Here is a 72,089-nt window from a genome sequence, read left to right on the forward strand (position 1 = left end):
TTCCTAGGTCATTTCTTCAGGGTTCATTTAGCATTCAACCTGTCTTTGGGTCTCACATAGTCCATCATTGCTTTACATCTTGCATTACATTCACATTTGTCTAAACTTGAGTCAAAAGGTCACTTGATTGTCCTCATCATACTTTGTCAACACACTACATACAACAAACACTTTGCTAAGTGGTCCCTCATCAAGGTCTATCACCTTTGGGTCTCATTTGGTCTTACTTAGAGTCAAGGTCAACTTACCTCATCAAGAGAAACTATCCTCTCTTTGGAAGTCACACCTACTCTACTACATACATACTTGGTCTTACACTTTGGACATTGCAAGTACATCTCAGATTCATTTACATTCCACCCAACTCTTGGTCTTCCATACTTTTTCCATTTTCATCTAGTCTCACATATCTCGGTCAATACCTAGTTCATGGTTGAAACCCGTCTTCAAAAATCTAGGAGAGAAACTAAAGAGGCTCAAGAGTCTGCAAACATGAGTTCTTATGAGTATGACAATGATATCTTTTTCAATTTTGATCATACCACATTACCTGACATGGATGCCTATAGAAACATTCCAAATGTTGAGAACATAGACACTACAAACAACAATGATACACACAATGACAATATGGACAACTTTTCTGTACATTCAGCAGATGTGGAAGAATCCATTATGGACCCCCACTTCAATCGATTGATTGAGGAAGTAATGAGGAGGGATAGACAATACTTCTTACAAATGATGGCACAAAGTGGAGCCAAGATACCTCATGATTTTGACATGTCTCAAATAATGGAACATAGACCTTTGCAACAAAATCACTCCAACATGGATCAAAAGAGGCCTAATAGTGGAGACAATAGAGGACCACATATGATACCTGAATCACCATCATCTTTGTTTCAAAAACCAGAGGTCCCACATACACATGGTCAAGCATATGATACTCACCTTCGCAGACCATTATGGAAGTCTTATGCAGAAAGATATGCTCAATCACATACCAATGCTAAGGATCAACCACCAAAGCAATTGGATATTCAAAAGGCATGCTCAAAATTTGGACACAAGGAAACCCCGTGTCAAATTTGGGGGTAACACATTAGAACATGACATGCCTATAGAATATGGTATACATGGACAAAATAGATATGGTGTTTCTCAACATGAATCTATACCAAGTGGTCCATATATGCAACATCACTATAGACCTCCTCCATATGAACATGTGTATGATCAATATCATCCATATATGCAACATGCTCCTCCTCCAATTGGTGCCTCAAGCATGGGGTATGGTCCAAGAAGTCGATCTCCACCTAGGAGCAATTTGGAGCAACAAATCAGGGACTTACAAAAGAAAATGGAGGACATAAATACACCGAAGCCAACATACACAATGAGAGACATATGTCCTTATCCATTTGACAAGAGCATTCCAATGCCTCCTTTTCCTACACACTTTGTGATGCCTAAATTTGATAAGTATAGAGGAAAAGGGGATCCTAAGGCACACATAAGACAATTTTTCACGGCCTGCATTGAGATAGCAACAGAAGAGACATATTTGATGAGATTATTCCCACAGAGCCTAGGCGATCAAGCTATGGAATGGTTCTCCCAGTTTCCACCTGGAATTAAGTCATGGGGTGACTTAGCAGAGGCATTTATTCAACATTTCTCCTACAACATAGAGACAGACATATCAGTCACTACTTTGTGCAACACCAAGCAAAAAGATGGAGAGTCTTTTTCATCATTTTTACAAAGATGGAGGAATCTAGCTAGCAGATGCTCTTGTGAAATTCCACAAAAACAAATGGTAGAAATGTTCACCCAAAATGTTAACAAAGACATTGGTTATGATCTAAGGAAAGCTTGTTTATCCACCTTCAAGGACCTCATTGAAAAATGCTTAGTGACAGAAAAGGTCCTAATTGAACACGGAGTCATTAAGATATTCAAGGAAAACAAAGATGACTTTAAAGGAAAAGACAAGCCAAGATTTTGGAATAAAAACAAGAACACAGTCAATGATGGTGTTGTAGATGCCAATACAGTATGACCCAAAATCATTTTTTCTGGATCAAGCTCTACAAACAACTAGGTGAATACTCAAACAACTTCTAAATCATGAAGGAAGTACACTCCATTGGGAGAACCACTTCAGTCAGTTTTCAAGAAGCTAGTGGCAAACAAGGTTATCACAATTCTAGATTTTCCTCCATATGAACCAAAGGTTAAACCAAATTGGTGGAATGATGACGAATATTGTGAATTTCATAAGAGCAAGGGACATAAAATGGGAAATTGTCATCGAATGAAGAACATCATACAAGATCTTATTGATAAAGGTGACATTGAGATTGAAGGACACTCATCCAATCAAGAACATGAAATGTTTAAGGAACCATTCCCAAAACATGACAAAGGAAAAGCTAAAGCCACAGATGACCAAACCAACTATACCAGAGCAACCTATAACTATGATTCAACTATCAATCACATTTCGATGGACAATTACATCTCTACCATTATCATCAAGGACAAAAACCCTAAGAATTCCACCCGGAGACCCAAGATTGTCCTAAAAGGTGTTGGATCTTCTTCCGAACCAACCTCTGAATGTCATGTTACAACCTGTCAAGGTAAATTCACTTTGCAAGGTGCTCCAACTAAAAACATTATTTCTTCATCAACCAAGCCTGAGTACAACCTTGTAGAACAGTTAGGGAAGACACTCACGCTCATCTCCATCCTTGAGCTCTTACGCATATCCCCCGCACATAAGGCCATTCTTGATAAAGCTTTGAGAGACACTGTCGTTCCTACTGATCTGAACGTGGACCAGTTTCAAGCCATGGTGGGATACCTTTCTGTTCCACATTCCCTTACATTCATAGAAGCTGACGATGCCTCCGTGAGCCAACCACATAATGCACCATTACACATTGAAGACTTCATACACAAACATCGAATAAAACGAGTCCTGATAGATGGAGGAGCAGGTCTAAACATTTGTACATTGAGCACTATTAAACAATTGGGATATTCTGATAAAACTGTGAATTCTACAAACAAAATTACCATCAAAGCATATGATGATGAAGAGCATTCATCCAAGGGCACAGTCACCTTACCTCTCAGAGTTGGGCCAGTTACAAAGGATGTGGTTTGTCAAGTCCTAGATCTAGATCTCACATACAACATACTCTTGGGACGTCCATGGATTCATGAGATGAGCGCAGTCCCTTCTACATATCATCGATGTATCAAGTTTCCACACAATGGAGTTGAAGTGACCATCAAAGCAGATCCAAATCCATTCATATATTGCAACAATCTGCAACCTAGATCAGAAATAACAATCCCAGTCAATCGACAAGTTGTTCCTTCTTCAGTATATGTGGATCCAGAATCCTTGAAAGCTTCTACATCAAAACAAACAGAGCTAAAAGAAAAATTCAAGATTAAAGACATGGGATGTGGTGAGTATATCTTTCATGTTGATCAACTCCCACTATCTCCTAAGAAATTCAGTCGACAAGAACAATCTATAAACAATTTACAAGGAATTGGGTGTGAACCACCTAGTGTTGTGGCTACTGAGTCTGAATGCAAATCTCCTCCAGTGGTGCAAGCAACTCTTGATATCAATAGTCCTAAGAATGGTTCCAACAAAGAATCTATTGAGCCTATTGCTAGCCCTCTTGAGAACTCACATAGCTTTACCATATCATCCACTCATTCCATTTCCACTCCACTTCAGACTTGGATCAACAAGAATCACAAAAGCCCTTACTTATTGGGGATCAAAAATCAAGCTTTGAAAAGAAAAATCTACAAGTCAAAAATAAAGAAAAGTCCTTTATTCCAAATCAAAATCAAAAGCTATTGGACTCTACAAAAATCAAAGTCAAGGATAAAAATCATATGAAGAAAAAAAGAACAAGAGATGATATCCCCTAATACCAAAATAACTAGGGGCAAAAGTTCCACAATTTCAAGTCAAAAAGCATATTTGTTGATCCTAAGTCTCCATCATGCTATCATACTTTCACTTCTTTTTGCAATCATAAGCCTTCATAACTCATCCACTTGTTCCACACATCATTTCCCTTCTGGTGATACATCATGGATCTTTAATGGAGCTTCCTTGAAGGACTTTGTTATCAGGGATGCCCAAACTTCTTTAGGTGACACACATATAGGCCTGTGTAGTCCACACACTAGTAATTATATCTCAGTTCCTTTATCAAGGAAGACAGTCACTCGAGCTACACATCATTCAGTCAAGGAATGATGCAGTTACAATCACAAAGTCAAGCCTTGCACATTTGAGGTAGGGGACTTAGTTCTCAGAGAAAATCCCAAAAATCAGCAAGACAAAGAGAAGAAGGGCAAGTTTGAACCAAATTGGCTTGGTCCTTACATCATTACAGCAGCATATGGATCTGGGGCATATCAGCTCTCAACTACAGAAGGTGAACCTTTGGAGGATCCTATCAATAGCATGCACCTTCGCAGGTTTTACACATAGCTCTTCAGAGTATCCTAATTCAAAAAATTCAAAAATTTCAAAAATACAAAAAAAAAAATTAAAAAAAAAATAAAAAAATCGTTACTTGGTGAAAACCTGGCAAACAAGCGCCTTGTGACACAAAAAACATTGAAAAAATTGAAAAAAGTAAAGAGAAATAAATCTATCCAACGGTGAAAACCACTTCGGTGGCGCCCTGGGCAAGTACCATGGCGAAAACTGGGTCACCAGCGCCATGCGTAGAGACATTGCTCCTCCCTCCTTTAGGATTCACCTTCATCCTTCACTTTGCACACACTCACAACCTATTCGTTCATAATAAACTTACCCATTCCCATCATGGCTTGTTATTGATCTACCCAAGATTGGTTCGCCATTCATAATAAACCTTCCTTTTCACTCCCTTTCCATCCATAATAAATCAGATCCTATCTGTGGCTAAGGCAAATCCTACGTCTAGTGATGAGTGTGGAACTGAGAACATCACATGTTTCGAGGAGTATGGTTTCTTCCAATTTCCTTCAGTCTATTCACGCACAATCCGAAATAAAGCAACATTTTGCAGCACCAAGCTGCAATAAAGTTCAATCTTCTCTGCAATAAAGTATCGGTTTCATGGATTCAGTCAGTTTCAAATGAGACACAACAACAACAATGGGCTTCAACAAATCAAATCTTTCAACAGATTCAGATAACATATGGTTCAGTGCTATCTATCCTTTCTGTGAAAGTAAACATTGTGACCACAATCAAATAAGACTTATACAAGTGACAAGAGACACTAAATTTGAGGACTATAGTGGATGTTGGTGTCAAGTCTTGGTTTTCTTTTGATTTTTTGGTGATCTGTCTTTTAGCTTTTCCAAGATGTCTTTGACTAGAGATTCTATCTCCAAGATGTCTTTGACTAGAAAGGCGAGGATGGGGTATCATCACCTATTTTTCTTTTGTTGTCTGTGGATTGTCTCTTAGTAATGCTATGACTTGTCCAAGGATATGAGGACATTGTGAGTCTAGTGTGAACTGGGGCATTCCTTGTTTGTGACTATCTTATGTCCATGCAAACGGGTACAATGACTTTCTGGGTCGAACATATGCCTCGATTGTCATAACCTATTTTGCCATAATAAAGCTCAATGATGATAAAGCACAAGAAGATCTTTCACTTTCATATCTTCTATCTTTCATCCCCCTTTCTTGATTGACTTCCATCATCCTTCTCGAGTCCGCGTAGCTTGCTATCACATGAATGAGTATAATGACATGCCAAAAACATTTGCATTTCATGTAGTTGCACCTGCATTACCACATATAAGCATTTCATACATACATATAGATATCACAACTGCATCACATCCTGCACACAACACCTGTTAGCACAATTTACATTTGCATTATCATATTCATCTGCATTACATACATTCACATTTGCATCATGCATACACATATAAAACATAAAAGAACAAAAAAAATAATATTGCATTGCATCATATACATATTTGCATCCATATCATAAGCATCACATAAGAACATCTCATCACATAGGTACACATGCATATAGTTGCCGCAAAGATGAATCATCTCATATATATATTAAAATCATAAGTGTCATGATACAATGATGTCAAAATCATATGGCTACAATCACCTGAAGGTGTCTACATAATCATACAAAATGGTACAAAATTGATACATAGGGAGCCCTCTACGGCTACGATGAACTCCCTCCCTCGGAGCCGGCTGGCCTTGACGGAGTCTGAGCCCTAGAAGGACCCGCCCCAAGATCATCTCTCCTGGCCCCTGTGTCCTCTATAGCCACCCCTCGTGTCACCCTATCCGGACAGAGGAACCCACTGATAACTCCTACCAACACTGTTGGTAGTGCTAATCCTATCCATGTCATGGTATCCCATGCCACATGTCCCACCCTCATCTCCAGTCCCGGATCCTGAAACACTTATCTAAGGGCATCCCTGTCTCCGTCTCGATCGTATGGAATCAGCTCCCCATCGATCGGTATCCGTAGAATCCTGTATACATCCTCCAGGGTGACTGTCATCTCCCTCATCGGCAAATGAAAAGTGCAAGTCTTAGAGTGCCACCTCTCCGCCAGTGCAGTCAGCAATCCCATGTTCGCTCAAAACTCAGGCATATACAAAATATGTCTCAATCCCATAGCCTCAATCGTAGCTCGGTCCTCAGCTATCAACTCAGGTCGCAACCTCTGAGTCGATGGGAATCTCTCCCGTGACTCCAACATAGGCAAATACTCCTGCAGTCACACAAATCAATCATCTTAGTCCTAGTGACACTCACTATTCATCACAAAGTGTTGCTTCTATCCTAGTGGTACTCCCTGTTCATCACAAAGTACTACGTGTTTGACACTCCCTGTTCATCACAAAGTGCTGCTCACATTTGCACTCACCGTTCATCACAAAGTGCTGCTCATATCTTGGTACTCATTGTTCATCACAAAATGCCTTGATCTATCCTATCCTAGGGCTATACTTGAGTGTATCCTCTTGAGTAGTTTCCTAATTGGCAACGTATATTCTATCACAGAATTGTCAATCCTAGCCCTATCTGCTATCCTAGTCTTCCCTAGAGGACCTGCTTGAGTATATCCTCTTAGCAGCTTATCCAATCGACAGTGTATGCTCATCACAGAACTACCAATTCGTCCTAGAAGACGTAAACGCATATTATCCTACCTAGCATGCATTTATGACAACATTTATTGCGACAAAGTAGAAGGATGTTTTGTGGTACTTACTGGCTCTCTTGCCTCTGTTGGCCTCTGAAATCAGCGAATGTGATCGAATCTATGAGCCATTGCCATCACTACTAAGTGCTGCTGCTCTTTCTCTCTCTGCACTCTAATCTCTTGGAGGTGTAGATAACAATGAGGATGTTTTCCTCTCGTGGTCTATCTTATAGACTACCCTAGCCCTAGTCTCCTGTGTCAGTCTTCGTTATCCCGTGACTTTGTCACTTTATCTGGTCAGTCCATTCTAGCCTTTCTTTCTTATCAAGAGATTGTCTGTGGTCTTTTCACACATTTTCATCCAATCTCTCAAGGGGGCATATGATTCCCATCCTGGAGCAACTCTGTATCAGTTCATCTTATCTTCTTTGAAACAACGTGACAAGCCGCATTGTCTCAAAGAGGGGCAAAATGTAGACACCCAAAATTGTCCAGTCTAATTAAATAAATATTTTATTTATTTAATTATCTAAGCCTAATTCATCTATTAATTAAATAAATCCTTATTTATTTAATTAATTCATTTATCCTCTTCTAGCCTTATTTCTCATTTAGATAAATAAATTTATTTATTTAAATTATCCCTTTCCTAAATTAAATAAATATCTTATTTATTTAATTATCCCACTTCTTCTATTAATTAAATGAATCTTTATTTATTTAATTAATTCATTAGCCTTTTCTACCCATGACACATGTCATTCATCTCTTAATTCATACACTACCTACCCTTTCATTATTTTATTATTTTCTCTACCTACCCTCTAATCATAGCCGACCTCCTTTTACACCTCTCAATCTTATCCCTCCATTTCTTATGGTGTCTTCTATATAAGGAGATGCTTCCTTCATTATCAAACCCTAATGACCTGACTATTTGATCAATTGACTACTTGGCATATGCGATCCTACTTGCAACCACATTCCGTTCTTTTTTGAGCTCTTGTGCACATAAAATCTGAGAGCAAATATATCAAGCAAGATCAATGGAGATAGGAAGAATGGAGATCAAAACCCTATTGGACATGTGATGGTATAATCTTTGTGATTTCATTTGATTTGCATTGTCTTAGGTAATCTTCATATGTTATGGTGGATCTTTGTTGTTGTTAGGCTAGGGTTTTGTGGTTGAATTCATTTAGCCTTTCAATATCATTATTATTGTTATCCATTTTCACCATATACAATAGGATCTAGCTCAGAGGGAGCTTCTGGAGGAACTGCGATTTTTTGGAACAAAAAAACCATTAAAGGTAAGGAAATCATCTTTTCTTTTAATAGGAACTCTATGCAGCTTGAGCATATCATGGATAACTTTGTATGGGTGTTAACTAATGTCTATACACATAATACCAAAACTGGGAGAGCTAAATATTGGAGAAGCCTTACTGAAGACAAACTTAAGTTTGCTGATCAAAGTTGGATAATAATGGGAGATTTCAATACTCCACTAAAAGAGGAAGAGAAGATGGGAGGTCTCCCCTTGCAACTTGATGGGAAACAAGACCTTATGGAGTTCATTAATGACCAAGCTCTTACGGATGTGGATCTTCAAGGGATTAACTATACCTGGACTAATAGAAGAACCGGAGCTGGCCTGATTCAAGTTAAGTTAGATAGAACCTTAGTTTCTCCTGAATGGTTAGCCAAGTATAGTTGTTCTCTTGCATCTGTTATCAAAATTGGTTTAGATCATTATCCAATCTCGTTTACTGCCAACTCTTTTTCGGCTAAGAGAAACTTCCCTTTTAGATTTGAAAAAGTGTGGTTATCCCATCCTTCCTTAGAAGCTTGTGTTGCTGAATGGTGGAATTCTGAGATTGAGGGTACGACTCTTTTTAGAATAGCTAAAAAGCTCAATATTATAAAGGCTAAAATTAAAATCTGGAACAAAGAGATTTTTGGAGATATCTTCAAGAGTAAAATTCAAATTAAAACTGAAATAAAAGATGTTCAGGATAGAATCCAAGAGAATGGGCTGTCTGATGAACTGAGGGCTGTGGAAAATGGTCTGTTGTCTAAATACCACACCATTATTTCTAATGAAGAGACGTTCTGGAGACAAAGATCTAGAGCCTTGTACTTGAAGGAAGGTGATAAAAATACCCGATTTTTTCACTTAACCACTCTTAAGCATAGGGCGGCTAACAAGATATCTAGATTATCTTGTAATAAAGGGATTTTAATGGAGGACAATGATATTAGAAAGGAAGCTCTGGAGTATTTTGGCACCCTTTTGGGAGAAGTGGATAACCTAGATACCAGTAATCAAAACATCCTATTGCAAGCTATTCCTTCCACCCTGACTGTGGAAGACAATAATTATTTATCCCATAGTCCCTCTAATCAGGAAATCAAAAAGGCGGTCTTTTCCTTTCAGGGAGATAAGTCTCCTGGACCGGATGGTTTTCCAATGTTCTTCTTCCAATTATTTTGGCATATTGTGGAGACTGACATTTGTAAAGGTGTTAAAGAATTCTTTGGCTCTAGAAGGCTTTTAAAAGAACTGAATGCTACCTTCATTGTCCTAATTCCAAAGATCCCAGGAGCTGACTCTCTCAATAAGTTTAGACCTATTAGTCTCTTTAACTCTGTTTACAAGATCTTATCCAAGGTTCTTACTTCTAGATTGCTGGAAATTCTTCCAAGAATTATCTCTGTCCAGTAGAACGGTTTTGTCCCAGGTAGACAGATTTTGGACTCCATTATATCTGTTCATGAAAATATCCATTCTCTAAAAGCGGCTAATAATCAGGGTTTCCTTCTGAAGTTAGATATGGCTAAAGCTTATGATAGAGTGAATTGGCGGTTTCTCTTAAGGATTATGAAAACGTTTGGTTTTGGTGAAAAAGTTATTCAACTTTTCTCTCAACTTATTGAAACTTCCTCTTCTGGTGTTATTGTCAATGGATCCCCTTCAAGTTTCTTCAAAACTTCTAGAGGTCTTAGAGAAGGGGACCCCATTTCCCCTATCTTGTTTACTATTTTAACTGAAAGTTTGGGTAGATTTATTTTTAAAAATGTGGAAGAAGGCAATCTTAGAGGTCTAAAACCATCTTCATCCAATTTCACTTGTACTCATGAACAGTTTGTTGATGATTCTATCACTATGGGGGAAGCTACCATTAGGGAAGCTAAAAATATGAAGAATGTGTTGAATATTTATGAATCTACCTCTAGTCAAAAAATTAATTGGGATAAGAGCTCTTTGTTCTTCATCAATACCCCTGTTCAAAGACAATTAAGGATTGAAAGGATTCTTGGCTGTAAAATAGTTGAGCTTCCCTCTTCTTATCTGGGGCTTCCTCTATGTATTAAGCCTGTAGATAATTTTTGGAATAAGTTGGTGGACAGATTTAACTCAAAATTGGCTGGTTGGAAAGGGGCAGTCCTAAGTCAAGTGGGCAAAGTAACTCTGCTCAAAGCCACTCTCCAAAACTTGCCGGTTTATGCTCTCAGTTTGTTCAAAATCCCCAGAAAGTTTGTGGAAGCAATTGAAAGAATCCAAAAAAAATTTCTTTAGTCGGGGGTGGAAGTCAAAAACAGAATTCCCCTTATGGCTTGGAATAAAATCTGTTCTCCTAAGGCCTCAGGGGGGCTGGGCTTAAGGAATATTAGTTCTATCAATAAGGCTTTACTAGATAAACAAATTTGGAGAATGAAAGGGGAGGAAAGAGAATGGAACTTAATCTGGAAAAATAAATATCTTCATATGCAACCTTCTAAGGAAGAATTTTTAGATGAATCTTTTATTGTTGAAGGTTCTGCCATATGGAATGCAGTCCAATCGGCTAAAAGTTGGGCCGCTGCTGGTTGAATGTGGAATTTGGGGGATGGCAAGAGTATAAGATTTTGGGAAGATAGGTGGATAATGGATAAACCTTTGGAGGAATTTTCAATCCTCAATGACTAGAAAGATTGATTCAAAAGCAGGTTTGGGGAGTTGGTCAGAGACTACTGGAGAAATGGGAAATGGATTGATTTTAGCCAGCAGTGTTCGGAGCTAAAGTTCCTTCAGATTGCTCTCTCTGCTAAAGTTCCTAGAGACAACAAAGAAGACAGATTGATATGGAGGGAAACCCCATATGGGAAATATTCTGTGTCCTCAGCTGTGGCTATCCAAAATGAAGTTGTGGAAGAAATTCCTATTTGGGCTAAAGTCTGGAACAAGAAGTTAGTTCCTAAGGTTAATATCTTTTTTTGGATTTTCATCCAAAACAAGGTTTTAACTCTGGACAACCTTAAAAAGAGAGGTTTTGTTTTTCCTAATAGATGTTCTCGTTGTTGCAAGGAAGAAGAGACTTCTTGCCATATTCTTAATTAGTGTACATTTAGTCAGGAAATCTAGAAAATCATCTTAAGTAGGTGGAAATTGAGTTGGATTTTTTCAAATTCCCGTGGGGAATCTTGGCAGCAATGGCATTGCCCTAATTCCAATCCAAAGATTGTGGAGACTTGGAAACTTACTCTCCCGAATGTTATCTGGAATATATGGAAAGAGCACAACAATAGGATTTTTAGGGATAAAAGTGTCATTCCTGAAGTGGTGGTGGATAAAATTTATAGGAGCATATTTGAATGTATCTATGGTACTGATAATGGACTAGCTGCTAAAGATGACTTCAATGATAGGTGGAACCTCTCTACTACCATACCTAGTAAGGAGAAGGGAAGAGAATTTTGCTAGAAGTTGCATAGTGGCAGTGGCTGGTCCTTTGGGGAGTCAAACTAGTCATTTTTCTGAAGCCTCAACTGCACCGAATACCCTAATTATAGCTAAGAACCTTAATCATGATAAAGTATATCTTGAGGGAGATTCACTTAATATTATTAAGTGTTTGAAGGAGGAGTCTGAGCCATCATGGTCAATTGAAAAAATTATTTTGAAAGCTAGGGAAATCATCACCAGTTTTAAAGAAATAATTATTCAACATGCCTTTAGAGAGAAAAATATGGTGGCGGACTGTCTAGTGAACCTAGGAGTTAATTCTGATTCTCAAATGATGTGGCATGGGGAAGATATTAATATGAATATTAAAGAGCTCCTTAGAAAGGACAAATTTACGGGGAGAGAAGGACCGCATAATCATGATAGGGTATATGAATAATTTATGGTTTGATGGAAAGGTAATGATTACCTGGCAAAGCGGCAGAATCCCAACCAATTTTAATATTATTTCGCACAATTTGTGGGTCATCCTTTTCAAAATTTTGAGTAACTACGGGAAATAAGTGTTGAGTTTGCAAAGAAACAGAGCTGAAAGTCCGAATTCGAAAATGGGAGGAGATTTAAGGAGGGAGGAACCAGACAATACGTCAAGATGGAAGGCGATGCCGAAAGTGTGGGCGAAGCTAGAAAAAGGGTCCCTCACAAGCTTTATGGAGAAGTTGGTGGATTACGACAAAGGTAGGGTAAATCTCGCAGTTTCCAAAATTTCTGAAAATTGGTGTAATGGGTCCTTTAAAATCTATAGGGTAAAGTTCAAATTGGACGCGAGACTCATAGCTACTATGACTGGTATGCCCCACTCTGGGCTCAATTTTTTTAGAGACCTTAAAGTTTCCAACAACGCGGTTAATCTTTTCTCGCGTAAGGAAAAAGAGGGCTAAAATTGGCAAAGCCACAGGGGGTTACTATGAAGCCTCCAATATCAAGAAAATCTGGGGCTGGGTTTTGAATGTTGTAATGGAATATATAATTGTTGAGGGCCACTTTTCCAGGGCCCACACTTATCACTTTGTTCTATTAAACCATTTCAGACATGACAAAATGGTATCCCTACCCTACTATCTATTCAGGTCCCTTTCAAGGTCCCTCAACAAACACAGTAAGAATCCATCAAATCTATTTCTCCATTGTGGGCTTTTGCTGCTCATTTATGAGCACTGTAAAACCCTCACCATGCTGGAAAACAAGAGTTTATCCGCTTCTCTAGGGAAAGCCAAGAGAAAAGTGGAAGGAGGTGATTCCAGTAAGGAGAAGGCGACCTCTAGCAAAAAAGTAAGAGTGCCTCTGGGACAGAAACCCATGAAGAAAAGAATGATATAGAGGAAACTGGTAAAGATGGCAGTGAAATGGATACGGATGATTCTGATGGTGAAAACAACTGGAAAGATGAGGAGGTGGGTGTTGAGGATGAAGGTGGTGAGAATGAGTCTGATAATAAAAGCCCAATCCACAGTGCTAACCCTGACAATTACAACAACAAACCTATGGTGGTTGTGGAAGACAAGGATAATGAGGATAAAGATGTGAATTCTAAGAGGGAGGAGAATAAGGAATCTGAGTAGGATTTGACTAAGGACAGTTTAAGTGAGGATAAGGAAAGTGTTGGTAAAGGGTTATTCCTGAATAACCTTAAAAAACTCACTGAGGCTAGATTGGATTATGACAGATGGACATATGAACTTTTGAAGAACTTGGAAAAAAATGGGAAACAGATGAATGAGAAAAGGAAGGATTATGACAGGGATCAGATAAAATGGAAGCAGGATATGGAGGAGAACATTAAATCGCTGGAAGAAGGGAATGGGGCGATAAAAAATTTGATAAGCATTATCTCGAATATCCTGTCAGCTGCCACTAAAAACCTTGAGGATATTGCTAAGGTCCTCGATAATTCCAGCTCTCCTAAACTAGTGGTGGACCTTGACATGGATGATGATACTATCGAGATTGGCAGTGGGGAAGTTACTCCAGGTGTTGCTGCAAAGAGGACCAGGGCAAGTGCCAAGAAAGTTGTGGCTGATTCTGCTAAGGAAATCCCTAATCTTAGGGAAAATATCAAATTTGTATGGGATTAGCAATACCCTGGCTAATGCCCTGATAAAATATCAATTAGTTTCTTCTCTCGTGTCTGGCTGGTTTTTGTTGCTTTTTGGGGCTTTAGCCAGTTTTCTATGGTTTTTTGCTGGCTTTTCATTGGTTTGTTCCTTTTGGTTTCTTAACACTATATCTTTTAAGTTCCTTTTGTAAAGGGTTTCGGGGTCCCTTCAAAACTTTTTTTTACCTTAATAAAAAACAAATACAAAATAATGAACTCAGTACACATTTATTGGATCAAATATCAATATTTTTATTTATAAAAAAAAAGCATATCTACCAAGTCAATACAAGTATTACAAAAATGTGGCATATACCATGTCCAAATTGATATACAATAAAAATTTAGAATATATCTACATGTATTGGTCATTCTATGACCAAAACTAACAGTATATGATCCTAAACTTGTGGTGGATCATCAAAATCAAGCCTCTTCGATGCAGTACGCAGCTTTGTAGATGGCTGCAAAACCACGATTTAAAAGCCAAGTTAGAATTCTTTTGTAAAAAATAGTTCACAATTAACAACATAACTATGCATTTAACTTTAATTCATTTTCAATTGAAATGTAGATTACCTCATCGACTGATCTAGGAGCTAATGTCTTCGCTCTCCTCTCCTTGTCACTCTTAGGAGTTTTCTTGAATACATACTTAAATGGATCCATGTTATGGCCATACTGCGAAGGGGTCTATTGTAGATTAAATGTATAATTAATACAATGTACTAACATAAATATATCAAAAACACTTAAAAGCTATAATATAGAGAACAATGATGTACCTGTGCCTGAGATGCTTCTCCAATGGACTGAGGATGGCTCACCATCGATGTAGAAATTGTCGCTATTACCTATACAAAAAATGTTCAAAGATTAAATACAATTAATATAATGATAAGTATTGAAGGTTAAAGACAATTAATTTTACATATCAAACAAAAGTGTACCGGATCCTGAGATGCTTCTCCAATGCACGGAGGAGGGTTCGCCATTGATGAAATAGGTATCGATATTTCGTGTATGAAAAAATTATAAGATTATAATATATCACAAGTTCACATGTACACGTGCATATAATCATGAAATCAAGAAAATAAAGTAGAGATACATACCTCCGCCCTCTCTTGATCCATGGGCGAATCAGGTGCATTCAATAAATCCACATAGCTCAATGACTGTTGTACATGTAAAATAGACAAAAAAACACTAATCAATCTACAAACCCCAACTAATACTTGATTTGAACATTTTCAAACAATTGTACAACTAAGAATGTGTTCAATTACCTTCTTCCCACGTTTTGGCATCTGCAAGGAATTCTTTTTCTTAGGACGAGCCCTAAACATGGAGGGGGTACCCTAAAAAAACAAAATTAACATGAGATATTAGTACAGATAATAAATTAAACATAATTTTAAAAATCTAAAATGAAATGACTTACATATTCCATCAAAACAATACATAAAAAGGGTTGTACAAAATATGATACCATATAGCCTTATAGTCCAAAATCGATTGCTGAGAGAGTGATGTCATTAATGAAGATGGGAAAACAGATTAGAAGGTCAAATGATCAAAATGATAATGAAGTAAGCATGAAAACCATAAAACATCAAAAGATCATTTTATACCTTTGCTATTTTACCTTCTCCTTCTAATTGAGCTTGATGAAGTGAAGGCGCCCCTTGATGATGCTCCACTTGATGTGCTCCTTTGATTTATTTGGATGTGGAATGCTCTCCAAGTGCTCAACAAGATAGATTGGATTTGATAGGATTATTGGTTGGATTTTGGATGGATTTGAATTGAAATATTGGAGAAAGAAGAGGAGAAAAGAGAAGCATGACAATGCATGAGAAGTGGATGGTTTGTGAGGAGAATAGGGTCCAATTTATAGATTGGATGAGGCCAATGGAGGGCCAAGATTGATTTGATTATGAAGGGTTGAGATTGATTTTAGATAGAAGGCATGGATCAAGGGTGTCTTGGGAAAATAAACAGGAATATAAAATTCCTTGGAAAAAGGGGGGAGAAATTTGAATTTCAAATATGAGGAATTAAAAAATCCAAAATAAGGATGCATTAAGGGATTTAAAGAAATTTGAATTTCTTTGAGAGACTCAATGTTGATGTGACATGAGTGGGAATTAAAAATTGATGGATAATGATAAGCATGATTATGAGAGATTCTAGAAGGATTAACTAGGCTAATGAAATTAGGAAAAGTGATTTGTAGGAATCACATGACTAGGTTAATTAATTAGAATTAATCAACTGAGTGGGTTTAGAGGAAATAATTATTGGAGGGGACTTTAGAGGAATAGAGGAATAATTAATTTATTTGATAAATTAATTATTGGACAATAGTGATAGGATTACTTAAATTAGATTTAATTGATCCTGAGAGGAATAAGGATAACATAATTAAAGTCAATTAATTATGTTGATAGGCTTAAATTAATTAAATATTAATTTTAGGTGTCTACAATTAATTTGGGACATTTCGTCCCCTGTCAACACCTACAAACCAAAAATTGGACCAAGCATTAAAGATAGTATATCTTGTATTTTTTTGAATTCAAAGTGTACTATTCTATTTTAACATGTTACAAAATTTATACCTCAGGCATCGAAGTTGCAGCTATTGTAACTGAGGGAGGAGTATGGGATACTGTTGCTGCATCTTAAAATGCATATTATTTGTCTCAATTTAAATCGATGTATAAATGAAAATTCATTTATGTAATTACAAATTTAAAGTGACTGATAAATAAAATGCTATGAATTCAAATCAACACACCTGTGTCTGCCGCTCATGGGCAAACACCATGTCCATCAACTCATCTGTCAATGTGAAATCCTTAGTCGTGCGGGCCTAACATCTACTCCCACAAATAGTGCACAGATGAGATGAGGATCCATCTGCACCGACTGCATCATCTATCCCTGAGCATATCATCGAGCAACAAACACACATATGCTAGATGGGCTCCCTGTCACCACCTAATGGCTCATCATCCAATACAATAGGGTGTGCTAATGACATCCCATGCTGGATGATGGCATCAATCAATGCTATGGCCACCTGAAGAGTCTGTAGCTCCATCGACTCTTTCAGCTCTATTGGGGCAACCTGATGCACCTTGGGTTTGGGTGCTAGGGGGCGGCGACTCTCTACGGGTAATTGCCTACAGGCTCCAGGTCTATCTTGGGTAGAGCCACCACCTCTACCATGGAACTCTCTCATGTCAAAATAGTTTGGGCGCACATTGAGCACAAACTCACAATATACTTTTGTCAAAAAATATAATGGCACGTCATAATTATTACAAGGTGGATCATCAAAGACCATCCACCACCTCTGCCAAAAAAGATTCTTCATCTACACATTGGTACACCAATGTATGGGAGACCTCTTTGCATTAAGAGGTAATGACTGACCAGTTTTGGGATCAACGAAAAGGGCACATGTTTGTTGTTTAGTAATATTTTTGTTTTTTACTCCATCGTATGATAGCCCATCGGCATAGAATTGATGACACCGATCCCTAAAGCTTCCCCATTTGGTAATTTGTGTGGAAACAGCTATGGCATCACTAGCTAATGTTTCTAGGCTAGTGGCGAGGGATTGATGATGCTCAATTTTAGAAGTTTTCAATTTAACAATCAATCTATTGATTTTAGACATATTTTGTCCTAACTAATTAATTAATTGCTCTCGTGTTTCTGGTGTGTGGTCAAAAGGAGGAATTGGGGGTTGTTCTTGTGTGTTTTCAGGAGGTGCATTTGGTTGTTCTTGTGGGTTTTCAGGAGGTGCATTTGGTTGTTCTTGTTGTGGATTAAAAGAATCTGGTTTTTGAAATAAAAAATTGAAAAACCTAATCAAAATTAATGAAATTAAATTCAAATTGAACAAACGGGAAAGAAAGACAAAAATAAAGAAAAACTAACCTTGATCCATAGCTTGGAGGACAAAACTAGCACCCCGTTCGCGGTTTAGGAGAGGAAATGGAAAAAAAATGAAGTAAAAATGTGCTATTCATGGGTAAATGAGACCAATTTTTTTTTAACAGGCACCGTGTATGCGGTTATATTTGGATTATTAGCATGTACGCACTCATTTTCCTAGGCATAGTGCGTACGCGCTCATTTTCCTAAAAGTAGCACGTATGCGCTACCTTTTCTAGGCTCGGGAAGAACAAACCTAAGCGCGTACACAGAAATTTCAAATTTTAAAACCGCGTACGCACTGCTTGTTTTTCCATGTTTTTTTTGACTGGTGTCCACTTTTTTGACCACCATCTTTGTGCACATACCCTATATATACATGTATATATATATACATATATATATATATATGCATCTATACATATATATATCTATATATATGCATCTATACATATATGTATGTACATATATATACATATGTATATACATATGTATATACATATATACATATATACATATGTATATATATGTATATACATATGTATATATGTATATATGTATATCTATATATATATATGTATATATGTATATATATATACATATATATATACATATATACATATATACATATATACATATATACATATATATATATAGATATACATATATACATATATACATATATATATGTATATATATATATATATGTATATATATATATATATGTATATATATATATGTATATATATATATATATGTGTGTGTGCTATCGAGTAAGGGGATAGCGCCCTATATTAGATTCCAAAAAAGACTGCATATCGAAGAGCCTTGATGCCTAAAATATACAAAACGACATACAAGACATAGACACACAAAGTATTTACTTTTAGTAATTGCCATGGATGGCATTCACAACAATTGCAGCAAATTCACCAACATTGAAACATTGTTGGTGGACTATTCAGAGAGCCACCATTCAGCTGAGTTAGTGAGCATGCGGAATGGGGCCATGTTACCATTTAAAACTGCACAACGGAATACCTCCCATGCATTTACCCCAAAGGTTTTCATGCGCTCTCGCTCAGCTTCTTTCTCCATATTCCTCATTATGATACAATTATGTTTCTCATTTTCTGACTCGTCATCATCTTTAGCATCCAACTCATCATCATCTTCAACATCTGACTCATCATCTGAAGTTTCTCAGGGGAGATAATTTTCTGGTAGGAAATAGACCCAAAGGATGCTGACCTTCCTGTCCGACAACAGGCTTAGGATTGAATCCACAATGGCATCACCAACATCGGGTTTGAGGAGCCCGTTAAGAATCTCCACAGATCTTTCTCTGGATTCTAGGACATTAACCACTAGTAACAGGACAACCTCAAGCACAAAAGAATCACACCAATGTCTCTGAAAATTGAGAACAATCCCAATCAGCCCCTCAATTGCATCATATACATGGTCTTTAGTAATGAAAAGGTTCCGGACCTGATTTTTTAAGTCCTCCTTACAATTGACATAAGAGAAAATTACCAAAATATGCCATTGGACGGATTAGAACCTTATCACTCCAAGCACTTGTAGTCAAAAAACCAGTGGCAAACCACTTAATAGATGTGGTAGTGATTTCAAGATCTTTCTGCTTGAGCGCACATACCTCTATGCGGATTATCAAAATTTTTCATGCACCTAGATGTCAGAGAGATATATTTGGTTCAGAATATAGTATTGTACAAACAATCCATGTGTCTTCATCACAGACGATCCTGAAGTGAAGAAGGTTGAGGAGGGAGTACATGCCAGATGTAATCCAACAGAGATGGTCCAACAGAGGAAACCTTATTTGCCACTATTATGTGAAAGATCTAATCTGATTGGATCTCTAACATTCTCAGAGGTAGACTTGTTATCAAAGATCACCGAACCATTGGAAGAATCAATACCCAAATCAGCTAGTAAATCAACTACCCGATTTCCTTCTCTGTATGTATGCATAATCTCATAGGTTCCTATTAGGCTCAATAGATGGGAAATGCATGAGATCCATTTACTTAACTTTCTATTTTGAAATTGTGATTTGATTATCCCATTAATAACTATTAAAGAATCCCCCTCTATGATAATTTTTGAAAGACCATACCTTACACATAAGTTAAGTCCCTCAATGAGGGTGCGTATCTTAGCCTCATTATTAGTGGCATTTCCTAGTGCACCGTAAGTACCCAATATCAGATCCCCCTCAGCATTTCGCACAATGGCACCAAATCCAGATACTCCCGGATTGCTTCTACAAGCACCATCAAAATTTAGTTTTAGCCAATCTGAAGCAGGCGCCTTCCATCTGATATGCTTTTTGTCTACCCTTTTGTCAAAGAGAACGGAACCATGATTGGGGTCTTTTAATAGCCACTATTTTTCCATGGTTCGATCCCAATCATTGTAACATCTGACATATTTTTTATGTTTACCATTGACCACTTCCTCAACTACCAGCTTTATATTCCCAATGAGTCTGTCCAGAGGAAGACATGTTTCTTTAAAAATCCTCCTATTCCTCTCCTTCCAGATGTGCCGCATAATCAAAGAGGGGAATGTCAACCAAATGTCGCTCCATTTTGAGGAATGATTAGTGGGCCAAGAAAAAAGGAAATCTTTTAGTGTCTCATTCTTGACAGTAGCATAATTGATTTTGTGAAAGAACCAGTTCCAGCAGTCGACAGCGACAGGACAACTACAAATGATTGGATGTTTCTTGTGCTTCTTTACACATAGAACACATGCTCGAGCCTGAAATACCAATTAGATTAAACCTGTCTCCAGTTAAGATTCAGTTGTGAAGGGAAATCCAAAGAAAGGCTCCAGCTTTGGGGAGGAGCCTATTATTCCAGCACAGTCTATGAGGCTCAGCCGAGATCAGGCCTCTTGCTCTTTGTGCCTCATACCCCAATCTGAAACTGTACTCACTGGACTTGGAACCAAACCAAAATATGTTGTCATGACCATTGGAGATAGGGATATGTCTAGTATTTAGAATATCCCAAAGTAAATTGCACATCATCAGATTACCCATATTCACCTGTTTCCATTTTCTAATGTTTCCATCGGATAGTCCAGTGTCAAAATAATCATAGACAAGAGACCCATATTGGGATTCTACCATATGAATCTAGGTATGGTCATCAATAAGATCATAGATCGCAGGCTCCCCCTCCCAAGAATCAAACCAAAATTTAGCAGAGCTTCCATTACCAATGTGCCACGAAATATGATCAGTTATTACAGATCTCCATTCCCATAAAAAATTCCATGTGGCGGATCCTTTTTCTGAATTTGCAATAGTGAGAATTCTATTAGGTAGCTCTAAATCCAAATATTTTACACCATAAATTTTGAGGTTCATGGTACATTTTCCAGGTTAATTTTGCACCCAACGCAATGTTTTGTAACTCCATTTTCTGCAGCCCTGTACCACCGTATTCTTTTTGGAAACACAGTCTCCCAGTTTATAAGTGGAATTCTATTAGCATCTTTTTCCCCATCCCATACAAATTTCCTCAAGAGGTTATCCAAATTCTTCCCAGTAGCCTTTTTCATCTTGAAGAAGGACATGTTGTATATAGGAATGGTTGAGAGAACCGATTGAATCATGGTCAATTGCCCAGCCTATGATAGCCAACAGTTTTTCCATAACAGAGATTTCATTTCGTAGGATTGTCGAACATCATCCCAAATTTGAGTTTGTTGACAACCCTTGTCAATTCTGATGCCAAGATATTTCATAAGGAGTTCTATGATTTTAATCCCCATATACCATGATATCCTCAATTGAGACTGCCTATTGGTGTTAAAGAAGTATAATTGAGATTTATCTATGTTCATTACTTGACTCGAAATTTCTGAATAGAGATTCAGGGTATCCATTATGCATTTTGCTTCAAACATGGAAGCCTCTCCAAACACCACTGTATCATCCAAAAACTATGAGTGTGTGATGGCCTCCAATTGGCTATGGATCTGAGAACCTTTCCAAATGCCTATCACACGCTTTTTTCTGAATGAGTTTTCCCAGAACCTCTACCATTATAACAAAAATAGAAGGAGATAATGGGTCGCCTCGTCGCAACCCATTTGTAGTAGATAAGAATCCACAAACATTGCCATTAATAAGGAGTGAGAAATTCACTGTTGAGATACATTATTTTATACAATCAATCCATGAAGAGGGGAAACCGAACTTCTCCAATACAAAAATGAGGAATTTCCACACAACATGATCATAAGCCTTTTCTACATCCAATTTAATACTCATTCTTTTCATTTTCTCTTTATGCATAGAGTGAATTGCCTCCAAAACTAGAATGATAATGTCTGCAATTTCTTGGCCAGGTGTGAATCCATTTTGGTTTTTAGAAATGAGTTTTGGAAGAATTTTCTTTAGCCTCAACCATAGCTTTGGAGATGATCTTATATAATGTGTTGCATAAAGAGATAGGTCGATAATCCTTCATAGTAGAACACTTAATTTTCTTAGGAATTAAGGTAATCAAGGTATGATTGCTTTCCTTAATGAATATCCTCTTTTTTCTAAATTCCTCAACTATTTGCTAGATGTCAACACCCACGAAGTCCCAACATTTTTGAAAAAATTATGCATTAATGCCATTAGGGCCTGGGGCCTTGTGAGGGTGAAGTGCAAAGGTGGTCATCCTAACTTCCTCCAGAGTATAAGGAGCCATCAACATCTCCCGGTCCTCATCTAAAATGAATGGATTAATGACCTCTGATACTAATGGAAAAGATGATCCATGATTCGATTGATTATCACCCAAGATGCCCATAAAGTGTTCCAAAACAACTTGCTCAATTTCCTTGGCCAAATACACCTGATTGATATTTTTATCCAAGACCGAGCAAATTATGTTGCTACATCTTCTAGATTTTGCAGAAGCATAAAAAAATTTAGTATTCATATCTCCCTCTACAATCCAATGCTCTCGTGATTTATCCTTCTAGTAGAGTTCCTCCCATTTCAAAATCTCAGAATACTGCGTTTTAAGGAGCTTTTCTATTTTGTACTCTATATTGGTCATACCCATGGCCATGACCTGACTATTCACATTTTCCAATTCAGATTCAATTATTACTTTTTCAGCAAAGATATTCTTGAAAGTGAATTTGTTCCATTCTTTTAATTTGTGTTTCAGGAATGGCATACGTTTTGTAAATTTGAAACTCACAGATCCAAAAAAAACATTGCTCTCCACCCACCAACCTCTTAGAAGGTCCAATAAGGATGGATCTTGCCACCACATTCTTAAAAATTTGAAGTAGTTTGTAGGACCATGTGATTCATGAGCGATTGAGAGGGTAATAAGGAAATGATCAGATCCACTTTTAGGTTCAATTATAGAATCTAGAAAAAAATTACTCAACAACCACCATTCTCCCACAAAAAATCTATCAAGTCTTTTTGAAATATTGGAGAAATTCAGCCTTCTGATATTCCAAGTGTACTTCCCATTTTTTGGTATAATGTTAACTAACCTACAGTTAGAAACAAAGTCCCAAAAGTCTTATATGACTTTAGTGGGTTTTCTCAGTCCTCCATCCTTATCATCTAAGTTTAAAATGGCATTGAAATCACCGACCATTATAACCTTCCCCAACTCTAACATATTAGCTTGAGATGTTATCTCATTCCAAACCCGCAACTTATCCTCTATCTTGGTCGAGCCATAAATGTTGAATAGAGGAAAACAAATATTTGATTTTCTGCATTTGATAGTACATTCCATCCGATACTCATAAGAAGCTACAATACATGCCTCAATGTAGATCGGATTCCAAAGAACCCCTAGTCCACCCGCAGAACCTCTAGCATCTTGAAACAACCCTTCCCATTTAAAACGGAAATTCTTAAAATCCAAAGCCTTAACCGAACTTAACTTAGTTTCTTGTAGCAATATCACATCTGAGTCAAACTTGGTCAAATCTCTTTTGAACAAGCATCTTTTGTCAAGGGCAGATAAGCCTCTGACATTCCATGAAAAAATATTCATCTTTCTCCAAGGGAGGGTTTTCCTCCCTTGGATACTTTCATATAATCAAAAACACTTACAATGCCCTTTTCATTGGCTCTATGTTCTTTGATAGTCTTATAGCTCCTTCTCCCCTTCATGCCTTTAGTTCTACCCAATAAAGTATTCACAGATTGACTGATGCACTGAGGATCCAAATTGTCCAAATCATCTGTAATGCCCCTACCCTAGTCGGACTTGTAAACTCGTTTGACCTTGGTTGACTTCCTATGTGGCATTCTTGAATGGTAGGTTAACCGTGATGCAATGTGTAGTTTAGATAATATAAATAATTGTGCATACTTATTATTGTGCTCTTGCATCGATTCTTTTGTAAATGTAATTATTTCCTAACTCTTATGATAAATCTCGAGCTAACGCCTTCATTGAATATGTATATGTATATGTATGCTTGCATGAATTCATGGGTGCAGGAGATTGCAGGTACAACACCGCCTAGGGCGAGGTTCATCTTCTTGGGAATTTGCAGGGTTGAGTATACCTCCTTCATCCTTAGAATTAGGATTTGGTGGTCATAAAACTCTCATCTTGCCTTAGCCATGGTTAGGAGAGCGTTGTGTGTGGTTCGTGGGGCCTTCTTTTCATTGGGTTGCGTGTCATGAGATTTGGTGGACTTCCTCGATTTGCGTGCCTTGTGCGGGGTAAGTGGAGTTTGTTATCCTAAGTATTTAATTCAATTTAATGAGTAGATGTACGCATTAGTAATTTAGAAATTTAAATAGGCAGCTTCTTTTATATGATTAATCGTTAATTTAAAAAGAGATCGCTTTAATTATAATTGTAGCAAGCTTAAAGCATTTAAATTGAAATAATGTGTTCATTTATGCATTAAAAGTTGAGGAATTAAAATAAATAGATTTCTTTCATAAGATTAGTCATTTATTAAAAAGGTCACTTTATTATGTTATAGCGAGTCAATTTAATAGTTAAATTTGATGATAATGAATTTAATGAGTTATGCATTTTAGAAAGGAAAAATTTAAAGTCATTTGAGAAATAGAAATAGATTAATCATTTTCGCATTTTGGAAAGAAAGGGTAAATTTTATTATTTAAAAGGAAATTATTCTTTTTACGTGTAAAGTTGATATAGTATAAAAGATTGATTTTTGGAAATTTAAATTAATCAAAATACGTTATCCTTGTTAATAGTTCAAAATATAAATGTTGGCTAAAGTAATATGGAGAAATTAAAATTAGAATTAAATAAGAAATAGAGGCATTTTAATTTTAATTAGAAAAACGATAAGATGTATTGAATAGTGGAAAGGAATGATTTTTCCATTCTCATTCTCTTTTATTTTAAAAATAAAAAATGCCTAAATTCGAAATTGAAAATTAGGGCAAAAAAATAGGGTTTCTCATTTAACCTAGTTTTGAAATGTTTTTGGGGGTTCTTTCTTGAGGGCTTTTTTTTGGGAAAAATGGGAGATTGGCTTGGAGTTGCAGGTGGAGCTCTTCGTTAAAAATCTCTTCCCGGAATGCGTTTGGAGGTAGGATTCCAATCTACCCTTTTGTTTATTGTTATGTCCTCCATGAAATGCTGGAAAAATAGAAAGGAATACTACCCATGAGTGTTCTTAAGATTTAGTTTTCAGTTTTGTTGAAGGCTTGGTTTTTCTTGGTTTAAGATTGACCATGGTTTCTTGGGCTTTTTGAAAGAAGAAAAAAAAAAAATCTTCCCCAATCGATTGCTTAAATAATCTGAAAAATGTTTGTGGCTGTGGAAAAAAAAAAAAAAAAGAGGGGGTATGGGTTTTTATGTATTTTTTTATCAGTCCATTTAGTTTGGTTTGGCGAGCGGAGGAGCCGAAGCTCGGCTCGTGCCGCCGCCCCCTCCCCCATTTCTTCCCCACGCCGTGGCTCGCAGGGAATCCCCTATGTCCACAGCGGCCATAGGGAAACCTGCGTTCACTGTGGCCGCAGGGTAAAACCTGCGACCACAGTGGCCGCAGGGAAGCCCTGTGTGCACTGTGAGCGCAGGGGGAAACCCTGTGCCACAGTAGGGCCGCGCGGGAGCTGCGGGACTTCCGCCTCTCCCGTGTTGGAAGGTGGGCCCGCAGCGTCCCCTCCTTTTTTTTTAGTATTTAATTTAGTTTTTAGTTTTTTTTTTTGTTTTTTTTTTATTATATAAAAAAAAGAAATAAAATATGATGGTACAATAAAATAAAATGAGAAAAAAAAAGAGAATTGATTTTAATAACAGTGTTTTTTTTTTTAATATAACATTTTTTTTAGTTAATAATTAATTTGTTTTATTGATGCATATATTTAACATGAAGGTTAATTTTTGCATCAATAAATAAGTAATTCGAATTTGTACGTTTTTGAACAATACAATTAAGATATATATTTTTAAAGAGATTTTTATATATACATTAAATAATGAAGATTGCATAATTTTTTTTTTAAATGGTAGATTAAATAAACTTTATTAATCATGGATTAGTGAATTCATATTAATGAACATTTAAATTTGGAACCCAGCTCTAATGGGGAAGTAATTTTTGGAAATGAGGTTAAATAATGCCTTTATTTGAAGATCCTTGAAATAAAACACTTTTGTTAACGTTAGATAATATATTTTTTTAATATGAAGTTTTTCTTTCAGGAATAAGTATTGTCTTTCAATTCGAATGATTATGATCCTTCGGAAATTTTAGAATGAAAAAACTAAAGTATAGGAGTGTATGGAATATGAATCTAAAATTATCTTCGTATATTTTTTTATTTCTTTTTCGATATGCTAGTAGAATGAATGGAAGTTTGGTAACGTATCGATTTGGAAAGTTTGTAAGTTTAAGTTCTGTATTTGCTTTGTTTAAGTGATGGCAATCCTTGATGTATTAGTTTTGGAACCTGTTGTTGTGAAAAATGGGGCACCTGTTAAGTCTTAGGTCTCTAAATAGAGTACTGTTGGGCAATGAACCTTGTACTTCCTTTTTAGCATGCTCAGTTGGTTCTGCCTCTACGTGGAAGTCAATTAGGATTTGTGGACCAAAGTGGTCATTTGTATATTGGTTGTGTTCGCCTAAGTGGCAAAAATGTAAAAGACATATTATTTATGTATTCCTAACTATATTAAATGCCAGAGGGGTCTTGCAGTTGAGCAGACCCGGAGATGTAGCCCTTTAGGGGTGAACTCCGAGATCATATCTGTGTTATGTGATGTTTTAGCTTCCTTTGTTTCATGCTTTAAGTTATCATGTATGGTTGTTATCTTGTAAAGTGTATGATGGAAATTAACGAATTTAAATCTAAGTGCATAAAATTATTCATCTTGACAAATGTAGTAATCAGGTTCATGAAAGATTGTAAATGAGATTATGGAAAAGTATTTTGAAAATGTGAATTAAAAGTAGTATTAGTGAAAAGAATCTTGCTGGGTTACATTATTGGATTAACTTGTTATTAAGCATATAAATGGAATGAATGTGAAATGGGAAACAAAGTTTGAATTAATGTTATAATTTCTAAGTTGAAATCTAAAGGATGAACGTCATGTAGCTATTTACTTTTTATCTTCTTAAATGAGTAACGCCATGTTAATTATGTTTCACTACATTGGATGAATTTGTTTAGTTATTTCACGTTTTAATCTTAACAATAATCCTTACCAAAATTAACTTGGAAATTGGGTTAACTCAACTATTTATCCATATTATAACCCTAATAAAAGAATCTCTTATGATTGCTAAAAATGAACTAAAATGGGAAGTATTTGTAAAGTTGAGTATATATCTTAATCTTAGTAAAGGTACCCTTTCATATTAACTTCATTTACTAAAAAGAGTGACATGCAATAAGATAATTATATTTTAATCCCAATGGGAGAACATCACTATGAACTTTTATTTTAATCCTGTAATGATGAATTTCATCTTGCTAACTATATCTTTACTAAAGGGATGAACTCATGTGTTCCCATTTACATTTCCACCTAAATGAATTAGTCCTTCTATTAGTATTATTAAAACTTCAAAGAATTAATTCTATGGCTACTCACATTTTATCCTCCATAAAAGAACTACAACTCATTAGTTGGCTATGCATGAAATCAAATGAAGGGACCACACTCTATTAATGGAAGTTTAATCCTTAATGATGAATCTCATCTTATTAGCTATACTTTTAATATTTAAGAAAGATATCAAATGTGGGTGATTACCTTAAAATCAAATGGATGAACTTCGGTATATCGATCGCTTGATCCTTTTGGGAGGTCTCTTAATGTGATTAGGATTTTAAGTGCAATGAGTAAATAACCTCACAATGGCCTCCTAACCACCCAAAGTAAATGAACGCTTCCTAAAATTCTAAGATGTCATATCATTGAACATATATATAATCATGTCTTATGCATTATCTTGTAATTAAGTTATCCAGCTTATTAGATCTATTGACGCAAGTTGAGTTAGGTGTAAGGTTACGTAATCGCGTTGGGAGACTCCTTAGGTTTGTTTAGCCTTCCGCTATGGTATCTAAGTTTTAGATGACTCCAAACTATCTTAATGTTGTAACTTATCAGTAATACTCTTAACTATTATTATATAAAAAAAAATATTTACACTCTATTCGAGTGTTTTTAACTTAAACCCTTAGGGGTTTCCTGGTGGGGCATTACATCATCGAGTGTCTCAGTATCATTAATTGGCAAACAGGAACCTGACCCCGAGACTGAAATCCTATCTTCATTATTATCTCCCTGATCGGAACCAAAGCGATTATTAATCTGAGCACCCATATCCACATTAGAATTACCATTGATAATAGATTCAATGATAGGAGTTTAATTTGCATTCAAGTGGGGTATATTGTTCAAATTTTGTTGCTGAGGATTACCATCAGATTTAGGGCCTTCCAATAATAAGATATTCTCCGTCTTATTAGTCTTTTTTTCCTTCCAAACCTGTTTTGTCTTTCTGCAAGGACTCTCGAAGGCTTTTCTAACATAAATGCCACATCTCTTAGTAGCATGTAATCGACTACCACATTTGGAACATGGTTTAATATCTTTTTCAATTTCAATCTATTGATGCCAAACACCATCCTTAGTGACAATAGTGATAAAATCCAGAATTTTCTTTACAACTGCAATTTTTAATCTAGCATAGGTGTATAGATCTGCACCAATAATGTCTTCATCAATTTCGAGTAGTGTGCCAAGAGATCGGCCAATTTTTTCCAAGCTTGGATCGCTCCAATATTCTGTGAGAAGATTAAATAATCTAATCCAAATGGGATTATCATATATCGCCAAGGTAGTAGGATCAAAGTTTGGAGTCCAAGGTTGTAAATAAAATGGACAGTTTTCCAAAAACTAGTTCTGTAAATTGAGGATATGGTCCTTCTCTTCTTCTTCTATGAAGACTGCCACAAAAAAGCCCTTTGCAAGGAATTTGACAATCACATGCTTCCCCCAATTTTCATCCATCCATAATCTGGTAGTTTTCTTAGGGAACTTGGGACCAAACACATGGGCGATGATGGAATGTTGTTAAAAAATGTATCTATCATCTTCAACTTCTTCGGATAAATCAATTTCAATATGGTGCGATCTGCTATAAGAGTTTTTCAGATTTTTCAGGCTTGTTACGATCAGAACGATCCCTAGGAACAGGGTCCTCATTCTTACCATCATGCTCTGGTAAATAGTCCTTGTACCAGTCGACTTCCAATATTTTCCACTTGACTGATTGTGCTATGCCAGTAAATTTACCATTGTTCATACCTTGCCAAACATTTTGATCTTCGCATTGCCCAGGCTGATTTTCGCGATTAGCCTATGAATTTTTGTGCTTTGACTTCTCCCTCATTTTTCTCTAAGTAATTATGTATATATATGTGTGTGTGTGTGTGTGTGTGTGTGTGTGTGTATACATATGTATATATATGTACATACACATATATATATATATACATATATACATACATATATAGATATATACATATTTATATATATACATACATATACATATATATACATATACATATACATATACATATACATATACATATACATATACATACATATAGATAGATATACATATATATATATATATACACACATATACATATATATACATACATATGTACATATATACATCTATATACATATGTACATATATATATATATATATATATATATATATAGAGAGAGAGAGAGAGAGAGAGAGAGAGAGAGAGAGAGAGGTATATGTATGCATGAATGTGTATGTGTGAGGATGAGTAAGAATTAGTGTGTGAAGTGTGAGTTGTGGATAACGAAGCAGTTGGAGAAGAGTCAGAATGCAGACAGTATTGCACCAATTCCTTGCCAAATCTATTGTAGGTGTGTGTGGTCAGTGGTACAGAGATCGTTTACTAGATCTGATGAAAGTCTTGTGAGTTATAATCTGAGCTTAACCTGGATCTAATTTCATGCAATTAGAGATGCAACTTTCCTCATTTCATTTTTATCTATTGCAGTGAGCATTTCGGCAGTGAGCCATTTTTGTAATTTGGTAGTGAATCATTTGACAATGAGCCACCCATTCTATAAACACCATATAAATAGCTATATTATCTTTAGAGTTAACACTCTCCATGGTTTTTCCCATTTGAGTTTTTCACATATAAAATCTGGTTTTCCATTTGTGGATGTGTTTTCATGTCTATTTTGCATTTGCTATTTCATGTTGATGTGCTTAATTGATATATCGGTAAAATGATTAAGAAATTGTGATGAAATGTTGGTTTTTGTGGGACTACTGATTCATCCCCCCATCTTAGTATTCTAGTCCTTTCAACCAATCCAATAATTGGTATTGGAGCTTTGGTCCCTTGCTTAAAAGCTTAATCTCTTGAGGGAGATCCTTGTTGGTTGAATCATGGCACTGTTGAGTATGACCTAAGAATTTCAGTTGGATGAGGAATTGCGGATAACCCTTTAAGATTTGGAAAGTGTTGAATCTGAGAATGAGGAATTAAAAGAGAATGTGAAGGTAGTGAATGAATGTGTACAGAAGATGAGAGAATAAATCAGAAAAAATTCAAATTAAGGCATAAGGAAGTTAACAATTAGTTGAAGCAGGTGAATGAGACTATTAAAGATTTGATGCAAAAAATTGAAGAGAAAAGCAAAGTAGAGGAAACCCTGAAAGAATCAATCAAGTTGAAGAATGAAGAATGTAAGAAGCTGGAGCAAGAACTGAAGAAGCTAAAGGTAGAAAACAAGGTTCTCGATGGCAGTAAGCTCTTGGAAGAATTGATCAACACACAAAAATCTCATTTGGACAAGACTAAACTTGGATTCCAGCTCGGTGAATGTTCAAATTAGAATGACAAAGAAAAAAGAAAAAAAGTTAAGGTTGAATCTAAGAAGAAATCAGAAGAGATAAGCAAGACCCAGAATCAAAGTACTAATGCAAGAAGGCCACTGGTTCATCAACCTAATGCACAAAGGTATCCATCATTTAATGGTTATTATTTTCAATGCAATATGTTTAGTCATAAGGCTGCAAGTTGTAGAAGTATTCAATGTTATAATTGCAAGATTTTCAGTCATAAAGCAAATCATTGTCAGAATCATCATTCGGTTGGAGCAAATAAGGTGAATAATAACATTCATGGATATTGTCATACATGCAATGGTTATGGTCATAAATCTAATTAGTGCATATATAGAACCCTTCCAGTAAATTCAATGAAGAAGAAAATCAGTTGTTACAAATCCAAGTGGTCCAGACATTATGCTAATCAATGCGAAAATGGAAATGTGGAGAAATGTGCTGAGAAGAATGTAATAAAACATAAAGGATCAAAGAAAAAGAAAATTTTGGTTTGGAGAAAGAAATAAGTGGATAATGGAAGCAAGTCTGGTATATCGGAACCCGATGCAGACACCTCTTCCTCCGATATTTGAGCGTATTGCTTCGGCTCAGGGGGATTTCTTTAAGAAAAATATTTGTTTCCTCCCTTATGAGCGGATCATGTCATTGATCCGACATGATTGAGTTAAAGAGGTTATTTAGTAAACAGATATTTGTGCTAACATCATCGACAAGACACTTTTGGTCGCAAAACCATAAAGGTGATTTTTGGCAAGATAAGTATTGATGGTTGAAGTCATTTTTATTTATCATCTTAATAGTGTTTGAAAGTATTCTAAATAGTAGAAGAGAAATAGAGCAAGAGAGTAGAGCAATTAATCATGGAAAGAAAAATGATCTTTGGAGAATCGAGCAACAAAGAATTTCAGGTTATGGAGAAAGTATTCTTAGATGAATTTAACCTAGAGAAGATTAGGAATATGGAAAACAATTTGAGTGATGCAGAGTTGCAGAGAGTCAAGGAATTAGAGCATAAAGGATTGAATTTGTAGACAAAATTTCCCTAGTTTGATGATGCCGAAGTGATCAAAGTGATCCTTACACTAGTAGAAAAATGGCCAATAACTGACCAGGTGACTAAAAATTTTAGTCACAATAAGTAAAAATGACCAAATTTTAGTCATTTTTTGCAACACAACTATAAATTACTAAATAAATGACTAATTTGGTCATCGGGTAAGAAAACACAACTATAAATGACTAATTTGGTCATTAGGTAAGAAACATAACTAAATGATTAGCCACATAAATAAAATGACTAAATAAATGACTATTACTCCTCTATTACAACTAAACATCAAGTTTATGCTTGGACAACAGTTATAATATATCATTTGGTTTTGTTTTATTAGTTGTTGTTTTCACCTATCATGTTATTATAATACCTAATGTTAGATCCGTTTTTTTTTTGTTATCCAATTTGCATTTTTATGTCAATTGCATTTGATAGGGGTTTTTTGTTGTTAGGATCTTGGTGGTCTGAGTCTAAATTTTACTATTGTGAAAGCTTATTCTAGCCTTTTCTAGGTTCCTAGGTCCTTGTTGTTTCACAAATCTCATTAATAGGCTCTAAATGGTTTCAAATCTTCCTTATGAATGAAAAAGGGGGCCATATTCTTATGATTATACTGTAAAAACATTAGAAAAGAAGCACATTCATAGGAATTCATGAAAGAAAAAGTTTTATTTGAAAGAAAATACTTTGGAGGGAAGGTCATTCAAGTTTTCAAACGCATGTTCTACATGTGACCGATGATTAGCTTGAGTTTGAAGGAGGAAAAATTTGGTTTGGCATACCAGGACTTGGCTTTTCATGCAGATACCCTATTAGGGGAGAGGGACCAGTAGTCGTGAGGGATAACTTTGTCAACATGTATTTGTCACATGGAATATCATAAGACCTCTGTTTTGTTTAGAAATGTAAAATGAATATTTAACCTTTTACGATTAATTTTTGAAGGTGTGACTCATCATGCAAGTCATTAAAATAACACATCTAGTGCGAAGTGTCAAAAAAAATGACTTTTTAAAGATCCCCAATACTTGAACACTAAAATACCATTTGTTATTAAAATATGTCCATAATTTTCTTCAAAGATTAACTTATTGATCAATAGAGTGATCCTAATGTTTTTAAAGAAAACTTATTATTGTTATATCTAATCTTATAATTGAACACTTTTACACAATTTTTACTCATGATAAAATAACATATTTTTACATAAAATAACTTATATTATACCATAATTACACCTAAAATTGTTTGTCCCTTCCTATTTCATAGGCATTAGTTGTTGGGAAAGATCAAATTAATCCATATTTAAGGAATCGTGCAGCCTCCATTTATCCTATGGTTTGTGTAAATTTGCTATTAAAATCAAATTTTAGCTATGCATTTCATTTTTCTCATTAGTTGTTGTCATTTATGCTCGTGGTATTTTTTTTTTTCAAGTTGAAAAATTAGGTGGATGACTACAAAAAATCAAGGTGGGAGGTCTAAAAACTAGGCGAGCATGCTGCAAGGTTAAAAAATGTGGCAATGTGAAAGAGCATTTACATGGTTTATCTGTGAGTCAAAAGACATTTTCTCACAAGTGATAGTTTGCATTTTATTTTTAAGATTTATTTATTTAGTTGTATTACTATATTTGAGAAACGTGCCTAAACTCACATAAATAACCCTAATCAAATAGCAGTATTTTGAAGAGGTTCGTAGAAAGATTATTTTGATTGGTTCATGAAAATATTTTCCAAGACATTTGTTCATCTACCAAAACTATTTTTTGAGATATTTTCTCATCTTCAACTTGTTTATTTTGTATTGAGGGTTTGTGTATTTTCCTACATTTTTTGGAATCATGTCATTGCATGAGAAAGAACAATTTTATTGCAAATCTTCTTTGATTCATGTCCATATGGCACACATTTTATTCAGTTGTGAGTGCTCTCCTCTAATAGATATCATGTTACTTCTGAAACATTTCTTCCCATCCAATGGATGATAATGACAATAGTTTATCTTTTTATTTTACCACAACCAAGATATCATCGTGGTAAAAACTTAAACAAAGTGGTGACTCCTGTACTGCACTTTTGGATGCCAAATTAGATAAGGTAGCTGCTTCATTTTCCTATCTGATCCCTTCTACTAAATCAAGTTATGCTCTGATATGTTAGGATTCCCAAAGATATTGAGAGGGGGGGGGGGGGGGTGAATCAATATCTTGCCGGTTAATAGATTTTCTAATCTTATTAAGCAAATTGCATTCCAAAATAGTGTACCGGTAAACCAGAAATAATGCAATAAATAAGATAAATAACCACAACATAGAAAGCACACCATAACACAATATTTTTAACGAGAAAACATGGTGTGGGAAAAACCTCGGTGGGATTTGTGACCCACAATATTCACTCACTGGCCAATAAATGAATATTACTTACAATAGGGGCCTACACATGTAGGAAGGCCAACTACCTAAAGCTCACTACTTAATTACAAAAGGGAAGTCTCACTGACTTAGAAAAATAGATTATGCAAATCCAATATCATGTACTGCTTCGGTTCAGCATCTGCTATGCTAGGTTTAGTACCGGTTTAAGCTCATACAATTTCCATAAACCATATTCCAAAATCTGCCTTAATGTTCGCATGTTCACATCTGCCTATTAAAATCTACTTCCTTACACAAATGATCTACAAGATCTCATACTTATATGAGTCCTATTACAATTTGCCTTGTCGTCTTACAAAAATATTTTACAATAAAATACAAAACAAAATCCTGTCGGCTGTGGTGCTGGTAAACATCTTTGCCGCTGCCACTGCCATAGGATTGCAAGGTTGCCATCAATGGAAATACCTTCAATCACCTACAATTTCTCATTGGAGTGTGCATTTTCCAATAATCTCCCCCTTTGGCATTTATGGCAACACATGAGAAAAAGTCAAAATTGTATCCAAAAATGTGTTGTCCAGAAATCTGCCCAAAACTGTGTGCTCCATAATTGTGTGCTCCAAAAATGTGTGCTCCCCCTGAGCAGATGATCTCTTCTGCTAATCATTTTTCTCATTCTACTACTCCCCCTTTGCCCCTTTGGCATCAATTACAAAGGCTGTCAATTAATGTCAATTGAGTGTAGTTCTTCTCAGGATCTCTGTAACCGGTGGGTTACAATCTAATATAGATCTGCTAATGCAAAACTCAAGTTGTTAGTGAACCTCTCACTATCCTTCAATGCTGCTTCTATCCTTTGGATGGTATCGGTGAGTATGTGCATTTTCTCTTCTGATGTCTTAATTCCTAGAACAAGTGCCTCAGAAATCGCTTTTCTCAAAGAGATGAGGATGTTTAGTTTCAGACCAAGTCTTCATTTGAGTTCCTTAGCCTTGTATTTTATTCTTTCCTTCTCCTTTTCCAATTTTTCATGTTTCTCCTCAAAACCTGCTATCTCTTGCTCTATAACTGATATAGGTTCTGATGAACCAATGAGATTATCAACTATGTCATTTATTTCCTTTTGTGCTATGATGATTTCCTTGTTGATATCCACTATCAGAAGATCAGTCTTGCAGGTGTCTCTGTACAACTCCTTAAATTCCATTAAAGTTTTGTTTAGTGCCGGTAGAAGGGTTTCAATGTGTTCCATGCACTTCTTTATTGTCTCTTCAAAGAAATTTTCTTTTTCCTTGTTCATTTTCTCACTGAATGTCTCCTCATTAATCTGATCAACTATCAAAAGATTGTCGGTGATGTACTTAGACAATGTGTTTAGTTGACTCAAAGAATATTTATTTTCTACATTGCACTTGGGTGCAATCAATTTCAATAAAGGAATAGTGTCATGAATAGCCTTATATGCCTGTGCATTACACTCTGTAATTTTCTTGATGGAATCTAGTAATACCTCTGTTACATTTGTCGGTCTGAATTCTATTAAGGAGGTACCAGATGATTGTCCAACTGCCTTAACGATCTGCAATCTGTCGGTGTGAGTAACCTCTTTGCTTATGTTGACCTCTGGTAGGTTAGTTTGAGTCTGCATTTCTACTAGCAAAGGTTTGGGTTTCTTAGCTGTTGCCGGTGGCACTATCTTTGTCTAAACCTTTTCCTCTTCATGTTTCTTAGAATGTACCTCTGTCGGTTTCTATGTGCTTTCCACTATCGGTTTCTCTGATTGTGTCTAAGTGTTAACTATCGGTTTTTATGTATGTACCTCTGAACTATCTACTACCGGTATCTCAACATATTTATCAATAGCTAGTTTCTCAGTAGGTTTCTTAGTGTGTAAATCAATGGTATCTGTCTTTCCCATATCTAGGGGATCAGTTGATTATTTAGTATGTGTTTCAATCCCAATCTCAACATTACCAACTGTATCCTCAACATTTGTATCAATTGCAATGTTTTCTGTCGGTGACTCAGTTGCCACATCTCTCTTTTCAATTGTTTCCTTATCAACCACAATGTTGACTTCTTGTGTGTCAATATTCATGGTATATAACACCTCTGAATCATGATCGGTATCTTCATGTGTTGTCTCCATACTCTCAACATTATCTATTACCGGCGGTGTATCAACAGTTTGTGCCGGTGGAGTATTAGAAGAAGGTGGGGGCAAGTTATCAGTTATCTTTATGCTCAGAGGACCACCTACCTTCCCTTTACCTTTATCTTTTTCCTTTTGATAGACATTAAAAGTCTTTTGTCATTTAAGCTCTTCTTGCTTTTCCTTTTCTACAAAAAAAACATCCCATTTGTCCGTTGTCTCTTCAGTGATCTCATTTACTCTACCAGCCATTAATGCTACATGCCGGTGATTGGTAGAAAACACAGCCCTATTTCAGTTCATCAATTTCTTCTGTAGATTTCACTGGGTGAACTGCAAGTAATTTTTCTACCTTAATCTTATTGTCCAGTTCCACAATTGCTAACCTTTTTGCATCTAACCTTTTGTACAAGTCACTGGGTAGATCATCTACAACTTCTATCAAAAATTTCTTATAAATATCTAAGTGTAGAATAACATTGTTTTCTATGCTTTCCTTTTCTTCATTAGTAAAAGTGTTATACAACTTGCTAATATTTGACAAGTTACCATCTTCAGCTATTTCATTTAGAAGATTATCAAGTGGGGGGATAACTTGTTTCACCTTTTTCTTCCTGTGTGTTATTTTCTTGGCCGGAGGCCTTATTGCCTGTTGTTTCTGTCTTGTTCTCTTTGGTGTAGGAGCGGGTACTGATGAAGGTTTCCTTTTCCTTACTACTCTCTGAAACTTTGCTGGTATTTCACTGTCAGAGGAGGTACCGACTGGTGAAAGATGTGTTTTCAGTTGTAATCCTTCCAAGTCGCTCTCCTTAATACCAGTCATATTCAATATATCTTCCTTGATTTATTTTGCCTATCTAGTTGCCTTTCTAATTATTTGTTTTGTTTTCTTTATTTGTTTCTGTGATTGAACTTTGCTTTCAATAGTTTCAGCACTACCAAATGTTTCTTTTTTTGGTTCTCTAGGGGCTTCTAGAAGGGCTTTAGCATATGTTTCTATTATGTTCTCATCAACCTCATAACCCATCTTTGTAACCCAAATCATCCTCGGAACCACTACCTCCATCCAAATTTCATCCTTCTTTATAACAAAACATATCTCTTTCTGATATTTATCAACTATGGATTGAGATAATCTTTCCCTAATTTTCATTCTAGCCTTCAGTGTGTGAAAATGTTCAATTATGTTCTTCTCTCTATCATCTCCCATGTTATTAAGAATATCCAAGAGTTGTTTTCCTACCGGAATGTCAAATCCAAAATCCTTTCTGCCAATACCAGGAACTTCTTTGGTGATATACAACAATAGACATATAGCTAAGTTGCCAAATCTGAATGTGCTTTTCTTATCACCCTTAAGTTTCTTCAGATTGTCTATTAGCTCATCTTTTAACCATTCACATATGTCAATCTTTGCATTACTGTTTACTTAGTCATAAGCACTCTTGATACATAAACTAGAAACAAAGTTTAATCTGTTGGAATGTGTAGCTTTGTATCCAAGAATCATGCTAATGAATCTTACATTGATATCCTTTACATCATTGACTCTCAAAGATCTCTTGTCATAGGTTGCACAGGTTAGGGTCATTACAGTGTCGTTTGGAACCTTTTTAGTCTTGTTAGGCCTACTACCGGTAGAAGGTAAGCCTGTTACTACCCTAACTGCTTCTTTTGTTATCTTATGAATGGAATCTAGCCAAAAGAACTCCCCATGAACTCTACTTAATACAATCCTTATAACCTCCTTGGGAAAATCAAGAATACTAAGTATCTCCACAAAACCTAGGGTTTCAATTCTCTTGTGTTCCGATTTTACATTACCATTTTCATCACATATTACTGTCCTATACATGTTCATAATTTCATCAGCACCTAGTTCTTCAATATGACAATGTATGTAAATTCTAGGATCCTCAGCATATGCAGCTCCTTTTGGTATTTTAGAAAATTCTTTTAGGTTATCATCCTTCTTCGCTACTTCGGGAATGAGTTTAAATACAGGCCTAGGGCATTTAATCACTTCAATTACTATAGGGTTTGCAATGAATTCAGGTGCAGAGGAGGAAGCCATTGTATAAATACCTTAATCTGCCTTTAGGTTTGAATGCTTGAATGATTTTCTTCACTTCTTGCTGTGGATGCCTTCGCTCAAGTTTTTCGCACTCTAAGGAAATTTGAATGCACGGTGAGTGAAAAAGAGTGAAAAACACTTGCTTTATAATGTCATTTCCTTCAACTACCACATTAAATGCCTGCTGGTTAAGTGGAACTTAACATATCTGTCGGTAAAGAAGTAATTCAACTTCTCACCATCAACCGAGGGTAAACTAGCATGTTTTTCAATTCGTTGCCATACCCCCAAAAGGATTTCTTTTCAGTTAGATGAAGAATCGCTTGCCGGTGGAGTGATACTCTATTCTAGCGGTGAAGGAATAGCTTCATTGACATTCTGATCTGACTTTTGAATCCATTATTTTGAAAATTCTTGTTTTACTTCTTCAACCTTCTCTTTACCTTTCAAACTGGGTCTTTTGTTATTTGCCTTAATTCTACAAAATTTTGCAATATGTCCAATCTTGTTACAAGCATAACAAGTCACATTATTTTTCTAAATAGCTTTTCCATATCCTATGCCGGTATGTGTTCTGCATTGATTAGATAAGTGTCCAAATCTTCTACAAACATAACATCTTACATTCATTCTTCAATTTTCCGAATTATGACCAACTTTGTTGCATTTAGAACATTGAGCGGTGGGTGCATTGATGTTCTGATAGTTTCTAGATCTACACTGATTTTCTCTATGACCATACTTCAAAACCGACACCATTAGTATCTCCATTAGGTTTCTAATTTTTCAGCATGTCATCAAGTTCTTCTGAGTTTTTCTTGAATTTCTCCTTGTGTTGATTTGCAGTAGCCAACTCATTTTCTAAGAAATCTTTCTATCTCATGAGTTCAGTTTTATCATGCTCCAAGTGAATCATATATGTCTTCAACATATCATTTTCATGACTAAGTCTTAGATTTTCATTTCTAGCATCATTGATTCTTTTAGTCAAGTCATCTTCATTCTTCTTTCGGTCTTCAATGTCTTTACAAAACCTTATAGTCATATCTTGCATCTCATTCCTCAAAGTCATGTTTTCTTGCTTCTTCTTGCTTACAAGATGATTAAGAGTTTCTTTTTCATCATCATCACTTAGTATTTTCTCATGAAGTTCTCTTCTTTTGTTCCTATAAATAGTGAGATTTTCTTGAAGTCCTTGAATGATTTCCTGTGTAGGCCTCAGATCATCTTCAAGTTTCATATTTTTCAATTTTTTTGCATCATAATCTGCAAGAGCTGTTTCTAATTGCTTTCTCAGGTTTTCCATATGTACCAGTGTCAAAATCTTCCTCAAGTTGTTAGGCTTTTGAAAATAGAGGACCAAGCTCTAATAACAATTGTTAGGATTCCCAAAGATACTAAGAGGGGGGGTGAATTAGTATCTTGTCGGTTAACAAATTTTCTAATCTTATTAAACAAATTGCATTCCAAAACAGTGTACCAGTAAACCAAAAATAATGCAGTAAATAAGATCAATAACCACAACATAGAAAGCACACCATAACACAATATTTTTAACAAGGAAACCCAGTGTGGGAAAAATATCGATGGGATTTGTGACCCACAATATTCACTCACTGGCCAATAAATGAATATTACTTACAATAGTGGCCTGCACATGCAGGAAGGCCAACTGCCTAAAGCTGGCTACTTAATTACAAAAGGGAAGTCTCACTGAATTAGAAAAATAGATTATGCAAATCCAATATCATGTACTGCTTCGGTTCAGCATCTGCTATGCCAGGTTCAGTACCGGTTTAAGCTCATACAATTTCCATAAACCTTATTCCAAAATCTACCTTAATGTTCGCATGTTCGCATCTGCCTATTACAATCCACTTCCTTACACAAATGATCTACAAGATCTTATAATTATATGAGTCCTATTACAATTCGCCTTATCGTCTTACAAAAAGATTTTACAATTAAATACAAAACAAAATCCTGTCGGTTGGGGTGCCGGTAAACATCTTTGCTGCTGCCGCTATCGGTGCCTGTGTCGGTGCCATAGGATTGCAAGGTTGCCATCAATGACAATACCTTCAATCACCTACAATTTCTCATTGGAGTGTGCATTTTCCAACATGATAAGTATGAATGGCCTGATTTTTGTCAAACACATTTATTCACAGAAAAGAAAGCCTTAAGCTCTCATGTTGATAAACTCTATTTACTGAAGTATGCAGCCACAAAATTTGTCTAAAACTTGGTGAATCATCTTCATGTGAAATGAGATTTAAAATATGAAAATTGCAAAACCCTAGCAAATAAGGCAACTCAAAGGTTGTTATACTCAATTTAGTCATATTTTAAGCAAATGTTGCTACTTTTGGTCGAATCTAAGAAAATAGAAAAAGAAATACCTTTGTGACAATTTTAGAGATCAAATTGTGTAGGTGTGTATGGATGGGATTTTGCAAAATGATTTGATTGATTGCAATTATCTTAAGAATGATTGTTATTAAAAATAACTTAACATGTATTGCAGAAGTCCAAATTTCTATAAGATTGTCCTATAATCATTGTCATGTGGGATTTTGTGGCTTTCAATTATTCCTCAATCTGCGAAGAAAATTTTGAATAGCTTTCTAAGTTATTGATAATTAGAGAATTTGCAGTACGTAAGAATAGTCTCTTATTATGATTTATATCTAGTACCTTTACTTATTATTGCATGGATTTAATTCCTTTGGTCGAAATTGGAGAAAAACCATGCAAAACGGTGCTAAAAAATGATACAAACTGAGAAGTAACTGGTGGAAAAGAAGCTTCAATTGAAGTAGTAACCACGAGGAGTCATAACTGAGCTTAAATTGCTGGTCTTTTCCTAAACTCACTCCATTTGGGACTCTCTCTATAGCATGATTTAAACAACTCCACCTTTAATAATTTCCATGTGTATGATTATAGTGGTGCAACTACTCAAAAGACTATCATGACTGCACTTCCATCTTTCATAGAAGGTAATGATATCTGCATGTTGCATTGTGATTAAACTCCTCTCTTTGAGGGCTATGTACCTACCTTCCTCTGTTTATTGAATGCTGCAACATTTGCTCCTTGGAGGTGTACATTTGTCATGACTTTATCTTGGTGTTACCACTGCTGTGATGTCATTTTGCTTTGTGATTGTAATCCTCATTGAATAGATTGTCCTCCTTTTAGCTATTACCTCATTATACGTGTTGGCCTTTTGCATTTTACTATAGTAATGGTTTCTTTGAGTGATACTTTATAGTGATGACCCCTTACATTATAGACATGACAAAGCACAACACTACTCCTTATGTCTCTTTTGCCTCTATGTCTTTATCACTGATTTTGACTGTGTATTATGACATGGTAATGATGAAAACCTTTTCTTACTCTTCACTATCACTAGAAACATTTGATGTTGCAATAATGGTCTCTGACTGTGCTTACTCTTTTGAAGATTGAGACCATGGATTGTGCAGGTGTGTGTGATTCTTTTCACTGTCCTACTTGTGCCTTTGACAACGGATAGTGCCATGGATATTGCCATAATCATGTTATACACTGCAATAATGACAAAGTACTGTATATAGTGTCTTGTATTATCATAACCTATCCATGCACCAATGTTTAGTATCTCTAGTGTTTTTTGGAATTTTTTGCGATGTGTTTCGTCATTGATCTTATTTACCCTTGCATTTGAGTGTCATAACATCCTTTCACCTCCCTTATGTTGCTATGCTACAAGCAAGATTGGACTAGTGGCTTCATCGCAGGATTTAGGTGCTCAACATGAATTTTTCATAATTCATGTAATAATAATATTAAGATTGTTTTAAAATTCATTGTGTATATTTGTGTATTTGACGTTTCAAATTACAATCAATGATGCACCATCACAATATTACTTCATTGTTCTAAGAGTTGACTAACTGCAAAAGATATATATCTTTATTAATATTTCAGACACTCACCAAGCCTTCAATTCTTGTAATATTCAGAATCCTTGACCCCACAACTTACATATTCTTTGCATCAACAATTCTAGTGATATCATTGGGGAACTGGGCAGAAACACAAGTAAGATTTTTTCCACCTTTAGTATCAAGTTATCAACTAGTTCAAGTCCAATGAAGAATCCATTTCAAAGATAATTATAAAGGTCAATAGATTACAAATTCTGAAATTGGTTTTTGCAGATGGTGTCTTGACTACAGTTCAAACATTGGCATCTATTGGACTCTATGGAATTATACATTCCTTTTTGGCTCATGATCCATTATTCATTCTTGGAGTAGTTGAGCCAACTATGTTTATGTATACATTTATGTTCAACTTTTCCAAAAGCCAAAAAAAATTGTGCTCCCATTTTCTTTTGGCTTGAGCAGGATGGTATACATCTCCTTGTAAACTTATTTAATCCTATCCATAAACCAGAACCAAAGTGATGCAGGAGAATCGGTCTAGTTCTTATAGGTTGAGCAGTTTTTCAGTGGAGTTGCTTGAGATTGTGGAATTTATTTATGTTTGAGTGTTTAGCATTGTGGTTTTGGGTTTATTCCCTTGTGTTCATGGTCTTTATTGTGTTCAAGTTTCATAGCATTTGGCTTTGTTTCCGATGATATGTGGATTCCGGTTTTGGCCCAGTTGATATGTTCTTACCGGTTAGTCTGGCAGTGTGTTGAACAAAGTTGGATCGGGTTGCGGTTGATCTCCGTGACTTAAGGACCGTTGGAGATGTTGCTTTAGGTCTTGGCCAGTATTCTCGAAGGTCAACGCATAATTTTATGTTTTGATGTTTGTTCTTAATGATTTGAGCTGACATGTTACCGTTGTACATTTCATGAACCGGTTGGTCTTTGAGCCGACTTGATTGAGTTGTAATTATTTACGGACGGTATAAATGGAAGCTGGTGAATCATTTGAGGATATATAAGTTAGAAGATCGAAGACAAAGTTGGAGATCGAGCGAAGATGTAGATCTAGCGATATTCTGAACTGGTTGGACTGAGGCCGAAAGGCTGAGGTCCGGATTAGGGTAGAACCGACAGACTGTTTCCAGAGGCCGATTTGATATGTGGATGATCTGTGGATCTTGTAATTGTGTTGTAAGCATCATTTGTATCCTGGAATGCGATCCAACATGTGGCATGTGTAACTCTTCACATTGTAATAATATTTTTCAAGGGTATGTGCAGGATCATGGTGTGCCAAAACAAGCCCTTAAGTGGCAATGAAATTTCAGAAAATCAGAGTTATGCAACTTGACATGAAAAGTTGAATAAGTTGTGAACATTATTTTTAAAATATGTAAGAAGAGAATCTATAGTAAATTGAATGAAGTTTCTAAGCTACTAGTTGTTTTTCGAAAAAAAAAATCCTATTTGATGAAAATTTCAAATTTCAATGCAGTGGTACTAAAATTTCAGGAAAAAGATAAGAAGTAGATGTATGTCTGACCACCCTAATCACAATAAAATCATAATATTTTTTTATAATATTTATAATATAAGTATTAGACTCATGTCCGAATGTGACACATATTTTTTTATAATTTTTTATAAAGTAACTAATTATTTATGAATTTTTTACAACTTTTTAGAAATTCAGAAACTCCTACGTCTGACCACCTTAGCCTGGTCAAAACCTTATGATTTTTAATTTTTTTAATTTTTCCCTATAGTAGACAAAGCATAGGATGTGATGCATGTTTCGGATTCAAAAAATGTTATACCGTTTGAAAGTTATGAGTGTTTTTCAACCAGTCTATCAATCAAGACTATTGTTAGAATTCAATTAGAAAATAAATAATAATTATTTATTAAAGTCGAAATAAGACAAGCCTTATATTGTTGGAAAGATGAGAACTTCCTTAAAAGACCCTTTTCGTTTTATCAATTTTGGCTACAAAAAAAGTCGTCAGCCACCAGTGTAAAGTCTGGAAAATCGAGGAATACTAAAAACACATTTTTTCAGTTGACTTTCCATGCTTGTCACTTCCAAGCCAAATCCCAAAGCATTCCCGAGCCAAATTTTGAAATTTGAAAATTGTACAACAAAAATTGGATATCAAATTTTAATAAGTAAATTCACTAACTAAATTTGCACATAATTAATCTATTGTTTATTAATATATTAATATAATATTTTAATATATTAATTTATAAATAAATTAGTATATGATATTAGGGAGAGGGAGAGGGAGAGGGGGGAGTGGGGGGAGAGAGAGAGAGAGAGAGAGAGAGATAAAGAGATTAGGGGGAGAGAGAGAGAGAGAGAGAGAGAGAGAGAGAGAGAGAGAGAGAGAGAGAGATTAGGGGAGAGAGAGATAGAGATATTAGGGGGGAGAGAGAGAGAGAGGGAGAGAGAGAGATATATATATATGGGGAGAGGGAAGGGGGAGAGAGATCGAGAGATTAGTGGAGAGGGAGAGAGAGATTATGGGTCCTATGGTGTCCTAAGGGGTCATATTGTGTCCTACAACCCCTTAGGACACCATATAACCCCTTAAGACACCAAATTGTGTCGTTATAGGTCATATTGTATTCTAAGGGGTCATAATGTGTCATATGACCCCTTTAAGACAACATATGATCCCTTAGGACACAATATGACCCTTTACAACTCTATACGGTGTCGTTATGGGTCATAGGACCCCTTATGACACCATATGGTGTTGTTAGAGGTCATGTGGTGACCTAAGGTGTCATATTGTGTCTTGCGACCCCTTAGGACACCATATGACCCCTTAAGACACTTTATTGGGTTGTTATGGGTCCTATGGTGTCCAAAGGGGTCATATTATGTCCTACGACCCCTTAGGACACCATATGACCCCTTAAGACACCAAATTGTGTCGTTATGGGTCATATTGTGTCCTAAGGGGTCATGGGACACCATATGACCCCTAAGGACAACATACGACCCCTTATGACACCATATCGGGTTGTTATGGGTCCTATGATGTCCTAAGGGGTCATATTGTGTCCTACAACCCCTTAGGACACCATATGACCTCTTAAGGCACCAAATTGTGTCATTATGGATCATATTGTGTCCTAAGGGGTCATGGGACACCATATGACCCCTAAGGACAACATATGACCTCTTATGACACCATATTGGGTTGTTATGGGTCCTATAGTGTCCATAGGGGTCATATTGTGCCCTACGACCCTTTAGGACACCATATGACCCCTTAAGACACCAAATTGTGTCGTTAGGGGTCATATGGTGTCTTAAGGGGTCGTAGGACACGATATAACCCCTAAGGACAACATATGACCTCTTATGACACCATATTGGGTTGTTATGGGTCCTATGGTTTCTATAGGGGTCATATTGTGTCCTACGACCCCTTAGGACACCATATGATCCCTTAAGAACCAAATTTAGTCTTTAGGGGTCATATGGTGTCCTAAAGGATTGTAGGACACAATATGACCCCTAAGGACAACATACGACCCTTTATGACACCATATTGGGTCGTTATGGGTCCTATGGTGTCCTAAGGGGTCATATTGTGTCCTACGACACCTTAGGACACTATATGACCCTAACGACACAATTTGGTGCCTTAAGGGGTGATATGGTGTCCTATGGGGTCATATTGTGTTCTATGACCCCTTAGGACACCAAATGACCCCTTAAGACACCAAATTGTGTCGTTATGGGTCATATGGTGTCTTAAGGGATCATGGGACACCATATGACCCCTAAGGACAACATATGACCCCTTATGACACCGTATGGTGTCGTTAGGGGTCCTATGGTGTCCTAAGGGGTCATATTGTGTCCTATGACCCCTTAGGACACCATATGACCACTTAAGACTCCAAATTGTGTTGTTAGGGGTTATGTGGTGTCCTAAGGGGTCGTAGGACACAATATGACCCTTAAGCACAACATACAACCTCTTATGACACCATATTAGGTTGTTATGGGTCCTATGGTGTCCATAGGGGTCATATTGTGTCCTACAACCCCTTAGGACACCATATGACCCCTAACGACACAATTTTGTGTCGTTAGGGGTCATATGGTGTCCTAAGGGGTTGTAGGACACAATATGACCCCTAAGGACAATATAAGACCCGTTATGACACCATATTGGGTCGTTATGGGTCCTATGGTGTCCTAAGGGGTCATATTGTGTCCTACAACCCCTTAAGACACTATATGACCCCTAACAGAACAATTTGGTGTCTTAAGGGGTCATATGGTACACTAAGGGGTCATATTGTGTCCTACGACCCATTAGAACACCATATGACCCCTTAAGACACCAAATTGTGTCATTATGGGTCATGTGGTGTCCTAAGGGGTCTTGGGAAACCATATGACCCCTAAAGACAACATATGACCCCTTATGACACCATATGGTGTCGTTAGGGGTCATATGGTGTCCTAAGGGGTCGTAGGACACAATATGACCCATTAGGACACCATATGACCCCTTAAGACACCAAATTGTGTCATTATGGGTCATATGGTTTTGTAAGGGGTCATGGGACACCATATGACCCCTAAGGACAACATATGACCCCTTATGACACCATGTGGTTTTGTTAGGGGTCCTATGGTATCCTAAGGGGTCATATTGTGTCCTACAACTCCTTAGGAGACCATATGACCCCTTAAGATGCCAAATTGTTTCATTAGGGGTCATATGATGTCCTAAGGGGTCATAGGACACCATATGACCCCTAAGGACAATATATGACCTCTTATGACACCATATTGGGTCACTTTGGGTCCTATGGTGTCCATAGGGGTCATATTGTGTCCTACGACCCCTTAGGACACCATATGACCCCTTAAGATACCAAATTGTGTCGTTAGGGGTCATATGGTGTCATAAGGGGTCGTAGGACATAATATGACCCCTAAGGACAACATACAACCCCTTATGACACCATATTGGGTCGTTATCGGTCCTGTGGTGTCCTAAGGGGTCATATTGTGTCCTACGACCCCTTAGGACACTATATGACCCCCAACGACATAATTTGGTGTCTTAAGGGGTCATATTGTGTCCTAAGGGGTCATATTGTGTCCTACGACCCCTTAGGACACCATCCCACGTGGTGGGGTCTTCCTGCCACATGGGGGGGGGGTAACAGGTATTTTATTTTATATATTTTTTTCTTAATTTCTTTTCTTTTAAAAAAAAAAAGTTCCCAGTTCAAAATACAGTCTCAACTGAGACTTAAAACAGTTTTCCAACACCCACTAAGGTCCTTGTGGATGAGTTTCATATCCCAGATAAGGGGAATGTAAAACTTGAGCAGTTCCAACCCACATGGTGTTTTGCGAATGGAATGTTTGTGTTGGTTCTCTCATTTGGACTTCTATATTTAGTGGACTACGGAACCACAAAGGCCGATCTTGGCGTTATGGTACATGTATATATGTTTTAAACTAATCCAATTCTAGTCTCATATGTTGTACTCATTCTTTCCTTTGATTTTCCTCACCTAGATTCTTCTTGATTTTACTCACCTACTCTTTATGACATTCCTCACCCATTATTAAATTATTTTTTGTAGCTCTTTAAATTGTCCTTTGTTGGGATTTTTTCTTCTTTTCCATCTTCGTAGTCTTATTTTGTTTACTAGACATTAAGAAACAATACAAAAGTCAACCATGTGATGGAAGGATTTGCATGCTTCTTAATGTGGAATGGACTACAACTAATTTTATGAAAAGATAAATTTAGTGCTTCACCAATTTCTTTGAGTTGTTATAAGAGAATATGCATACTGAAATAAATTATTGTCTTCTAGGCCACTTTTCTCGCTGTAGGATTAAACCCAATTTTGTATTTACAGGTTCACTGCGAGGTTTTATTGTTGATTATGGAGTACCATTGATGGTCTTTGTGTGGACTGGAGTTTCATATGCTCCATTCAATCATGTTCCAAGTGGAATTCTCCAAAGGCTTTTCAGTCCTAATCCATGGTCACCTAATGCCTATGCCAATTGGACAGTTGTTAAGGTACACAGTCCAAAGATTTGTTTTTTCTCAAAATTTAGATGAATAGAAGAGTTAAGTAATTGAATGATTTGGAAACTTTTGGTATTTGAATTGTGTCAAACTAAAAATTGTTTGCATAGGATGCTGAAGTTCACTTTGATTTAACCACTATTTTGAATAAATATTGCCTTCAATGGAGGTTGGGAAGATGTACCTAATAATGATATTTACTTGTTGAAATAGGATATGCTTGATGCACCGTTCAGATATATCATTAGAGCATTTATTCCAGCTCTAATGATTTTTGTGTTCTATTATTTTGACCATAGTGTGGCATCCCAACTTGCCCAACAAAAAGAATTCAGTTTGAAGAAGCCATCTTCATTTCATTATGACCCGCTTCTGCTAGGATTTTTGGTATGTAAAACTACACGAATATGATTATATACATCTAAATGATTTGTAATTTTTAGATTAATCTACTTTATTATTAATTGTGATTGGTCATTGGTTTTATCTTCATTATCTATTGATTTTATGAATATCTGTCATTGTATGAGTAAGTGATTAGAAATAGACACAAAACAAGATTTTGTGTTAGTATCTATTTTTCTAGATTTTTAAAAGTGGTTAGTATAATTAATTTATTGGGAGATGCTAGAATAGGTTAATTTATTGGCACAACTTCTTACTATCACTCATGCCACCAATAATCATAAATATTTCAATCAATTGTTGCTCAATGTAGGCTGTAAATTAATTATGTATTTCTCTATAAATATGAATACAATGGGCAGCTCTACATTTATTTGTTCATTATATTCAGATTTATAGAAAAAAAACATATATAATTAATTTACAATCTATATGAAATATTTATGATTCTTATTAAAGTGAAGGACACTAAGAAGTTGTATTAACAAAGAATCTATATGACAAATCCACAATTGATTTATTCTAACTATTATAACTTGTAAATATTTTACAAACCTTGTCTGTTGGTTCTTTAAAGTTTTCTTATTTTATGACATGTTATTTTATGTGGTGTACTTGGTATATCACCTTCAAATGGTGTTATATCTCAATCTCCCATGCACACTAAAATTTTAGCCACTCCCAAACATCAAGTTCCTATAAATTTTAATCACTATAAATATAACATAGTGGTACTATTTTGTTATATAGTTTTTAATGACAAGTGTTTTAGTACAGTTGTTGCACAAAAAGTTAGCAAGAACAGCTCATGAAAGCATTTGGGCTAATTCAAACTTAGGGGAGTTATATAGACACATGCAAGAAAACTACCAGCAAATGAAAACTCCATTGGTGTACCAACCTCCACCTACTTAGGTAAGAAGCTCTACATTGTTTGCTCAGCCTGTCAAAAGTAGTCTTTGGTAGAGAGATGTTACTGCATTGTACTTAAAAAGAAAATCTTCGGGACCCTCTTTATAGATGAGACATCTACCATTCTTTAGCTTGATCCCGAGTTTAATGCTTTTGACTTTGGTTTTCCCTCTTTATGACTGTTCTTTTCTTGATTGACATGGTCTATGACTGTATTTTCTAAATGCTACTATGACTGTTCTAATGTCTCTGCTTTCTTTACTTGTTTTGTGAAACAAACTTTGGAGGAGATCAGTCATCTTCCCTTTTTCAATATGCATATGCTATGACTTCTTCTTTTATACTCATGCCTAGGTGCTATCCTTGATTATCCCATTAGGCCAAGATGCATTGGAATTCTTAAATATGATCATTGTCATATGAATTTTTCATTTATTTGAATACTATAACCTTAGTCCCTATGGATGGACTGACATAAAATGTTGTTGACTATATTGTGGTCTTATCAATGAGTATGATGACAAAACAATTCCATCTTCATTTGTTGTTCTATCATCTCACTTAGCATTCTTGGTAATAAGGGTTGTTAGCATGGTATCTCTACAACTGCACTCTATTATACATTGTTAGCATGGTATCCAGATTGAAACTCATTGTAGTTCTTCTATGCATGTGCATACATTGATATGACTATCAATGCAATGCATATACCTTGTCATTGATTCATGGTATCATGTCTTTCATACTTGAACTATCTCTTTGCTTGCTTCTTCAATCAAATGACTATCCTTATTGCATGTTAGAGTCTTTTGGCACATGAACCCTCATTAGAATGATTGTAATACCTTTTTTTTTGTTACCTATTTTTACTCCATGCCCAAAAATAGTCCAAAACGTAGTTCCACCTGAAGTCCTAAGGTTTTTAGAGTTTATGGCAAGAGATTTTGAAAGAATCAGAGAAGTGCAATGGTTATTTTAGTTACCTTTTTTGTTTCCAAAGTTAAAAAGAGTTAATATTTATCTCTTCATTATGTCAAAATGATGTAAATTTTTTAAGAAAATCATATTTTTCATGTTTCATAGAGTTAAAAGTGTTCACGCACCTTTTGGAGGGAGTTTGAGTTTAAAGAGAAGAGGAGGCAACTCTTTCCAAGTTGCAAGGGATAGTGAAACACAAAGTTTTCATTACCACATTGTTTGCCAAGTCATGAAGTCATCTCTCACGTAGCATAGGTTAAAAAATGGAATTTAATGCATATATTTTTAGCTTAAACTATATTTTAGAAGGTTGAGGATTACATAGCTTAAACAACTTAGATAGTCTTCTAGTTACAATGTCATTTTATTTTATTTTTTAAATGATCTTTTTTCTTGACAGTTTTGAAGTTACCAGCGATGAGCTTCATGATGGCACTTGGCCATTTCTAAATGTAGAGACATTGGGACATGCACTGCATATTTTTATCAACAAATAGTACATAGGTAATCAACTATTTTTATTTCTCTCACGTCAAAATTTGAATATATTCACAATACAAAATATTTGGAATATTTTAATTAATGAATTTAACCTCAATTTACAATTATAGAAAATGGAAATTTTTTAAAGGCATATTAAAAAATGCTTTAAGAAGATATAAGTTATAAACCATGTTTTTCAAGAGACATGGATTGGTACATTGTCTTACGTAAAACTAAACTAACTATGCAATAAATGGATGTGTTAAAAATGTTTTCTCTAGAGAGTCTTGCTAAAATAAGCAAAATTCTGAGACTCTGGAGGTATCTATCAGGCTCGGTGAGTCAGCCAATTCAAGGCAGAAAACTCTGTCTGACTTGACGACATGAGAAATAATTAAGGGTTTCAAAAGTATGGTTTAAAGAAACACTTACCGGGTTTTTTTTCCACTTTATCTTGACAAGTGGTGTTTGACATTTATTCTTCAAAAGGCTGTAACTCTCAAATCTATGGCATTGTGAGGGAATTCCAGGGCACTAGGTTTTAGTTCCTCTCTTTTATTTATCCTAAAATGAACGTTGAATTTACTAAACCATATCTTGGATTTATCCCATCTACAAATAGATAGTGGCATATTAGTTAGACCATTTTAAATAGCACATTGATGTTACTTAGGCATTTCATTCCTCCAACTCATATATTAACAATTGTGGATCCACATCTACTTTGTATTATGGTCCATCTAATTCTCCTTGTTTGCAGCCTTTAATATGGTTCTATTGGAATTTACTTTGTTCTACCATTCCGGACCCCCTTAGCTCATGATGGCACATTTCATGATGTCCTTTATGTTTATTATCCTCCACTCTCCTTTCCATCTAGTAGTTAAGACAATAAAGCTGACACCTAATTTATTGCTTATCAGAGATGCCATATGAGCTTGGAGTTCCATTGAGGATTTTGAGAGTAAAATTCATGGCAAGGTTGTTTGAGAATCTCGGAGAAGACCCATCTTTTGAGAGTAAAATTCTTGCTGGTTGCTTTACCAGATTTCTTTCAACTTTATGATGCCTTGAATGTGTTGAATTGCTTTTGTTTCTGTGGTATGTTATGCTTCATTTTATGATGTGAAGTATTGTACATCTTGGCGATGAAATGAAACAAAAGAATATTTGGTAATTTACTATATTATGATGTCATCTGCAACAACAATGATTATCATAATCCAGAGGGGCACCCCACATCTAAGCATATATGAACTGTTATTCCTACTAGTTTTTCAAATTTTTTGCTTCTTGTATACTGTAGATGTTCTAAATAGGGCAGCATATTACAAAATGTCACTTTCATAATGCAAAAATGTATCAATCATGCCTTGCACAACTCAAGAACAATTCTATCTATTAGTATCCCAGTCGAGGTTAAACAAGAACACAACTAGTTATCTTTTAACTTATTTTTTCCTCTTTGTTAATAAATTTGACAACAAAACATACAATTTTGAAGGATTTACGAAAACTTCAATAGTAAATCCTTGACTTGAACACACACACCAGTTAGGCATGTCTTTATTGAATCACGCTTATTATAATTCCTATTCAATCACCCATACTCACAAAGGTTCTTTAATGTCTATGATGAATGCTCGATCAAATTATCATATAAATAATTAAAATTCATTATATTTTGAATATTTTCCAATTTATTTAATAACCGTACCTTGCAGTACCCCAAAAGAATGGCCTAGAAAAAAATTGTCATAGAAATTCATCCTCCCATTCCTTGTTGTCCATATTCTAGAAGCTTGGGGGAGTAGAGCTTTTGAGAGTTTCTCCAATGTAAATGCTTGTTAAGTCTCTTGTGTGGTTTCTTTTGTAAATGCTTGATAATGTGGATGGAGTGCAGTTCCTTTCTAATGCCTTAATTTTATGACATGCATTGATTAATATGGAAGGTGTCTTCATAGTCAAGTGATATATTAGTTTGGTAGCAGGTACTAGTTTATTTTCTTTATTTTATTATATACATTTGTAACTTTGCAAAATGTTTGATTCTTTGCAGATTTATCATTGCATAAAGTGAGTAAGTTTTCTTTTTCATATTTCCTTTTTGGTTGTTGAGATGATAAGACATACATGTCATACTGTCTCTTTCCACTAGAAGATTATACATCACTACTAGGGAATATGTGTGGGTGTTTTCTATATGTTTTTCCTGGATATTCGATCCCTGCCATCCAATACATAGAGGTTTCTGAATGGAATCTAATTTGTTCCATTGACCTTGAGGATATAAGTTATATGTTTCTAATGTGTCTTGCTTTCTCTACTTTTAATTGGACCTTCAACACAACCAAATCCTTGGAAATGAATATGTAAGGTACATTGAAGTATGCATTTTCATTTTTGTTTGTGTTTGCTTAAAAAAATTATGTCAATTTGTTTGATTTGTTGTTGTCTTTTCTCTTATTTATTTATCCATGCCTTGCTCAAACCAATAGTTATTTATGTCAATGTTCTAGGTTTTCATGTGATGTTACATTTATTATGACTAGGACATAACTTAAATTGTAATAAGAGTATTAATTTTGAAGCTCTTTTCGGTTTTTGTGTGTTGTTAAAAATGCATCTTTTGGTTGTCTTGAAATCTTACCAGTGAAGACTTGTTTTGAATTTCAGAACTCCATCACTGGAGAAAACAGGTAAGGATTCTAGGATAGACCATATTCAACCTGTGTTTGTAGGTGAGTTTCCTCAGCAGGTTCGAAATGCATAAGTAGAATGGTTGAAAACTCTTGCATCAGGCACAACAGGTACTAACAAATATTATAAATAGGTAAGGTATTCTTTTGTATCTTTGTTTTGCTTACTTTTATTCTTTCTAACTATGGATACATGCTAACACCAAAATATTTTTCAAATACTTTAGGGTTCTTTGGTTGTATGGACATGAGGACAGGGATACGCTCAATGTTATTTGGAAGGCAAGTATTTGTATGGATTTACTTGTCTAGCAGTACTCCTAAATTTTTTTCCCTTGATATACCTTCAAAGATTTTGTCACTGGAAGAAGATGAGACCCGTGCTAAACATGTGGTAACAGTTTGATAGTCTCAGTAATTTAGTGGGAGGATGGAATGCATGCAAATACAAAATATTGTAAAACATTGCAACTCTATAGGTATTCTTATGTGCAGTCAGAAAAGCCTAGTTGTTGAATATTGGCTTGATAAATTTACAGCTAATAATAACACCCTAGTTGTGTTCTTTTTGATGGAGAATGAGCTTGATGGTGGCAACATGCTTCTTGAAGAAAGAGTCGCTAGCAGTTGCGGGTTGAAAACTCAATGGGCTGGTAGCATTAGCAGCTCTGACACCACTGTAGTTAACTCCATGGTTGCTTCTCCAATTCCAATATCTACTTCATAGGAGTGCATTGCCATAGTATGCTAGTCAAATGCTAAATTGTGGCATCTTGAGTGTAATTCCACTTGTATTAGTTGCCGATAAGTTAGATAGGATAAAGAAGCTAAGATAACATATTTACATTCTATAATTTGGCGATGGCCTAGTATTGTTTCTAAAGGGAAAAGAGTAGAACTTTTTCTTTTTCATTATATTTTTATTGTAGATTATCTCTATTTATCATGATTATGAATCAATCTTTTAATTCTAGCATATTGTAGCTTGTTTGTATATGTAATATTTTTATTTGCTTTTATGTTTTAGTTCAAGTTTAATATTATGTTATTTTTGCATTATAAAATTTATGGTATTTAATAAATTATTCATATCATGACTATAGTACCAATTAATGGAAACCAGTAAATAAAAATAAGGACTAAAATATATGCCTAAAATAAGGACTAAATATATGACTATGATGACTAAATAAATGGCCATTTAACAACAATCAATGATTAAATTAATGACTCAATATATGACTAAATTAATGACTAAATATATGACTAAATAAATCACTAATATGACTAAATAAATGACTAGATAACAACAATCAATGACTAAATTAATGATTAAATATATGACTTAATTAGTGACTAAATATATTTAGTGACTATCATGACTAAATAAATGACCAGATAACAACAATCAATGACTAAATTAATGATTAAATATGACTAAATTAGTGACTAAATATATGAGTAAATTAGTGACTATCATGACTAAATAAATGATCAAATAACGATAATCAATGACAATTAATGACTGAATTAGTGACTAAATTAGTGACTAAATCAATGACTAAATCAATGACCAGATTGATGACCAAATTGATCAATCAAAACAACCAATAAATGACTAGAATAGTTTAGTCATAAATCTGGTCACGTGATTAATGACTGGCAATAAACTACTAATGGTCAGGTGATCAAATTTAGTAATTTATATGCAATTTTTGGTAGTTTTTTAGTCAAATATTATTGTTTTTGTACTAGTGTTAGTCTATGCAGAATGACAACATCGAGTTGGATAAACCTTACCTAATCACAAAGGAGATTATCTCAGTTATCACTGGTTTGTGTGACAATGGAGTTGTTCCAGTTAAAAAGTCAATAAAGAACAAAGAGGTCAAAAGCCTAATCGGTGCAATGGGTGATCAACGAGCACTAATCAGCAACAAGATCATCTATCCCGTTGTGAGGTATGTTGCATATGGCATTTCCTACAAGATCTATTTTAGGAATAGGGAAGATTTCATTTTGGCTATTGCAGTTTACTTGGCACATATGCTTGTTGTGGAAGATATAATGTTTGACTAGTGTGAATTGCTAAGGGAATTGTTGTTAGAAAATATCAACATGTCAAAAGAGTTGAATTACCCCTTCCAGTTTGGATGATTGCTTGTTTTATTTGTTATGTATTGTTTGGGATCCCTTTCGACTAAAGAAAATGTGAGTTTGGTGTTTCGATTATGTTGGTAAATAGATTTGTCACTGCGGTCGTTTACCTGAAACTGACCCTGTTTGCCCGATGAGCAATGACAAACGTTCCAACAGTTGGAGAGATCGTTCTGTGAAACACGATCTTCCTCTGCGTTTGAGAGGGGCAGCTCCCTCGTATGATAGGGGTGTTTATGATTTTCATGTACTTTTAACCTGAAAGTACATAAAGGAGAAAACATAGAACTTAAACAAGATTAATAACAGAAACTCTACTAGAAGACATATGAACAACAAATAGGATTCCATAAATGATAACAATCACAAAAGGGGTTACCACCAAAAAGGTTAGCTATGCAACAATGATGAAAGAAATACAATAAAACTCAACACACGAAAAGATAGGTTGTAATAGCACATGCAAGTCAAGATACCATGAAATGATGTGTTTCATCAATGGATTTCACAAATACATAAAGGGATCACTAATTCAACATACACAAAATTAGCAACAATAACTCATGAATACATTCAAGATACACAAACTTAATGCATTCTTCATTATTCTTTTTGAAAATATACAAGTGCAAAAACCCCTTAGTCAAAGGTATGAATATCAAAAGATCTCACTTACTTTCTCCACAAAATTCTGCAGAGTTTTCCCCCTCTGTCAGAGTCCCCCCCTTTTTTACATTACCAATAGCCTTGTATTTATAGGCTTCCTAGAATAACCACCTTAGTAACTAACTTTATTCTTGGGTTAATAACTAACTCTTTTTTGCGTAAATCTCAATGAGTTAGTAACTTACACACTTATGTGCAGAAAAAGTCAACTTCCTAACCTTTAGTTACAATAAGTGAGTTAAATCACTTTTACAAAAGAACATCTTGAAACATAAAACTTTAGATAAAACTTTCAAGTTAGGATTGCAACGAGGTTCTTATCCAACTTCATCTTATTCATTCGCCAATTTCCTCACGACTCAAACCTTGACTTTTATACTTGATTCTGCACAAATATTCAAGAGATGAACATAAGCCACATCATTTGAGTTGTTGCATATACTCTTAAACTCATATTTTAATGTGATATACAAGCACCAAGTAGACACATTCACCAATGTCTTTTCCCATTCTTACAAGGGTTTAAATGATGCCATCCTCTCTGGTATAAACATAAGTGCTTGTCAACAACTTTGAGTAATTTCTCAAGAGATGTAATTGGCAGGACTTTGATCCTTTTCATAACACAATAAAACCATCCTCATCTTTAGATAACTTCGAGTCATATGCATATTTAGAATAAGATATTGATATCCCACATGAATTTACTACAAAATTGGTTGAAGAGATCCATGGTTATTCTTTCAAATGATGAACACCCACATGCTGGTTCAAAGCTTTCAATTTGGCCCAAGGTGTTCTGAAACCTTCGCAATAGAACAATTTTGTGCACATCTAGAATTCATGTGAGCTTATTTTATGAAGGCATTTTGTCAAATGCTTTGCTTACCTTGTCTAAACTTCTACACTCTGCAGCATATGACATTTTGTCAAACATGTCATGTTGTGAGATGACATCAATTTGAGGCATTCAATCAAACAATTTGCATGTGGCCGATATGCTTTGATGGATGTTAATACGCCGTTTCAAATTTTTTCTTTATTTTTGACAAATCCATTTTGTGGATATCCTGCAATCATCGGATTTCATGAGACCACATTTCTTCGATCAAAGCATGTCGTGAGATGACATTTCTTTGAATAATTCTATCAAACGGTTAGCATGCCTTGTGCATTACCTATGCTCCCACGATGCATTCATGTTTGCCATGGTGTATTGTCAACAGTTCACGTGCCACATCAATGCTTCCATGGTTTGCATTTGCCGAGTGACATATTTCCTTGAGGAGGTTTGTCAAATAGTTAAACGCCTTGTCTATGCTTCCACTATTGTGTTTCACGTGGTGTTTTGCCAAACACTCCTTGTGCATTGTCTACACCTCCACATTCTATAACATGTCTACCAGAGCAGCCATGACTACAACATCTGACGCAATCCCTCTCTCTTTTTATGTTTTGATGAATGTCCATACCATGGCCAAAAACTCCCATTTTAACACAGACCAAAAGGATGGTTGCAAAGTTGATGGAATTCGGCTATAAACTTGTCAATACATCTCTTTAGATAATTTTATCAAATAGTTCGCAGTGGAGTTCATATTCAACCTCAAGAGCATCTAGCCTTTGAGAGCCACCTTCAGAACCACCTTGAGAACCAGAAGAAGACCCACCAGATTGTTGGTTGATATGCTGGCCAATTTAAAAAGATGCCCTATTTGCCGCATCTATTTTTGTAGTGATCTCATCAACATTATCACTAGACATTTCCTTCTTCAGATCAGCTACAACTGACTCTATTTCAAAGACTATTTCTGAAGGAATTTTATCCTTGTGATCACTCAAACTCTTCTCTACACTATATATTGTGTTGTCTGCACTGTTCCTAGCATCAATTAGTTTCTTCTTTTCTTGATCTTTCTGAGCATGCAACTCAGCCTCTCTAACCATCTTTTGAATCTCATCTTCTGACAATCCTCCAGATGACTTAATTGTAATAGCCTTCTCTTTATTAGTGGCCTTATCTTTGGCATTCATAGTAACAATTCCATTTGCTTCTATGTCAAAAGTGACTTCAATTTGGGGCACACCCCTGGGGGCTGGAGGAATACCAACTAGCTCAAAATCCCCTAAAAGTTTATTGTCGGAAGCCATTTCACGCTCACCTTGCAATACTCTGACTCCTACCTGAGTCTGACCATCTACAACGGTTGAAAAACCTAACTTTTCTTGGTTGGAATTGTTGTGTTTCTGTTAATGAGCCTTGTAAAAACTCCACCAAGAGTTTCGATTCCTAGGTATAGAGGTGTGACATCCAAGAGTAATAGTTCCTTAACATCACCATGGAGAATACCACCTTGAATAGCAGCTCCCATAGCAACAGCTTCATCTGGGTTATCACCTTTGCTTGGTTGTTTGCCAAAGATCTCGGAAACAATTTCTTGAACCTTTGGAACTCTTGCCATTCCTCCTATGAGAAGCACTTTGTCCACTTGTTTTATTGAGATGCATGCATCTTTCAGGAAACTCTTGCAAGGTTCTTTGGTTCGCTCAATGAGGTAATTAACCCGATTCTCAAACTTTGATCGAGTTAAAGTAATATTTAAATGTTTGGCCCCAGATGCATATACTGTGATAAATGGTAGATTAATGTCCATCTGAGAAGAAGAAGAAAGCTCTACCTTAGCTTTCTCTGTAGCCTCACATAGCCTTTGCAAGGCCAACATGTCCTTGGACAAGTCAATGCTTTTAGATTTCTTAAATTCAGAAACCAAATAGTCAAGCAGATTTCTTTTTCAGAGGAGAATGGAGATTGCAGCAGAGTTAACTGGCATTAATTCTATCGTGCTTGCATACCGTAATGAGGTGACTTACACAAGATGCCCATGCTTCACATTCTGAGACAATGCAATACATATCTTGCAATCATTTCAATTGGTACTCCTCCATTTGCTCTGCGATGTATGGCCTGTTTGCACTTACCATATTCTTCAATTATAAGAGGTTAAGAATGCTCAAGAAGTGAGCATTTCTAACCTTCTTGACAGAGTGGGGTCCATGAGGTTAAGAAATAAGGTTAGGAATACTCACTTTTTGAGCATTCTTAACCTTTTTTTTTCATTTATGAGAGGTTAGAAATATGGGTTAGAAATGCTCAAAAAGTGAGCATTTCTAACCTTGTGCTTCAACGAGCTATCTTTTACACCTTGGAAACCATTTTTCATTGAGGATGAATCAAGGAAGAATTGCACTGATGTCTAAAGATGATTTTCTTATTGCAAATGACCAAACATATTAAAATAATTTAAAATATTAAATTATCATTTGAGAAATAATTTAAATATTTTAAATATATCGCTCTGGCTGGAGAAAAATGGCAGGACTTTCAAACGGTAGGGAGTTAGGTTCTAAAATTTGAAATATGTGTCAATGAAAGGGAAAAAGGTCCACACAATTATTTACACCTCATGATGAAGCCTTAAATGAGATATTTTAATCATTTGGGAGCAACAGACACTAAAAATTGAAAGTTTAAAATACGACAAAGTATGAACTGGGTTTAGGTGAAAGTTGGACATGTGATACAAAATGATGTTTAGATCCTGACTATCAATTGCTTTCCCTCAAATTATGCTAATTCTCAAAATTCTTCCATTTTTCAGATTTTGACTAGCAAGGACCTTGGATAACGTGCTCATTACCTACCCGTAAACACTCATTGGACCTTTACTCGACATTGAGATTGATTTGAAATTTAAATTTTAGGTATGCCAAATGTGGGGGCAGCAGATTGCGAACTAGATTTTTAGATATTTGAACTATTTGGATAAGACAAAGGAGGAATGCAATATATATTTCAAATCTTTCCTGGATATGTGGATTTTCAGTCTGGTATCCCCTGCTACCGGTTCTGCTAAAGGAAGTTCTTCCTCCTGTAAGTGGAAAAGGAGAGACTTTGTGTCTATCAATATCCTGAAACCTAAAAATTGCAATAATGATTAGAAAGAAAAAGATGTAATAATTGATGATCTAGAATCTCTTGTGGCTAAGGGAGAGTTAGTTGTTGCTGAGCAGGAAGTTAAAGAATCTGATGATGAGTCAAATTTCTTGGAGATTGTTGGCAGTGTTGATGAATTAAGGAAAATGGGTAAGATATGGCTGACTTTTGTTGAGTCTGATAGGAATGAGATTGTTCTGATAAACCATTTGGTCCAAAATAGTATCAAAATTGAAGATGTTAGTAATGTACTTTTAGAGTCCCTATGTGGAATTGTTAAGGAGAAATTTTCTGAGCGGTCTGTTGATGTCGAGGTTTCAAAAGACAATGGTGATAATGAAGAGGGGAAAACATAGCAAGGGAATATTAGATGGTTAGTATTCAAATGAAGCATTGAAACACATAAAACATAAAAAACAACCATTTATACCTTTCTATTTTTACCTCTCCCTCAGATTGAGATTGATGAAGTGGATGGTGAGGGTGCGCCCTTGATGCTCCACTTGATGTGATGCTTGCTTGATTTGGATGTGGATTGGTATCCTTTGCTCAACAAGATTAATGGATTGATATTTAGATTGGATTGTGATAGATAGATGAGGATCTGGATTAGAAGAGGATTGGATAGAGGATCATGAAGATATTATGATGGCTATGAAGAAGATGATTTGGATCAAGGAGAAAAGAGCAACATGACAATGCATGAGAAGTGGATGATTTGTGAGGAGAATAGGCTCCAATTTATAGATTGGAGGAGGCCAATGAAGGGCCAAGATTGTTTTGATCATGAAGGGTTGAGATTGATTTTAGATAGAAGGCATGGATCAAGGGTGCCTTGGGAAAATAAACAGGAATATAAAATTCCTTGGGAAAAAGGGGGGAGAAATTTGAATTTCAAATATGAGGAATTAAAAATTCCAAAATAAGGATGCATTGAGGGATTCAAAGAAATTTGAATTTCTTTGAGAGACTCAATGTTGATGTGACATGAGTGGGAATTAAAAATTGAGGGATGATGATAAGTATGATTATGAGAGATTCTAGAAAGATTAGTTAGGTTGAGTGGGATTAGGAAAAGTGATTTGTAGGAATCACATGTCTAGGTTAATTAATTAGAATTAATTAACTGAGAGGGTTTCGAGGAAATAATTATCGGAGGAACTTTAGAAGAATAGAGGAATAATTAGTTTATTTGATAAATTAATTATTGGACAATAGTGATAGAATTAATTAAATTAAATTTAATTGACACCGAGAAGAATAAGGATAACACAATTAAGTCAATTATATATGTTGATAGGCTTAAATTAATTAAATATTAATTTTAGGTGTCTACAGATAATATGTAGAGTCTATTGAAGGACTATGATGATGTGAAGAGATCCCTATCCATATGCATTTATGATATGCAAGACAGTATTTATAGTGCTAGTGGAGTCTACAAGTATTGTCTTTCATGGCGGGCAACTGCAATAAAGAACAAAGCAAATATTGATGTTGTTGAGAATGAATTAAGTTCATTAGGCAAATCCTTTGATTTTCTGATTGACAAGGATGGAGAGCAGAGGAAAAGGATAAATTCTCTTCAAGCTAAACTATTATTTCTGCAAAGACAGAGAGAATATTTTTTGAGTGTGTTTTGGAAAGTAAAGGAAATTGTTGAGGCAAAATTGGAGCACTTTTCAGCATTGCTTGATAGTGCAGTTGAGTATGAGCAAAATCCATTTGCTCTAGACAATTTTTCCCATGATGTTGATTTGCTAGTAGAATGCATAATTCTATTAGTTAACATTATATTGGTTGTGAATTCTTGGGAGGTTCTTCTTCCGAAACTGGAAGAGAGGTACAAGATAATTTTTTCAGAAGAAGAGCAGTTGAAAATTCCTTTGAGTTGGTATGCAATTTTGAAACTTTTTTTCAGTTTAAAGTGTTCATATCATTTTTCTTTCTTTTTCATCAAAGACACCCTTTGTCCTTGATGTGAAAGAAGGAGAAAGGTAATTGGAGAAAAGTTTTGGAGTAAGGAGATACATGAGTTAGGGGGAGTTGTATGCAGATATGTTTCTTTTTGAGTTGTTTTGCCATCAATGACAAAGGGGGAGATTGTTAGACTTGTGTGAATATTGTCATTGTTGTCATTAATGTCAAACAAGTTATTTGGTTTGGTCTGGATGATATATATGTGCAGATGATGTATGCAGTTTTTGGTATTGCTGGAAATTACGAATGAAAGATCCTCATCTTCAAAATCCTAAGCTATTCTTATTTTGTTGGTCTCGATATTAGTGGTGTTTTTTGGTATCAATAATTTCAGTTATGTCAGTTGTATCTTTCATGTCTTATGGTTCGATATCTGTGGTATGCAAGGTATTCATATTTTGGAATTTGGAGTTGCTATGCATGGAATTTTGTGTTTATGGGTTAGCATCTATGGGTCCCATTGTCCCCTATTCTATTCTGGTAATTAAGGTATATGCATCAGTGAATGAATTGTGTAAAGGAAGTTTGCAGAGATCTTGTAGTACCCCTACCCTAATTAGATTTTAATCCTAGTTTGACCTTGGCTGATTTACAATGATGTAGTGTTATAGTTAGATATTATGATTATTGCACGTACCTGTTAATGTGGTTTTTGTATCGATTCTTATGTAAGTTTATTTTTTCTCTTGATTAATGTTATTAATCTTGGGCTAATACTTTCATTAAATATATATATGTATGATTGTGTGACTCATGGTTGCAGGAGATTGCAGGTACAATATCGCATAGGTACGAGGTTTGTCTCCACTTGGATTCACAGGTTTGAGTGTTCCTCATTGGTCCTAAGAGATTGTATTAGGCGGTCGTAAGACCCTCATTTTACCCTAGTCATGCTCAAGTGAGCATCTTTAGTCGTCTGTCAGTATCCCCTTTGGTTGGGTGTCGTGTATCTGGTTGGCTTTCTTGGGTTACATGTTTTGCGTGTGGTAAATTAAGTGCTTAATCCTTAGTATTTAATTTGATTAAATGTGTTCTTTTACACATTAGTATTTAGGAGGCTCAATTAAATAGGACCCCTTTTTTGTGGTTAATCATTAACTAGAATTACTCAATTCAAGTTGGTAGCAAGTTCGATTAAATGGTTAATATTAAATGATAAATTTATTCAGTTTATGCATTTGAAAGGAAGGATTAAATTTTATTCGAAAATAGAAATATTTACCCTCTCTGGCATTTTGGAAATAGAAAGGTTAATTTCAATTAATTGAGAAAAATAATTTTTAAAGGAAAAGCAAGTTAGCATATTGAAATAGTATAAAAAAGAATGATTTTTTTCATTTTATTTAAAAGTAAATATTTTTAAATCCAAAAATGAGAATTTTGGTTAGACATTCTTCCATTTAACCTAGGTTTGAAAAATATTTTGGGGGATTATTTTTGGAGAGTATTTTTTGAAAAATATTTTTGGATGGAGAATTTTTTTGGGCATTTTGGGGAAAGAAGGAATTTTGGAGCTTGCGGGTTGGGCTCTCCATCAAATCTGTCTAGGATTGCTAAATAAGGTAGGCTTCTGGTTCATCTCTTTGGTTCCTTTGCTAAATAGAGATTTTTAGTTTTTTTTTAAGGTATTTGGTTGTGTTGTTGATAATCTCTCTCATTTTGTGGAAAAATGGAAGAGTTGTAATGAAATCACAAACAAAAATGCTCCTTGCTTCTTTCCCAACCTCCAAAATAAAATTTTGGTTGTTCTTATTAAAACTTGGTTAAAAACTCCTTGAATGTTCTCAGATTTAAGTTTTAATTTTAGAAAATTAGTTTGTTTTGGACAAGATTTGTGGAATGGATTGGATAAATGGGGGTAAATCTATTTTAGTTTGCCAATATGGTGTTAAATTGGAAACATTTCCCCTTTTTTGGGTCTGGGTATTTTGGAAATGTAAATATTAGAAAACCCATGGTTTTCTGGAAAATTGTTTTAAGTCTCAGTTGAGACTGTATTTTGAACTAGGAACATTTTTTTTTTAAGAAAAGAAATTAAGAAAAAAAATATATAAAATAAAATACCTGTTACCCCCACCCCCCTGATGTGGCAAGAAGACCCCACCACATGGGATGGCAGCCGACTGCTACCATATGTTAGTAGTGCTACCAAAGGTAGCAGAATGCTACCGTATGGTAGTGGACTGCTACCGTATGGTAGCAGCTCCCTTCCCCATATTTAGTCAAGGTCTAGTAAAAAAAAAAAAATTAGTCCACCTTTTACTCGGTCTGTGGCTTCTAAGCATTGCCTAAAGTCTGAGCTGGAGAATGATGATCTAGCAATTGAGAAGAGGGGAGAGATATCCTCCCCTTGAGGGCAATGAAATTTGTATCTTGGAATGTTAGGGGCTTAAATTCCCCTAACAAAAGATGTCTTATTAAATCTCAATTGGATTTAATGAGGTGTGATGTGCTACTTTTGCAAGAATCTAAGTTAAATTGTCAAGGTGTTGATCTGTTGTTTTCTAAATGGAAGCCTTGGAACTATTGTGTATCCCCCTCGATGGGGGATTTTGGGGGTTTGGCCTTCCTTTGGAAGGATATGACTATTGATCTGAAATTGGTTGGTTCAGCTCCCTGCTGGATGTTGGCTTTGGTTAGAAGTCATGTTTCGAATATTAAACTCTGGTTGTTTAATTTTTATGGTCCAATGTCAATCGGGGGTAAGAAAGCTCTTTGAGATTCCTTATCCCTCACACTATCCCCTCTTCATGGTCAGCTTGTGGTTTTTGGAGGAGATTTTAATGCCATCTCCTCTGATGATGAGAAGTGTGGGGAAATTCTTCCTAATAAGCGTATCTTGGAAGATTTTTTTGCTTTCATTTTAAATAATGACCTGGTGGATTGTAAAACTTTGAATGGGCCGTTTACCTAGACAAACAGGAGGAAGGATTTCTCACAGATTGCTGAGAGATTGGATCATTTTCTAGTGTTAGGCAATTGGATTTCCTCTATGTGGATGTGGTTGCTTCAGTCTTGCCTTATGTTGGCTCAGATCATTTTCCGGTTCTATTATCCATCTTTGATGACAAAGCCCCTGGTCATTCTTCTTTTAAGTTTGAACCAATGTGGTTTCATGATCCTTCCTTTTTATTGCTTTTACAATCTTGGTGGTCTACGACTTCGTATGTTCATGGTTCTAGGATGTTTCGATTTGCTAAAAAGCTTTCTTATCTTAAACTAGAAATCAAGAAATGGAATGTTTTTCATTTCAAAAACATTTTCTATGAGAAGGCTTAGATTCAGGAAGAGCTTGAAGCTCTTAATGATAGGGTTATGAATGGTGGCATGGATTCTGCTAATTTTCAGAAGCATAAGTCTTTGAATTCACAGTTAGAAGAAATCCTTTCCAGAGAAGAAATCTACTAGCTACAAAAATCCAGAGATTTATGGTTGAGTGCTGGGGATTGAAATACCAGATTCTTTCACGCCTCAACCAAGTTGAAACGTCAACGTTGCAGGATCTCTTCTATTTAGAACTCTGATGGGTTTGTTTTAACTGAAGAGTCGGATATTGTTAACGAGGGTGTTCAGTTTTTTAAGTCTTTGCTTTTAGAAGAGTTATCTATTTTTAGTGATAATTTTGCCTCTTCCATTCCTAAGCTTATAACGGATGAAGATAATGCAATGCTCATGGCTCCTTTCTCCATTCAAGAAGTCAAAGATGTTGTCTTCTCAATGTCACCAGAGAAGGCTCCTGGTCTTGATGGTTTTACTGCTCTCTTCTTTCAAAAATGTTGGTCTTTTCTTGGGGAGGATCTTCGTTTGGTTTTAGAAGAAGCTAGATGTAATAGGACTATGTTAAGATAACTTAACTCAACTTTAATTGCTCTTATTTCGAAATGTGAGAATCCTAAGTCCTTTGTGGACTTTCACCCAATTGTGTTATGCAACACCTTATATAAAATTATTACTAAGGCTATTTCATTAAGACTTGCAAAGCTCATTCCTAAAATCATCTCGGGTGAGCAGGGGGGCTGTGTCCCTGGTAGGGAAATGGCAGAAGGGGCTATTGTGGCCCATGAGATTCTTCATTCCATCTCTTAGTTATCTATTCCAGCTATGATTCTCAAATTGGATATGATGAAGGCCTACGACAGGGTAAATTGGCAGGCACTATTGTCTGTGCTCACAAAATTTGTGTTTGGGATCAAATGGGTTAAATGGATTCAGGCTTGTATTAGTACGACTAGGTTCTCAATAATTTTGAATGGTTCTCCATGTGTTTTTTTTGCCTCATCTAGAGGCCTTAGGCAAGGGGATCCATTATCACCCTTTTTGTTTATCATTCTAGCTGAAGCCTTTAGTAGAGCCATTTCATGTGCCAGGGAGAGTGGCATGTGGAAGGGGATTTCCATCCCTCATATGACCACGTGCCATACTCATTGTTTATTTGTGGATGATACTTGACTGTTTGGCATAGCTACTATGGGGGAAGCTCGGGTCATTAAAAAAATCATTTTGGATTATTCTTTGTTCTCTGGGAAAAAGGTCAATCAGGCCAAATCAAAAGTTTTCTTCCTTAATGTCTCCCCTCTGGTGCAAACCAGATTGTCTTGGTTTTGGGGCTTTTTTGTTGGTCAATTCCCTTGCAAGTATTTAGGGTTGTTGTTTTATATTGGCTCAGAGAAGCATAATTTTTGGGAACAGGTTTCAGGGGCTATCTCATCCAGGATTCTTTCTTGGTCTCACAAGTGGTTAACTTTTTCCGGTAAAATTGTGCTTATTAGAGTTGTTTTAAATGCAGTTCCTATCTATCTGTTATCCATTTTAAAGGCTCCGAAAAAATCTATGGTTGCCCTTCAATCAATTGTAAGATCTTTTTTATGGAACAATAATGTTAACAAGAAGAATAGGATCTCCCTGTTGGCTTGGGATAGGGTTTGTGCTCCTAGGGAAAAAGGAGGTGCTGGGATTGAAGACCTAGGTAAGCAGAACTTGGCTCTTGGTGCTAAGTTGGTTTGGAAATTTTATAAGCAGCCTACCTCTAAATGGGCATCCATTTTATCTGCAAAGTACCTAAATAATTGTTCTAGGGATCCTATCTTCACTGCTTCTTCTCTTCCCAAGGGATCTGTGATCTGGAATTTTATGATTGAGTGTAGATCTGTCATTTTTCCAGGATTGTCCTGTCTTATTCATAACAGTTGTAAGGCTAGGTTTTGGGATGAAGTTTGGAATGGCTTCCCTGTATTGTCTAGTCTTAGGGATTGGTCGCCCCCTATGTCCATCCTTAAAGCCTCCTGGGGCATTTTTGTGGCAGATTATTTTTTTGTAGACTCCTCGGGTTCCCTACGTGTGGCAAAATGGAAATCAGTTGATTCTCTTCCAATGGATCAAGATATTAAAACTACATTTGTGGATGAGCTTAAGAAATGCCTATTACTCTTCTCAAAGAAGGATGATGAGCTCATTCGGACTTCTTCAAAATTAGGGGAATATTCGGTCAAAGAAGGATATAATTTTTTGTCTTTAGATGTTAAAAGGGATGATTTGCCATTTAAGCTATTTTGGTATGCTGCCTATTTGCCTAAAGCAGGGGTGTTTGCTTGGTTGGTGGTTCAGAATAGAATTCTTACTGGCATGAGATTAGATAGTTTGGGTATTACTGTGGTTTTTCCTTGCATCATGTGTGGTGGGTCCCTTGAATCCGTGGATCATCTCTTCCTGCATTGTCCCTTTGCTAATCATTGCTGGTATTGGCTTTTTAACAAGTTAAATTGGAGGTCTACTCTTAGTAAGGACCTTAGATCTCACTTTATGAGCTGGCCCCTGTTATATCCATCTGCATTTTATGCTTGCCTTTGGATAATTGCTCCTTCTGTTCTAATTTGGAGAATTTGGCTTGAGAGGAACAATAGGATTTTTAAGAAACTTTCCTCCCCTCTACATGATGTGCTCTTTTGCATAGAGAAGTTGATTTCTGAGACTGTCTTGGCTTTCATCTATAAAGGTTCTAGCCTGCATAATACTTACACACCTTGGGACAATTGGGTGACCTAAAATTGGGCAACCTTGAAAACACTCCCTTTGAGTGGTGCAATTTCTCAACCATGACCTTTAGTAAATAGAAAGGAAGTGGTTTGGTTGCCACCTTCGGCTTCAAAAGTTAAATTGAACTTTGATGGAGCCTCTCTTGTTAATTCTGGTAAATATGCCATTTGGATTGTGGTCTCTGATGATAGGGCTGGTATCTTAAAAGCTCAATGTCAATGTATTGCCTATGGGACTAACAATTTGGCTGAACTTCATGCTCTTTCCATGGGTCTTGATTTGCTTCTTTCATTACATTTGTTGGATGTTGTTATTGAGGGCGATTCTCAAGTAGTTTTTTACATGGTTATGAATCTCTCTTCTCACTCCTAGCATTTAAAGTATTGGTTGAACAAGATTCTTGACTAGCTTGAGTTATTTAATTCCCTCACTATGGTGCACTATTTTAGAGAAGCTATAAGGTGGCAGACTTCCTGGCTAATAAAGCATTAGATGAGGATATCCAAGACTTGGTTGAGGTGGCCTCCATTTCTTTACCTCCTCATCCGATTTAAGTGGTATGGGTTATTTGCAGAAGCATGGCCTTGTGCCTTGTCTGGCGATTACATTCAAGCATGCAGTTTAATGTGGTGGTGTCTGACTCTTGGACATTACTTCATTATGTCTGCATTACTATGTGTAATCATAGGGAGGGTTCAGGTTTGTTCTTTTCTAAATGGTTGGAATTTGTGGTGTGTGGGAGTCTCTTATTATCATGCTATTCTCTTTGTTTTCACTCTATGTTTGTTTATTCTTACTCATTTGCAATAGATTGAACTTGTACCTCACTGGATGATTATATTTAGGCATACAACATTGTGACTGCATTACTATGTAATCTCAGTCTCCGTATAGATTTGCTTTTATTGCAAGATTAGTTGGGGATTTGTGGTGTGCGGAGGTAATTATATTATGCACGATTGAAATCTTCCCCACGATGATCATTATTGTTGTATGTCACTTGCTTATTCCTTGATGACTGCATGAATTTCATGTGTTTATCTCATGCTCATTATGCTCCACCGGTTGGCGTACTTTCAGTTTTTCCTTTCCAAGTGGTGGCAGATTTTTGAGTTTTCTTGACTCATTTGGGAGATCTCGCTTGTGTGGATATCTTGGTTTATTGCTTGCCATGTTTTTTATTTATGGCTATGTGCATCGTGTGGATATTGTCATCATTTTTTATAAAGGTGGTGGCTTCTCGTTGTTGTTTTGCACGTATCTTTTTTGGGCTTGCTTGAGGTAATAGTTATTGTGCCGACCTTTTGTGGTTGCATTGCTTTCTTATGATGACATTGAGCTCTTTATACTCCTATGCTTTCTCTTGGCTTTGCATTATCTTTCTTGATGGAATCAGTGGGTTACTGCATTTTTATGCTTCGCAAACACTATGATTTCCAAGACTCTTATGTTTTGGATGATGAAAAGCTTGGGCATCTGTTTCAAGTTTATTCGTTGGATTTTTCTTTGGCTTTTCGCAAAGTTTTGGGAAAGCGATGGCTGGCAGAAAGCATAGGTTGTTTTCCTGTTGATATTGCATCTCGGTTTCTCACTATCTGTATGGATGTGCTTCTGGATTCTGCTATGCTCAGGGTGATTTTTGATTCATATTTCAACTCCCATTTCTACACTACTGATGATTTGGACAGTGTATTATCTAATTACCATTTTGAATTTGGTGATTTTGAATATGCTGGTTTTATTTCTCATTCTCAGTTACTATCTTCCAGTTGGCATGGGGAACTTCTTTCAATTTTAAGGAATGGTTTGATATCTAACCCATATGATGATACATTATTTGCTATGGTAGCTCTACTAGATCATGTTTCACCAGATTGTTTGGCTGCAGCTATCAATATATTTGTAGGAATCCACTTTCTTTTAGAATCAATGCACACCGTTCGGGCTTCGCTAGTGTCGATTTCACTTATCCAGATGGTGCCTCCTTCATCTCCTCCATTGGAAGGCTCTAGCACATGGTTCTTGAATTCCTTGGCATAAAGACTCTTGGTTTTGCATTATAGTTCAGGTATTACAAAGCAATAGAGAGCAGGAAGATTTTGGTCCACGAGTTTTTGAGCAGGGCTACGACTTCATTTGTCTCCTTCCTTTATTTGCAAGAAGAGAAGTTTATTTTTTGAGAATTATCCGTTGGGTCTGTTAAGCGCCATATGGCCTCTATGTAAAGCTGCTATTATAGGTGACCGCATTTTCTAAACGACAAATTGTATAAACTTTTAGGATTTTGCTATAGGTTTCTTTTATGAGCTGTGACTAGAGGTTTTCTTTCCAGGGTTCTTTCCTCTGATATGCTCTTTGAATCCTGTGTAAAAATAAAAAATATATATTAATAAAATTAGTGGAGTATTCCACTTTTATCAAAAATAAATAAAATATGTTTTAAATTATGTTAAATTTGTATTTCTTTAAATATAAATTGTTAAGTAAATTAATATTTGTTATGAGGAAATTTTGGAAGTCTTTAACATGTCATTTTGATAAATTTTGTAAGGTAAAAATTAATTTACGTTATTTGGTAAATTTCA

At 35.7% G+C, this 72,089-nt stretch overlaps 1 protein-coding gene and 1 pseudogene across 1 annotated transcript; one reads left to right on the plus strand and one right to left on the minus strand.

The window, feature by feature from the left end:
- The first annotated feature begins 13,964 nt into the window (after positions 1 to 13,964).
- LOC131859161 (boron transporter 1-like) lies at positions 13,965 to 50,517 on the plus strand (annotated as a pseudogene).
- An 8,580-nt stretch (positions 50,518 to 59,097) lies between these two features.
- Positions 59,098 to 60,275, minus strand: LOC131069329 (heat shock 70 kDa protein, mitochondrial). The gene is given in 2 exon segments (XM_059215882.1): positions 59,098 to 59,716; positions 59,719 to 60,275. Coding segments are annotated over 2 exon segments (1,023 nt in total). The 5' UTR covers positions 60,221 to 60,275; the 3' UTR covers positions 59,098 to 59,195.
- Positions 60,276 to 72,089: the final 11,814 nt, after the last annotated feature.

Source organism: Cryptomeria japonica, chromosome 2, assembly GCF_030272615.1.
Source record: "Cryptomeria japonica chromosome 2, Sugi_1.0, whole genome shotgun sequence".
In the NCBI taxonomy this organism is placed as follows: domain Eukaryota; kingdom Viridiplantae; phylum Streptophyta; class Pinopsida; order Cupressales; family Cupressaceae; genus Cryptomeria; species Cryptomeria japonica.